This window comes from Electrona antarctica (assembly GCF_951216825.1).
Source record: "Electrona antarctica genome assembly, chromosome: 1".
NCBI classification, from domain to species: domain Eukaryota; kingdom Metazoa; phylum Chordata; class Actinopteri; order Myctophiformes; family Myctophidae; genus Electrona; species Electrona antarctica.
In genome coordinates, this window is record NC_136806.1 from 26,562,681 (window position 1) to 26,634,769 (window position 72,089).

General features: G+C 41.1%; 6 protein-coding genes across 9 annotated transcripts; all 6 read right to left on the reverse strand.

The window, feature by feature from the left end:
* Positions 1-6,616: 6,616 nt before the first annotated feature.
* LOC306929417 (protocadherin alpha-C2-like) lies at positions 6,617-14,674 on the reverse strand. Of its 4 annotated transcripts, none has more exons than XR_013790784.1 (3): positions 14,489-14,674; positions 9,967-10,002; positions 6,617-8,421 (listed from the first exon to the last, which is right to left on the reverse strand). XR_013790784.1 is itself a non-coding variant. In XM_079509952.1 (3 exons), the coding sequence occupies exons 1-2, from the start codon at positions 14,539-14,541 to the stop codon at positions 9,991-9,993; spliced, it is 2,442 nt and encodes an 813-aa protein (XP_079366078.1). In that variant the 5' UTR covers positions 14,542-14,674; the 3' UTR covers positions 6,617-8,421; positions 9,967-9,990. The 4 variants fall into 4 exon arrangements, 2 of the variants coding, with proteins under 2 accessions (XP_079366078.1, XP_079366077.1); XM_079509952.1 differs by having other exon boundaries at positions 12,112-14,674; XR_013790783.1 differs by lacking the exon at positions 9,967-10,002.
* An 803-nt stretch (positions 14,675-15,477) lies between these two features.
* On the reverse strand, positions 15,478-23,888 carry LOC306919846 (protocadherin gamma-A4-like; the record flags this gene model as incomplete). The annotated part of the gene is made up of 3 exons (XM_079496396.1): positions 15,478-15,588; positions 17,538-18,608; positions 21,552-23,888. The coding sequence occupies 3 exons, from the start codon at positions 23,886-23,888 to the stop codon at positions 15,478-15,480; spliced, it is 3,519 nt and encodes a 1,172-aa protein (XP_079352522.1).
* Positions 23,889-25,500: 1,612 nt separating this feature from the next.
* Positions 25,501-31,763, reverse strand: LOC306919857 (protocadherin beta-16-like; the record flags this gene model as incomplete). The annotated part of the gene is made up of 2 exons (XM_079496406.1): positions 25,501-26,607; positions 29,373-31,763. 2 exons carry the CDS (start codon positions 31,761-31,763, stop codon positions 25,501-25,503), a joined length of 3,498 nt encoding a protein of 1,165 aa, XP_079352532.1.
* Positions 31,764-33,656: 1,893 nt separating this feature from the next.
* Positions 33,657-42,148, reverse strand: LOC306919867 (protocadherin beta-16-like; the record flags this gene model as incomplete). The annotated part of the gene is made up of 3 exons (XM_079496416.1): positions 33,657-33,701; positions 34,325-35,398; positions 39,755-42,148. 3 exons carry the CDS (start codon positions 42,146-42,148, stop codon positions 33,657-33,659), a joined length of 3,513 nt encoding a protein of 1,170 aa, XP_079352542.1.
* A 588-nt stretch (positions 42,149-42,736) lies between these two features.
* Positions 42,737-48,688, reverse strand: LOC306919878 (protocadherin gamma-A4-like; the record flags this gene model as incomplete). The annotated part of the gene is made up of 3 exons (XM_079496426.1): positions 42,737-42,817; positions 42,914-43,987; positions 46,295-48,688. 3 exons carry the CDS (start codon positions 48,686-48,688, stop codon positions 42,737-42,739), a joined length of 3,549 nt encoding a protein of 1,182 aa, XP_079352552.1.
* A 9,900-nt stretch (positions 48,689-58,588) lies between these two features.
* On the reverse strand, positions 58,589-65,305 carry LOC306928929 (protocadherin-10-like; the record flags this gene model as incomplete). The annotated part of the gene is made up of 4 exons (XM_079509242.1): positions 58,589-58,902; positions 59,120-59,247; positions 59,832-59,881; positions 62,780-65,305. The coding sequence occupies 4 exons, from the start codon at positions 65,303-65,305 to the stop codon at positions 58,589-58,591; spliced, it is 3,018 nt and encodes a 1,005-aa protein (XP_079365368.1).
* Positions 65,306-72,089: the final 6,784 nt, after the last annotated feature.

Genomic DNA, 72,089 nt, shown 5'->3' on the forward strand with positions numbered 1-72,089 from the left:
CTGGGACCCCCAGTGAGGCAAAATTAGTTAATATACCATACAAAATCAGTTTAACCACTTTAACCCAATTTGAAAATAGCCCCAGCTAGCCCCAGCTCCCAACTTGTCACATCACGAAGGGTTGTGAGCTTGTAGATCTGCTATTTACAAAACATATTTTAACATTTTAAACATTTAATTAACAACACAAATCTTGTATGGGAGCCCATGGCACAAATATTTGCAAATCTTTGACTTTAAAATGTTTGAAAACCACTGCCATATGCACTGGAGCCAGAAGTTCAATGAATGCTCTGAAGTCTGAGAGTGCTGGCGCTGGCTAGTTTAGGAATAAATAAATCTAATGATTGCAACACATTACACATTGTTTTCTGGTCTCCTGTTGTGTGCACTATATTAATAAGGCATATTAATATGGTATTTAAAGAGCACAGTCTGTTTCTGACTGCGCAGGCATTGACAGATTCATTCGTTTTCCAGCTGTGTTAATTCTGTTCTGTTGACTAAAACTATGACTAAAAAGTTCCGTCAACTACCTTTTTTCAACACGTTTGTATTACTTTTACAAGTCTTTTCCATGTTCTCCCATATGATCTTTGGTTAAATTACTTTCTTTTTTTCCCATATGAACTTATAGGTTAAACAGGGCAAGTAATAAATATTTCCAGAAAAGTGCATTACATTTTTACTTGTCCGTTGGACAAGTGACACTTGGTTTCACTTCTTCTGTGACGCTCCTAGAAGCCAACAATATTGTCTGGCCATCCTAATAATCATCATTCCAATATTATTAATAGCCCTAGAATGTCTGTGAGATTTCATGTATTCCAAATAGATCAGACATAGATCAGTCATAGCAGTTAGCAGACTGACCACGTCGGCATGTAAACTTGTAGCACTGTCCTCTAGTTTCATATCCATTTGAAAGTTTGGCAGAAAATGTGTATTAAAAGGGTAAGACCACTTTTCTGGAGGTTTGGGTTGTTTTCTTACCTTGTTATGATCAAACTAGTCCATTCTATGAATTATTTAATTATTTTTCGTGGGGCACTTTAATAGCCAATTTGGAAATAGGGACTCATTGACTTCCATTGTAACGGGGAAACAGCTCTAAAAATCTTTTAGCACATAAACAAAAGCTGATTCCGACATTATATCACATCAGGAAAACTCATGCGCTATTACTTTGTCTTGTTTTGACCATTTTGTGTAGAAAGAAGATATAGGTATGCTTATGCCGACCGAATCACTTCTGTTCGGGTCAAAAAACGATCTGATTGGTCCAAATCTGTACACCCACACACTTCTTCTAAAGTGTCAACCTCAAACATGTCCCCCCCATTCTGTGTTGCCTAGAACTGGAGGTCTGAAATTAATCAGTAACAAGTACATCTCAGTGACATCACAAAGATGTACTTCATAATGTTGTTGTTCATAATGTCAGTCACTGGAGTATAGTGGTATATTGTATGTTGGTGTTTTCACGGTTTGTTTTGGTAGATGGGCAACCAAAACAAACCGTGAAAGACAAAACACAGGGAGGCGTTTCTGTGGGTGATGGTTAGCCTGGAGGAAACCAGACGAATCTGCCAGTCAGAGCTAAAAAAAATAATAATAAGATAAGGTATGGCCATTGCAGGCTAGATGTTGGTTAAAATGTAGTAAGCAGCACAGGGCAAAGTTAGTTACACACTATACACGCTCAAAAGCTACAATGCTTGAACTTCTGCTAACTTGCACAGCTGCCTGTGATGAATGTTTTTGCAATTTGCACTAGCCGTTCACATGAGGCTCGTACTCATGATTAGCCTAGCATGTGTCAGGGCTTCTTATATACTCTATGCTTCTTCTGCACACTCTTTACTTTACTTGTTGATTATGATGAATTTCCCACATAGTCTACTACTCGAGTAAACTCGCTGGCTTGCTCTGCCTTCACTTCAAGTTCTGCATTTCGCGTTCGTCACAGTTTCTTGTATTATTCTACTGAGAAAACATTTTACTTACGCTCTCTGCCGTAGCCTGGCGGCTGGCACTAACTTAGTAACTTGTGAGACGAGGAGACGCTGCGTGGAGTGCATGGTGGAGTGGGAGGAATAACAACAACTTTACTCTCAAACCAGTGCATCATGGGTACTGTAGTCGTGTAGTCTCTATCGCTACCGGGCCGGGTAGCGATGGAGACTACACTCAATGGGCGACCGTGCACGTGGGCGTGCGCGTGGGAGGTTTGTCCTATCCGTGACCTCGCTTCATGGGGGAGGGGGGTTCTAAAGTGTACTCACTTATTTTGGGCTTACTGTGTAATGTTGTTTGTAGAGGACCCACAAATTAGTATGTGTTTGTCCACGGAGTCGGATGCCCACATCTGAAAATATATTGTGCCACAGTGCCAGGGAGGGACCCCCATACCAGATTTTAGATTGAACCAGATTAATCTTTCCAAAATATTCCACATATGTCACTTTTTTATATCTCTTTGTATCTCCCTCCTGATTCAAATGAATAATGGCTCATGCTGCAGAATAAATAGCCTATTGCCCTGTGCATTCTGACTGGCTGCTGTGACACCTGATTCTCATGGAGATTAAATTGTAGAGTGACTTCAACACTTCTAATAAGCATTGATCATTTGAATCAGCTATGTGGATGGAGATCTTAGGGTGAGTGCATGGAAGACTATAATGTGAAGTGATACGCATTAATTGACACACCCAGTACGCTAAGCCCCTTGGGAAACTTTATTTTACTTGTATTCTCAGACTTGGATGGTTGCTTATTTCTCTCGCAACACTATCACTTTGATCACATCACATTCTGAAGCTGACAACAGGTAACAGGTTACACATTTCTTGTGGAAGTTACGTGTGTGTGTCATCCTCTCCTCCCAAGTGTAGTAGACCTATCTATATTCTGTGACAAGTGTAGTAGACCTATCTATATTCTGTGACAAGTGTAGTAGACCTATCTATATTCTGTGACTTTCCTGCCAGTTGACCACTTTTCTCTGCCCTGCTTCTTTGTGTGTGTGTGTGTGTGTGTGTGTGTGTGTGTGTGTGTGTGTGTGCGTGCGTGCGTGCGTGCGTGCGTGCGTGCGTGCGTGCGTGCGTGCGCGCGTGCGTGTACCTGCTGTGACTGTATGGCGTATGCACACCCTCTACTTTGGTCGGTGCAGGATACTTGCCTTCAAGGTGGCCCCCCACATGGTACTGCTGGAGGAGTGTGTGAGCTCCGGGTTGGTCCATTCTGAGCAGTGCAGGAGTCAATTAGAGTTCTACGTCATCACTGGGGTTCCTGTGTCCTTGTCATCGACACACTGGCACTACAGTAGCACCACTCTGCCTCCACACAGCGGCATCAGGACAGGGAGGTTGCATTGGCATAGATCATAGATGGAGTCGACAAACCCAGTGGCTGAGTACAAAGTTGTTAGTGTCTCAGCCACCAAGTGTTCCTCTATCAGATAGAGGAACACTTGGTGGCTGAGACACTAACAACTTTGTAATAATAATAATTATGCATTATTATGAGATAGAGTCTATCTCATAATAATGCATAATTATTGCAAACGAAAGGTATACATCCCCTACCATTTAATCAGAACGTGACTATATCATTCACCAGATGCATCAGTGAAGTCATTGGCATATTTAGGCATGTTGTCAATATTGACAACATGCATCAACAGAGCCAGCAATGAACCAGAGAGATCATTAGATATTGAAAGGAGCTAAAACTCTTAAAGAAAAATGTGTTCAATCATATCTCTGCTATTATAGTATATATAACTGGTGCATTCTATCACTGGAACGCCTGTCTATTTCCCTTTAGTGATGTCCTATTTGTAATGATCATGCCTTTTTGGATGAGCAGCACAGTTTATAATTTAGGGGGTACACACACACACACACACACACACACACACACACACACACACACACACACACACACACACACACACACACACACACACACACACACACACACACACACACACACACACACACACACACACACACACACACACACACACACACAATGGCATTTCTGCTGACAGTAATGGGCAGTGAATAGGGCTCTGCTGTCCTGGACTATGTGCTACTGGCACAAGGAGAGATATGTTGTCACTGAAGCAGAGTGACACACTTTTGTCCTGGGTTACAAAGCCCACTTGCAGGATATTGCCAACCATATTATTGTATTGTGTCTTGTGTGCATTAACTTGAGTGTTGGTTGAAAGCTAAAACTTGGACTTTTATTTCTTGAAATTTAACTTCAATTGTTTGGACAGTGTTCTGTGTATTTTGTAACAGACCAATGCAGGGAGAGGCAGAACTGTTACATTTGATCCGAGTGCATAGAGTGTTGTCATAAAAAGGACAATTACGTTAATAATTATCCATTTACATTATAATTACATAATGTATTTGATATGCATTTCATATGAGCACCACTGCACCAGTGGTGGACAAAGTACTCCGCCCCAGCACTGTATAGTCAAAATATAGATACTCCTGGTCAAATATTACTCAACTACAAGTGAAAATGTTTGTTTTTTTACTTGAGTACTGAAGTACTTGCTTTTTAAAATGAAAGTGTTCAAAAGTAGGCCTACATGCTTTTAATAATACTTCAGTAAGCTATAGAAAAGTACAAACTACAAAGTACATTTTCTTTGTAATATCAATGAATTGAAATTTAGACATTTTCCAAATAAATATTTTCCAGAAGAAGAAAAAACTAAATTATAATAGTGAAAATAACAGATCTACAAGCTCATAACGCGTCACAATGTCACTCACAATGTAGTCTCGCATTACCTAACCTCGTGTCACCAGGCTTTCCACCTCGGAGGAAAGCCCGGTCTGTGTTCCAAAATCGCTGTGTGAACTGGTCTGGAGCTGATGGCAATATACGTCATGTTGTAGTCAGAATTGTAGTCATCAGGCAGGAAACCACAAGGCGGAATAAGAAAGTACCCATTCCTAATACTGATTCCGCCTTGTGGTTTCCTGCCAGGCGACTACAAATCATTGACTACAACATGACGAAAGTTACCATCCGCTCCGGACCGGATCATAAACAAGAAATGGAATGCTGCCCAGGCTACGCGTTACCAGACTTGCAATTTCCAAATGCTTTCAACATACAGTCTGGACTCTGGAGCAACGGAAGAGCTGTCATGAGTAAAATATAAAGCGGAAGTGCAGACTCCTCCCCACTTCTGTTTCGTCTTTACAGTCGCGCAAATTTATCATAATATAAATAGAAATCATCTAAGCATATATAGCTTGTTGCTTAGCAAGAAAGGAAATAAAAAAATAAGCTCTAAAGATATTTTAATTTTTTTAATATATTTTCGTGAACGGAAATGGCAGATTCCTTACTCAGATTTTGGGAGCTGTAGTTCTAGACTATATAGCATTCAGAGATTGGAATAGTTGTCTGGCTACACGAGACTACTCACAATGTGACATTGTAAGCTTGTATTTTCACCACATTTGAAATAGGGCTTGATTCGTTCATAATGTCCTTTTCCCCTTCCTAATAAATGTATAGTGTATTAAAAAATATTCAATAGATACTCGAAAAATGTACTTAAGTACAGTACTCAAGTAAATGTACTTTGTTACTTTCCACAAGTGATGATGAAATAAAAATTCTAATCATTCCAATATGTTTAATACATGTTAAGTTCAGCATATATAACTATTGTTTTGATTTTAGCTTTTAGTATCTCTATTTTCTGGTATCCAAGTGAGCAACAGAACGTATGGTTACGATGTAACCTTTGTTCTCTGAGTGAAGAGACTATCTCGCCACCCAACATATTTCATATGTATGGGGAATGACCCCACCTCACTCGTGAGGTGGGGTCATTCCCCATACATATGAAATATGTTGGGTGGAGAGATAGTCTCGATACGATAGAGAACAGACATCCTGTGTGCCTGCAACTGCCAAGAAAAAGCAAGGCAGCTGCTATGATCCCAAGGGTCATCATTTTGATCAAAACACAATAAATCAGGTCATGAAATCCATTAATAAGCAGATGAGTCAGGAAACCAATACACAGTAAAATAACTTAGTAAAGCCAAAGTAAGCCAGACAGCATTTTGACAATGCAAGAATGGTAATGGATGATTTCATCTCTCTTGATTATGGGCCAAAATAATTGTGTGTCTATTCATACGACATTGTTGCATCGAGTCAGATCTCTGGTTCAACAAGACTAAGGTGATGTGCTTATTTTCCGCATTGTGTTTCTTCCTCCCCCTTTGCATGTGTTGAAATTAAACTATGGACAGTCATATTATGGACCAGAAGTTAATCTCATGCAGACTATTCAACACGTTTAACTGTAATTTGAAGTCCTATTCAAAACAGGCATGGCTCCATAAGCATATATAACAAAATGTGAAATGTAAATCTATATAGTCTTTAGCTAAATAAGGTTTAGGATTAGATTGTAGATGTTATTGATAAATGTAATTATGAAATTACTGAAGCAATAAACTCAATATTGCCCCACTAATGACTTACTTGTTAGACTGAGCAACATGGCCTATACAGCTGTCACAAGATAAGGTGTACAGAAAACTCAGACATCCAGGTGTAATGTTCATCAAGTGTAATATTCTATTATCTTACTTTTAACAGATCACCATACGATAATGCTCACACATAACTTACATACTGTACCATCAATATTTTACTGTACATAACTGTATGCTTGCCTTAAAATACAAAATAACTTTGTACAATGGATGAGTAGGAGTGAGTTCATGAGCAAAATTTTGGTCACATCATTTTGGATTGTTTTGCCATTACACCATAATTATCATTTAAACTTCATCCCTTTTTTTACTTAAAGAATAAAGCATTAAAAACATAGTAATAGTACTAGTAAGTATAAGATAAAATGTTGTATTAAAGTTTAACAGTCATTCACTGATATAGCTCACATTTATACATTTTCAGTAGGCCTTTAAAGAAATATGAGGGGTTGTAATTGCGTGCAGTTCTGTTTTCAAATGTATGACATGTTAACACTTTGATATTCAGGAGCACCAAAAGTTTATCATAAAATCAAAAATACATCATCATATATGGACATAGTTATTATGAGGAATCAATCAGTCCAGACTGAAAGACCCAATGGAATATTCAGAGTTGTGCTCATTTCAAATTGTCATACTCATTACAACACAGCCATTTTGGCAAGTGCATCGATCTCTTAGCAATTTGGCAGTGAATGGGATCTTGTAATTTGTGTTGAATTTCATTTCTTCACACACTGGAATGAAATCATGTCATCAATGTTCATTTACACTTTTGATGTAAAAAGAAAAATGGTAAATGCTAAATTGCACACCTCACTAACCATGAAAATATATTGTATTCTTCCTAGAAGACAAAATGTATTTGCGATGTCCTACTAGTACATTGTTCAGCTTTAGTTCACCACCATTGTCTCGTCACAATGGAATCTTCCTCCAAATCTTGACAATGACACAATTAGGCCAAAGTTGAGACAATTGCTTGTTCAATATCATGTTTACCCTTAAAACTATAAAAGCGTCTTGAATACCGCATGCAGAAACTCAATCTTTGTTGCCTGATAAGCTGATTAATGGAACCTATTCAGTCCGTCACATATTTAGGCATGGCACGCATATAAAGCACAAAGTACACAACATATGCTAAAAGCTACCACATTTACACAACACTGATTCCCTTTATCTTGTACTTTCAAAATCTCCATTGATGCTTTTCTCACATTTTGTAGATTCTTGTGCCGTTTCCCTCCGTTTTTTCTTTACTTTATTATGTAATTCCACAAGGATGCGCCAGTAGAACAAGAAAAATAAAAGTTGAAAAAACATTACGTTTTGCAAGAGGGGATTCAGTCCCTTATGAAGGCAGTTCAACATTTCTGTGTCCGCTCTATTACTCCATTTTGTAGCTTCTTCAAATTTCCATTCCATACGCAATTTATTGTGCAGTCTTTGTCCTTGTGTTTTCTCCACTGAAGTATGATTTATATCAAAGGCCTACAGTAGACTGATGGGTTGCAGCCATGCAGAGTATTGTCATGCATGATGAATGGACAAGAATATTGTGTTGATTGGTTAAACATGTGCTTATAGTAAGATTGGCATGGGCCGGGGGAGGAGGGAGTCAGGGTTTACTTTGGGTAGGGGGAGTCACCATAGTGTCTTGTGGTCCTTGGGCATGACAGTAATACGTGATACATGACAGTAATACGTGACCCTTGACCTGGTTCAAGGGTCAAAAGGTGTTTGGTAAAACGGCATGGGGCTTCTCCTTTCCCCTCTCTGGGGCACCGCGTGGCACCACTCCAATGCTTGGGAAGGGGCCTTATAATGCTGCGGAACTGTTGCTGCTGATGGTAGATGCCTGAAAATGAAAGAAAGAAAATTAGACAAATTTGGGCGGGATCCAGACAGCCTTGAGATTGGCCAGACTCTTGACATGCCTCATGCAGCCGAGATCTGTCGAGTCAGACAGGGGCATCAGGCAGAACAACAGAGTGGGTAGGGTTGGGGCAGGCCCTTGAACATGTAGTGATGCGGTGGTGGGTCTATATCAATGAATACCATGCTCCGATATTATGTGAGGGAGAGTGGTTGCTAGGTAACTGGGTGGGTGATTGGTTTCACTTTGCGTCTCCCCTGCACAAAGAACTGGGTCACAAATCACACTGCAGAAAACAGAAATTCACAAGTGTCATGATCTCAGCATATCAACACAGTCTAGTTCTAATCTAATCACACAAAAAACACAACAATCAATCCCACATTAATTCACAGACAATACATATTCCTAATCTGTATAGTGATGGGAATATAAAGGATGGACATTTGGAAATGGAAATTTCACATGCACAGGGGTGTAAGAAAGCACAAAAAACTGAATTAAAATAGCCTTGATTTATCATAATGTTCACATATAAATTGTTAAAATAACAAAACAAAAGCAAGGCCAGGGAGAAGAAACACGTCACAGGTGCATCAGTGAGGGTTTAAAAATGTTGTGATTACTGAATTTCACATTAGCTTTATTTTTTATTAAATAATGGTCATACTGTGAGCCCAGGGGACAGGTTTGTAGCTCAGAGACTAGCTGCAGTCAACTCAGTGCGAGTCTGTTTGATACAAAAAGGTAATCTCTTGGGAGGACATGTACCTTGAAACCCTGTAACCACTTAAACCCTCTATTAATAGAAAATTAATACTTAATTGACAGGGGTTAGCTTTGTGCTTGGTTAGGGTTAGATTTGCGGTTAGCGATCAGATTTGGTGTAGAGGGTAAAAGAGCAGGCTCTTTTTCCCTCTACACCAAATCTGATCGCTTGCCAGCTATTTTGAATAGATTATTAATGCTAGGGTTCATAGTGTTACACTGTATTGCCACTTTTGCTTGATATATTTAATATTATTGCCTCTGCTCTTTGGCCCCTGGGCTCAATCAATGCTATGAGAATAGTCCAGACTACGTTCTTGTGACGTGCTGTGTGTGTCACATTCTAAGTACAAAGGAAAAAAGAGATGTGCACTGCAGCACCAACTGCATGTATTCTTTCTGACAGCACAGCACCTATAGCAGTAGCGCTCATTGGTTATGCAATTAAATTAGACAGACCAGTTTAGTAGTGGCATTGAGGTCAAGTTAGTCAGTTAGTTAGTATAGTTAGTTAGAGTAACCAGGCTGCTCAACTAGAAAAGTAATACAGCACAGGAGCTCAGGCTAATATTAGATTTGGACTGAATGATCTTTTGCAAATCACAAAAGCCTCCTCCTTTGAGAGGAAAGGAGGGGGGACAAGACAACAGAAAGAGGGGAAAAAGACGAGAGAGAGGAAAGAAAAACACACACTCAATTTTAAAACATCATTCAAAAGGTTATAAATCCAGGATGGGGGAGTGTGAGACTCCTGCATACCTCCAGCTGCAGAGTGGACTTCCCTCATTTAGGGTACTTTGGTGGGGAGAAAAGAAACAAGCAGTCCAATGGTCAGCTCATTGCAATAACAAAAAGATGAAACGCATGTGTGTGTATGTCTATGCAGTAAAATCCTCAGTGTTAATTGATTTAAAGTCTGGAAGTGGAAATGTGAATTATTTAAGTTAAATTAACACTGAGAATTGTATGTGTATGAATTAACACTACTTTGTCTTTTGTATATAGAGTATGTCAAGGCACTATCAACAGAATATAAACCTTCGTCTTGGGGCATATAAAAAACGAAACAAAGAGACAATAGTATTAATAGCAGATATAGGAACATTGAAAACAATCATGTCAGCATGTAATTCTGGAAAGGTAAGAAAGAGTCAAACACACACACAGTATCTGACCGACTCGACACACACACACACACACACACACACACACACACACACACACACACACACACACACACACACACACACACACACACACACACACACACACACACACACACACACACACACACACACACACACACACACACACACACACACACACACACACACACACACACACACACACACACACACACACACACACACACACACACACACACACACACACACACACACACACACACACACACACACACCTCTCTCCAGGCATACTTACCTGTTTTACAGCAGCAGTGAACATGTGCTCACTCAGTTTAGAGGTTAACAAAGGACATTAACATACAAATAGATGATTGTCAAAGTTGCAGGTGCACTGTATAGTGTCCAGTGTTTCAAACAGGGGTACTGGAGTGATGCAATGTAAAAGCAAGCTCTGCACAAATACCCTGACCCTGCAGCAGACTTTCTCCTGTTTTCTCTCCCACAATTGAGTGACGTAATGTATAAGCAGGGGACGTACAGTAGCCCACAGAGTATGCACCACAGAGAAGGGGTGTGGCAGGACTCACACACACACTACTAACTAGACCACATCAATTTGGCTCTTGCTGCTGTAACATAGTGCATATGGCTGCATGTAGCATATAAATACCACATATAGAATGGACATTTCTATTCACAGCAATGCTGTGCTTCCCTGTCAAGCACAGAAGAGGAAGTAATCAATTCATGTCGGCATCTGTGTTGTGCTTGCTTGATATGGTAGGTAGCTCTGAACATGAAATCAGTGCCCTTGTATGACCCTATGTATACATTTACATACAGTATGTCTGGCATACACTGTAGAAAGATTGCAGAAAGAAATGTGCAGTAAAGTGAAGTTCAGCATAAATACTGGGTCATAGAAGGAGAAAAACAGCTAAAAAAAGAGATGCAGACTATCAACCTATATGCCCAGCATCATTTAGCTGTTTGTTATATGTTTGAGCATATACACTGTACAATATTAGCTACTGTATATTCTCATTTCTGTCAGTGACCGTAGCAATGCAGGCATGTTTGCTGCACTGAAATCTAGGCTACAGGCCAAAGTCACACACCACCATGTCACTCAACCAGTCAGAACAAATTAGTGAGGCTTTTAGTAGCAGGTATGGCAGCTGTTTACCCCAAAGAGAAAGGAGAAGGCTTCCCTGCATGCAGGGAAGGCAATTCACTTTCACAACCAGTGAAATAGCTAGTGATTGATCACTGGTCCGCAAGAATAATTTGAAAAATTGAATATGAATACAAAGTCTGATATTAAAAAAACACAATATTGGGTACATTTCTATTGCAGTCCTTTTAAAGAAAAAAACCTGTTTGAACAAGAAATCAAAAAAGTGTGTAAAAATCTAAAGAGTTGCAAAAGCAGCACTAAGCAGCATAGTCTAGCAAATATTTTGGACAGACTACTTTGACTGAATCAGTATATGAAATTAGAAACTCTATAAAAGTAAATAGGCTACTATTCTGATTTGTTAGTCGTTATTTTTTAGGACACAAATCCCATCTTTACTTGGCGCTGTTAGTTATCATTGTGCATATAGTCGCTGACATTAGGATTAATATTTAGGCAGGTCCAGAGCAAAATAATATTTATATTAATGAAATTAGTTTTGTGTGAAACCTTGAATGAATCAGTTTCCGATATTAGATGTTGGATATAGAATGTTGGATTTTTTTATAGAGCAATTCTCACCTGCAAAGTTGAAGGTGCTGAACCACTAGTTTCTGACATTGTACTCCTTGGTAAACTTGACACGAAGTATCTGGAGCCCTTTGGCACAGGCTGTCTAACCACCAACTTTCCTTTCCTGGTCTCTGCTAGAAACATACTGTACCAGTAGGCATCATTAGAGACCAGGGTGGAATCAGCGATGGTTGAGTTCCTCTCACTGCTGATCACACTGTTCCTACAGGGAGGAGCCGTTTTGCTGTAATTCGGTTTCTGACACTTGAGTACGATGGTGACCAATATGGTGATCAATAAGAGAAAGGACACTGAGCCCAGACCGATGAGCAAATACAGGTTTATGTCTGAAAAGATGTCATATTCCAGAGGCACTTCAGTCATGTCAGAGTAGGCCTTGACAGCAGTCTCTATTGTGGATAACTTGATGGTAACTGTAGCAGAGAGAGCAGGCTCTCCGTTGTCCTTGGCAACAACAACCATCTGCTGGTGACGTGAATCTCTGTAACTGAACATTCTCATAGTCCGGATCTCTCCATTGTACTGGTCCAGACTGAACAAGGTGGCATCACTCACTTGTAGAAACTGGTAGCTAATGCGAGAGTTCTGTGGGGAGTCTGTGTCTAAAGCTATCACCTTAGCAATTAGAGATCCTTTGTCAGTTGATCGTGGGATCTTTTCCTCCACAATTGAGCCATGTGGGCGCCATGGAGAGACTATGACAGGCTTATTGTCATTTTGGTCTACAATAATGATGTGAACAGTAACATTACTGCTGAGTGGAGGAACACCAGAGTCCCTGGCCTCAATGTGGAAGAGGAACTCCTTCTCAATCTCGTAGTCAAAGGTTCTTAAAGCATAGAGGTTTCCATTTTCAGGGTTGATGGAGAACAGCATGGACATGGAAGTGTTGACTATTTCTTTTTCTAAAATGAAATAAACCAGATACTGGTTTTCATGGAGGTCAGGGTCAAATGCAGTAAGAGAACTTAACAAGCCCCCAGGAGCATTATTCTCCGGTACACGTATTGTATAAAATGACTGAGGGAACTGTGGAACATTATCATTAACATCTAAAAGTTCTAAAGTCCTTGTTTCATTGTCAGATAATGAAGGAGAACCTCTGTCTGTCACCGTGAATGTGATGTCATATTCTCGAACCTTCTCTCTGTCTAAAGGTTCCGACACTACTAATTCAAAATAGTTATCAGATGATTCTCTCAATTTAAATGGGATATTATTGGGAATTTTAAGATCAACTACCCCATTATCACCAGAATCTTTATCACTCACACTAACTACTGCTATAACTGTGTCTGTTGGTGCATTCTCTTTTATAGGACTTTGAAATGATTTGATGGAGATTTCTGGGTGGTTGTCATTCATATCAGTCACTGCTATTGTTAATTTACACTGTCCAGATAAGGAATTTGGCCCTTTGTCAGTGGCTATAACTTCCATTTCATAAGTCTTAAAATCCTCATAATTAACCAACTCTTTAACTCTGATTTCCCCATTATCTGGATTCAAGCTGAATGTGTTTTGCGTTTTCTCTGATGTATACAAACTATAGGAGTAAACAATAGCTGAGTTAGATCCCTCGTCTAAATCAGAGGCTTTGACTTGAATTACAAGACTGCCTATTGGAGAGTTTTCCATCAAATCCACTCGATACATTTCTTTATCAAATGTAGGGGCGTTGTCATTTATATCTAACACGCGAACAATTATGTTTGCGGTACCAGAGCGTGCTGGTACGCCGCCATCTACAGCAGTGAGTATCAAATTGTGAACAGCTTGCCTCTCTCTATCTAATCCCTTTTTAAGAATAAAGTCAGCAAACTTGGTCCCATCTCTTCCGGTCTGAATTTCAATCGCAAAATGTTCGCTTGTGCTCAGATGGTAGTCATTAACAGAATTAGATCCAACGTCTGGATCTACTGCGTTGTTCAACGAGAAACGTTCTCCAGCGGAGCTTGACTCCGATATATCCAAATGCATCGTGCCTCGTCGAAAATGTGGAGCGTTGTCATTAATATCCATGATTTCCACCTCAATGTTGAACATTCGTATTGGGTTTTCGATGGTAACATCCAATTTAAGAAAGCAATACGTAGTTGTCTTCAGTGGGCACAAAAGTTCTCGATCAATCTTTTCCAATATATACAGCTCTCCTGTGTTTTTGTTTATGTCGAGATATTTTTTATTTGCCACGACAGAATCTATACGCATTTTTCTTTTTTTCAGCGTGCTTACGTCTAATTCCAAATCAGATGCTAGATTTGCAACAACAGACCCTTCCTCCATTTCTTCAGGAATAGAATAGTGAGTAACAGCAGAGGTTGTGTCCATGATGGCAGCAAGAACAAGGAAGCGCAACACATACCATATCCAAGATGATGACTGAAGGAAACGATGCGCCATTATGGTGGAGTGCATTATGTTTAGGTCCCGTTCCAAAATCCACGCCAAAACGTTCTGATTCCGATGTTGGTGTGAGAACAAATCTTGTAAATTGTAGCTCAGCGTCACACCACAATGTGCAGCCTTTCAAATGGATGGATGCTTTCGAGAAGACCAGGAGCCGCCCACAACAATCTTCCTAATTTCTTTAACCAATCACCGTGACCCGTGACGACGATGACCTCATAAAGGCATGAAGGACCGATTTGCAGGTTGCTGTTCCGGTGCTTGTCTCGAGCGGATACGGAAGCGTTGCGTGTGCGTGCGTGCGTGCGTGCGTGCGTGCGCGCGCGCGCGTACACGCGCCCCCCGTATTACAGGATACAGACTACGTTCATTTAATTTGCTAGTTTGGAATAGAAACCAGGCTTTCCACACTCTAGGACATGTGGCCGGTGGCTGTGAAAAGCATTTTACGCGATGTTAGTATGCGTTGATGTTTTTGTGCTGTTGAACTTGAACTTGAGGAACAAATCTAAAAACGGACTGAATTGTGGCATATTTTGTAATACAAGAAAGTAACATATGTAGCCTTAACCGGTTATGAGCCTGTAAGAATAGAAAAAAGTTAATTAAAGATTATACGCCTGCTAAACTATAGATTTGATTTATAATAACGACTTTTACCCATAGATATCTGTGCGTAATCCATGTGTAAATTAACATAGTTATAAATAGCTGTTCATATTTGTCATTTTGGGTGGAAGAAAATGTTTCATGCAATAAAGTATGATCATTTATTTGACACATCTGAGTGTAAATGTAGAACATGGGGACAATAGCCTGATTAAGGGGTGGCTATTGCTTGCTCTATTTAATAAGGTATATTTATATTGAACAACTGCCATGTAGGCCTATTGATGCTGTTACCTGCACGTCATTTTGACATAATTTATCGACTTCATTGAATAATTATTGGTGGCTGCTGCTGTGTTTCACTCTTTTTCTCCTCTCCCTCAACTCAGATCCCCCTTCGCTGTCCATGGTGCTGAAGTTGCAACCATATTCCTGAAGGTCTGGACTCTGGAGGGACCGAAACGTTATGGATTTATTGCAAGCTTTCGGTCTATTGACCGTCGTCAGGCCTCCCTTTATTTTTTCATGAAGTTTGCGCATTGAAATGATACTTCATTGTATTCGTGTTGAGCATTTATAAATGCGGCACTTTGAAGTTAGTAGTTGTTGTTGTTGTTGTTGTTGATATAAATGTAAATTCATTGTGTAGTGGTCTCCCACCTTATTTGTTTACTTCATCTGTGAAAACCAATCATTTAATTTGTGTTGTATAGTCATATCATAAGCCTTCTTTATGTTGTTTTAATTGTGCCGGTTCCCTGTACATGTTTTCCATGTCTCAGCTTAGAAATAATTGCTTAAACAAAATAAAGAGTAATTAATTATATACTCATCTTTTTTAAAACTCTTGTGTTTTTCACTCAGATTAAAAAGGATTCTGACAAAAGTGTATTGCCAATTCAATCAGCAGCCAATCAAATTTCTGAATCTACGTGATTGGTTGGAAGACAAGACATGTGGTCTGGTTTTAGTTAGTAGTTTGTTTGTTTGCTTAACTTTAAAAAGTGAGACATGGGATAACCTGAATATTATTAGGTTTATCTCAGGGCCCTTTGTGTTCTCTGGCCCTGGTTACATTTTATAATTACATTTACACCAGATATCAGGATGTTGACAATGGATGTAATTAATGAAAGCTTTTGATGAGGGCTAACTTTCTTTAAATTAATTATGATAATATTTTGTGGATGGTGCCTCAATATTTCTGTGTGCAATCCATACATTATGGTTGAGAACAAGGTGGATTAGTTTTTACCTGCCATACTGAAGCTGCTCATTGAGTCACTACTTCCTGTCATTCCTGTACACTGAAGGTATACTGAACACAATGCAAGCCCTTTGGAACAGGCTGTCTAACTATACCGACTTCTGCTAGAATTAGACTGTACCAGTAGGCATCTGAGACCAGGGTGGAATCTACAATGGTTGGTAAAACAGTCAACAGAACAGTATACTAGACAATTGCACGGTGGGGGAGTGAATGTGTTTCTTTGCTGATTGGCGTGGACATCGGCTATCCTCGCTATATCCCACCTGGTGGGCTACCTGAGGCCTGACCCCTTCCCGCGGACCAGTAGCCGGCAGTGTAATGACAACAGTGCAGATGGATTCCCTGCAATGACACAGCGTTTCACAGCCGGTATCCAGACGTCAAGAGCCGAGACTGGATAGGGGTCGATGATGTCAATTGACCCCATCTGGGTCTCACTGGAAGAAGGAAAAGGACCCGGGCACCGCCGTCGTGAACTTCAGACTGATGTTTTGTTTTATAATTAACCTTTTTGGGTTTCATTCATGTTGTATTGTGCACCGTATATTATTTTAGGTTAGAGGGTAATTGGCTCAGGTTGGTATATAGGTATAGTTTTGTGTTTATATGTGGGCTTACTGGATATATATTTCAACTGAACTCTTTTACTTTTGTCCTAAATGGCTTGCTTCTTGGCTGTCTCTGGGTCTAGGATCTTAGCATTTAACAGCAGCAGCTAAACGATTATTATGTTTTATTTTATTCCCTTACCTGCAGGGTGGACGCTGCTGAGTCGCTCGTGTGTCACACATGTACTCCTTGGTAAACTGGATACAAAGTATCTGGAGCCCTTTGGCACAGGCTGTCTAACCACCAACTTTCCTATCCTGGTCTCTGCTAGAAACATACTGTACCAGTACGCATCATTAGAGACCAGTGTGGAATCAGCAATGGTTGAGTTTCTCTCACTAACTTAGTTATCATTGTGCATATAGTCACTGACATTAGGATTAATATTTAGGCAGGTCCAGAGCAAAATAATATTTATATTAATGAAATTAGTTTTGTGTGAAACCTTGAATGAATCAGTTTCCGATATTAGATGTTGGATATAGAATGTTGGATTTTTTTATAGAGCAATTCTCACCTGCAAAGTTGAAGGTGCTGAACCACTAGTTTCTGACATTGTACTCCTTGGTAAACTTGACACGAAGTATCTGGAGCCCTTTGGCACAGGCTGTCTAACCACCAACTTTCCTTTCCTGGTCTCTGCTAGAAACATACTGTACCAGTAGGCATCATTAGAGACCAGGGTGGAATCAGCGATGGTTGAGTTCCTCTCACTGCTGATCACACTGTTCCTACAGGGAGGAGCCGTTTTGCTGTAATTGGGTTTCTGACACTTGAGTACGATGGTGACCAATATGGTGATCAGTAAGAGAAAGGACACTGATCCCAAGCCGATGAGCAAATACAGGTTTATGTCTGAAAATATGTCATATTCCAGAGGCACTTCAGTCATGTCAGAGTAGGCCTTGACAGCAGTCTCTATTGTGGATAACTTGATGGTAACTGTAGCAGAGAGAGCAGGCTCCCCGTTGTCCTTGGCAACAACAACCATCTGTTGGTGACGTGAATCTCTGTAACTGAACATTCTCATAGTCCGGATCTCTCCATTGTACTGGTCCAGACTGAACAGGGTGGCATCACTCACTTGTAGAAACTGGTAGCTGATCCGAGAGTTCTGTGGGGAGTCTGTGTCTAATGCAATCACTTTGGCAACCAGTGAACCTTTATCAGTGGATCTGGGAATCTTTTCCTCTACCACTGATCCATGCGCACGCCATGGAGAAACTATGACAGGCTTATTGTCATTCTGGTCCACAATAATGATGTGAATAGTCACGTTACTGCTGAGTGGAGGAACACCAGAGTCCCTGGCCTCAATGTGGAAGAGGAACTCCTTTTCAATCTCGTAGTCAAAGGTTTTTAATGCGTATAGATTACCATTCTCCGGATTAATGGAAAACAACATGGACATGGAGGTGTTTACTATTTCCTTCTCTAAAATGAAATAAACTAGATACTGATTTTCATGGAGGTCCGGGTCAATTGCAGTGAGAGAACTTAACAAGGCCCCAGGAGCATTATTCTCTGGTACACGTATTGTATAAAATGACTGAGGGAACTGTGGAACATTATCATTAACATCTAAAAGTTCTAAAGTCATTGTTTCATTGTCATATAATGGATGAGAACCTCTGTCTGTGACTGTGAAAGTGATGTCATATTCTGGAACTTTCTCACGGTCTAGCGGTTCTGAAACTACCAATTCAAAATAGTTCTCAGATGATTCTCTCAATTTAAATGGCATATTATCAGGAATTTTAAGATCAACTATCCCATTATCACCAGAATCTTTGTCACTCACACTAACTACTGCTATCACTGTGTCTAATGGTACATTCTCTTTTATAGGACTCTGAAATGATTTAATGGAGATTTCTGGGTGGTTGTCATTCATATCTGTCACTAAAATGGTTAATTTACACTGTCCAGATAAGGAATGTTGACCTTTATCTGTTGCTATAACCTCCATATCATACATTTTGAAATCCTCATAATTGATAATTTCTCTCACTCTGATTTCACCATTATCAGGATTCAAGGTGAATGTGTTTTGCGTTTTCTCTGACGTGTATAAACTATAGGTGTAAACAATATTCGAATTTGGGCCTTCATCTAAATCAGTAGCATTTAGTTTAGCTACAAGACTGCCAATAGGAGAATTTTCCATTAGATCTATCTTATAACTATCTTTGTCAAATATAGGAGCATTATCATTGACGTCGAGCACGCTAACAACAATGTTTGCAGTACCAGAGCGTGTTGGAATCCCGCCATCTACAGCTGTGAGTATTAAATTATGTACAGTCTGCTTTTCTCTGTCTAAAGCCTTTTTCAAAATTAAGTCAGCAAATTTGGATCCATCTCTTCCAACCTGAATTTCAATAGCAAAATGGTCGCTTAAGCTTAAATGGTAGTTGGTCACCGAATTCGTTCCAACGTCTGGGTCCACAGCATTATTCAGTGAGAAACGCTCTCCAACGGGTGTAGATTCCGAGATATCCAACTGCATTGTACCGCGTCGAAAATGAGGGGCGTTGTCATTAATATCTGTGATTTCTATCTCAACGTTAAACATTCTTACTGGGTTTTCTATGGTAGCATCCAATTTAAGAAAGCAAGGTGTAGGCGTTGTTGTCTTGGCGGGGCATAAATATTCCCTGTCCACCCTTTCTAGAACGTACAGTTCTCCTGTTTCCTTGTTAACGTCGAGATATTTTTTATTGGCAACCACATCTATCCTCATTCTTCGTTTAATCAGGGTCTTCACGTCCACGCCCAAGTCCGCAGCCAAATTCGCAATGACCGAGCCTTCCTCCATTTCCTCGGGAATAGAATAGTGAATTACTGAAGCTGCCGTGTATGTTGCTGCAGAACTAAGGAAAAATAGAGAAACGTACCAACTCCAAGATGTTTGAAAGATGTGGTAAACCATTGTGTACAATCCGTGCGTGAAGCCAGGGAAAAACTGTTTAGCACGCAGGATCTTTGTGAAATGATACAGCCTTTCACAATTCTGAGTGCAAATGAAATGTGTCGCTTCCAGAGCCATACAATCAACTCGCATGCGCATAGTAACCTCACTTACTGGTGTGTTTTCGCGGTGAGCAGCGACGCCCCAAAACCCTGTTTATTTTGGACTCGGTAACAAAAAACAAAAGAAAAACTTTGGGTAGACTTACGATAAAGACTACACAGTGGATGCGTTATGGAGGTAGAAAATAAGGCCTCGATATTGACATAATGTTGTATAATTATATTATATAAGCCAAAAATACAACCACAGTTCTGTTGAAAATATTAACATCTGCTGCTGTTTTAATATCGGCCGAATTCCTGACAATCATTGTACTTTATTTGAGTTTAAACCAATATGTAATAGTCTGACCATCTCGCTATTACCAACATGTTGCTTGTTTTATATAGCTTGCGTTCTGAATGATCATGCTAATTCATAGAAGGGCATCATCATATCTCTGTCACAGTGGTATGCATAGCTCCCCGTGCGTAAAAGCCCATGCATGAGTAATGGATATTGTTTTTGTTAGATTTGTTTTCCTTCGTTTTTGCTGTATTTTTCTCCCCTTCAATTTCAGTTTTTATTGTTGACTATTATTGATTATTCTAGAACAACCCTCTCTATGCCACAGTCACTCCATTTACGCTATATGTCGAGTTTTACGCATAGCTCCATGTGCGTAAACAATTGCGCATAACGAGATTGACTGGTTCATCATTTTACAATTTAAACGACAAAACAACTGTGAAAATGTTAATATTTAATTCCAGGCCCGCTCATATGGTCTTGTTAAATAGGGCCACGAATGGATTCAGTGGGTCAGCAGTATTCCAAATCACCAAAATGACAACCAATAATATGGAAACTGTACAGTAGTGACTAGATTATATTTGATTAAAGTTTGATGAGCATATGAGTAAAATATATTGAATATTTTGTTTCAACAGGGTTTTCCTTTGCAGAGAAGCTAATCATTCAGAATCATCACATCACAGGTCACAGGTGTAAATAAGTTAATAAGTTATTAAAATGTAATTCATGCAAATGATGATGCTTGTGTATTTTATATAGCATACTTTCTGATCATAAAATTGTATATCTCTGTGTTGGTTATGCACAATATGTATTGCATTGACTTGATGTATTGCAGTTTATGCATGGTTTCCCTTCCGTATAGGGGATATTGTTTTTGTCTGTTTTATTTTGTTCCTGATTGTCGCCTATTTGAATAACTTAAACACTTTAATTTTGTTGGAAATTAGAGGTAATAATTTTACAATTTATCCGAGCAACATCAGTGACTATTAATATTTAAAGTTAAAGCCCTTGATAAAATTGTCAAAATGATGTCCAGAGTGTGTCAACACTCAACAGTAGCAGCAAGTACAATCGAATGTCGCCAAAATGACAAATGGAAAAACGACAATAATAGGAGTGCCATAGTATTTGATTAAAGTTGGCCCAGGATAATGTGTAAAAAAACTATGTTTTGTTTTAACTGGTGTTTTTTCTTACCTGTAAAGTGGAAGCTGCTGAGTCACTGGTGTCTGTCCCACATGTACTCCTTGGTAAACTGGATACAATGTATCTGGAGCCCTTTGGCACAGGCTGTCTAACCACCAACTTGCCTTTCCTGGTCTCTGCTAGAAACATACTGTACCAGTAGGCATCATTAGAGACCAGGGTGGAATCAGCAATGGTTGAGTTCCTCTCACTGCTGATCACACTGTTCCTACAGGGAGGAGCCGTTTTGCTGTAATTGGGTTTCTGACACTTGAGTACGATGGTGACCAATATGGTGATCAGTAAGAGAAAGGACACTGATCCCAAGCCGATGAGCAAATACAGGTTTATGTCTGAAAAGATGTCATATTCCAGAGGCACTTCAGTCATGTCAGAGTAGGCCTTGACAGCAGTCTCTATTGTGGATAATTTGATGGTAACTGTAGCAGAGAGAGCAGGCTCCCCGTTGTCCTTGGCAACAACAACCATCTGTTGGTGACGTGAATCTCTGTAACTGAACATTCTCATAGTCCGGATCTCTCCATTGTATTGGTCCAGACTGAACAAGGTGGCATCACTCACTTGTAGAAACTGGTAGCTAATGCGAGAGTTCTGTGGGGAGTCTGTGTCTAGGGCGATCACCTTGGCAACCAGTGAGCCTTTATCAGTTGATCGTGGGATCTTTTCTTCCACCACTGAACCATGTGCACGCCATGGAGAGACTATGACTGGCTTATTGTCATTCTGGTCCACAATAATGATATGAACGGTTACGTTACTGCTGAGTGGAGGAACACCAGAGTCTCTGGCCTCAATGTGAAAGAGGAACTCCTTCTCAATCTCGTAGTCAAAGGTTTTTAATGCATAAAGATTACCATTCTCTGGATTAATAGAGAACAGCATGGACATGGATGTGTTGGCTATCTCCTTCTCTAAGATGAAATAAACCAGATACTGATTTTCATGCAGGTCTGGATCAAGTGCAGTAAGGGCACTTATCAATGCACCAGGTGAATTATTCTCCATTAAACGTATTGTATAAAATGACTGAGGGAACTGTGGAACATTATCATTAACATCTAAAAGTTCTAAAGTCATTGTTTCATTGTCAGATAATGGAGGAGAACCTCTGTCTGTAACTGTGAATGTGATGTCATATTCTGGAACCTTCTCACGATCTAGAGGTTCTGACACCACTAATTCAAAATAGTTTTCAGAAGATTTTTTCAATTTGAATGGAATATTTTCAGGGATCCGAAGATCAACAACTCCATTATCACCAGAATCATGATCACTAACACTAACTACTGCTATCACTGTTTCTAATTCTATATTTTCCTTGACAGGGCTATGGAACGATTTAATAGATATCTTGGGGTGATTGTCATTCATATCATCGACATGGATTGTTAATTTACACTGTCCTGTTAAGGCATTTGTGCCTCTGTCAGTTGCTATTACTTCCATGTCATACATCTTGTTATCTTCATAGTTTAACGTTCCTTTTACAGTGATTTCCCCGGTGTTGGGGTTCAGATAAAATGCTTCTTGTGTTTTCTCTGAGGTGTACAGACTGTAGGCATACACTATTTCCCCATTAGATCCCTCATCTAAATCCGTAACATTAAGCTGAACTACAAGACTTCCAATTGGAGAATTTTCTATTATATTTAAGTTGTAGTTTTCCTTGTCAAATGTTGGAGCGTTATCATTGGTGTCGAGTACACGAACAATGATGCTGGCTGTGCCCGAGCGGGAGGGGACGCCCCCATCTATAGCAGTAAGAATGAGGTTATGAACCGCCTGGGTTTCACGATCTAAAGCGTTTTTCAATATTATATCGGCAAACTTTGATCCATCTCTTCCTGTTTGAATTTCTATAGTAAAATAATCACTTTCACTTAACATGTATGTTTTGACAGAGTTTGAGCCAACGTCCGGGTCCACTGCATTGTTGACAGAAAAATGTTCGCCAGCCTGGGTTGCTTCTGATATGTCCAAATCGATTGCATCTCTTCTAAAATGAGGCGCATTGTCATTGATGTCCATAATTTCCAATTCGATGTAAAATATCCTTTTGGGGTTTTCAATAATGGCTTCCATTTTCAGATAGCAGGTTGAGGATGTCTTGGCGGGGCAGAGAGTCTCTCTGTCAATTCTCTCTACAATATACAGCTCCCCCGTTTCTTTGTTCACGTCCAGATATTTCTTATTGGCTATTATTTCTAACCGCATTTTCCGTCTAATTAACGTCTTCACATCTACGCCCAAATCCCCAGCTAAATTGGCGACAACAGATCCTTCTTCCATTTCTTCAGGAATAGAATAGTGAGTGACGGAAGATGACATTTTCAGAGAAGCAACAACAATGAAAATGGAGACATACCGCTTCCATGGTTTGGGGAAGATCTCTGCCCCCATTGTTTCCAAGGCTTTGTCGTATCCGTCTTGGTACAACCTATACGTGCGCTTATAATCGTACCTTTCAAGAATGATGGCCAAGTGTTATGGCACAAGTAACCTAATATGGGAGAGATTATTAAGTGAGCGAAAGAAACGTTGGCTTTAGAGAGATATTAAGCACTGCATGCTGCATTTCCGCCGCCCCGCTCGGTGCACTGCCACGGTGAGCTGGATGTAAAAGTGATCAACAGCGACACTTAATTACAAAAATAGAATACTGTACTCTATTTTAATATAGGCTACTTTACCATTAGACGGATTGCTAATCTTTTCATGAGGAAAACTTAAAGCTAACTGTTTTTAAATAAAAATTAAAGGTCAAACAAAACCGCCACAGAGCTATTTGTTTTAAATATAGGCATACGTGTTTGACGACTGAGATATCCTACAATCAATGCACCTCTTTGTTTTAAAATATCTTGAATCAATCTTCTTTATATATATATATATATATATATATTATATATATATATATATATATATATATATATATAGCTACACACAAAAAAGTATGCAACAGCTCAGCTTACAAAATTCCAACTAAGAGAGGAAAATGTGTATACATTTTCTTAAGGAATGTATCCGTCAGAAGGCTGTTTCAGCACCAGGGAGCTGTCCAGTGGTCAATCAGTATTGAACGAAACGTATTTTATATTGACACTCTGTTGGTGTAATTTCAACGCATAAGACACGGACACAACACATACATAAAAATAAAAATCCACTCCACATTTCAACATTTCTCACTTTTGGTAAGGCGACAATGGCCATATAGAGTGTTTTATGTAGTAGAACAGTGCCACCTTTTGTATATCATACACATCTGCATCTAACACAATCAATTAAAATGATATTTATTGTATGTATTAGTTAAAATGTTTATATATTATTATTAGCCTAATATTGACATTATTATTTGCATTATTATCTGTTGTTGAGTTTTTATTTTATTGGTTATTAAAATGGAATACAAACAAATCTGATGTTTTTATGCAAAATTAATTCTGAACATGCTAATACATTTATATTAAAAAGGTTTTATGCACAGCATCTGTGTAAATAACATGCGTAATTAATGCATGCATTAGTTTCCTTTCGTTTTTGCAGGATCGTATGTTCATTGATAATCATTCAACAGTCCCCATCCTCGTCCTATACCACATTAATTGCGCGATTTATGCTTTGGTGAGTTTTATGCACAGCTCCCCGTGCGTAACGACGATTGACACAGCGATTAGTTCATTTAAAAAAAATCAAAAGCAAAATAAGTTAAATTAAATTAATTTCAATTCAGTCCCTCTTGATGAGCTTATACTGCAAGGCCACAAGTATAGGCCTATCAAGCATTTGTATTTTCTCATTCACGTTGGGTCAGCAGATCGACTTATATTGCAAGCAACGCTGTTACCAATGATATGGGAATAATGCAGTCATTGCCTGCAGCCTGCATGGATGATACTAGATTAAAGTGACTCAAGATGCTGGTGGGTAGATATTCCTATATGCTTTCTTTTGACAGGTGTTTCCTTACCTGCAGAGTAGAAGCTGCTGAGTCGCTGGTGTCTGTCACTCCTGTACTCCTTGGTAAACTTGACACGAAGTATCTGGAGCCCTTTGGCACAGGCTGTCTAACCACCAACTTTCCTTTCCTGGTCTCTGCTAGAAACATACTGTACCAGTAGGCATCATTAGAGACCAGGGTGGAATCAGCAATGGTTGAGTTCCTCTCACTGCTGATCACACTGTTCCTACAGGGAGGAGCCGTTTTGCTGTAATTGGGTTTCTGACACTTGAGTACGATGGTGACCAATATGGTGATCAGTAAGAGAAAGGACACTGAGCCCAGACCGATGAGCAAATACAGGTTTATGTCTGAAAAGATGTCATATTCCAGAGGCACTTCAGTCATGTCAGAGTAGGCCTTGACAGCAGTCTCTATTGTGGATAACTTGATGGTAACTGTAGCAGAGAGAGCAGGCTCTCCGTTGTCCTTGGCAACAACAACCATCTGTTGGTGACGTGAATCTCTGTAACTGAACATTCTCATAGTCCGGATCTCTCCGTTGTATTGGTCCAGACTGAACAAGGTAGCATCACTCACTTGTAGAAACTGGTAGCTAATCCGAGAGTTCTGTGGGGAGTCAGTGTCTAAGGCAATCACCTTGGCAACCAGTGAACCTTTATCAGTGGATCGTGGGATCCTTTCCTCCACAACTGATCCATGTGCACGCCATGGAGAGACTATGACAGGTTTATTGTCATTCTGGTCCACAATAACGATGTGAACTGTTACGTTACTGCTGAGTGGAGGAACACCAGAGTCCCTGGCCTCAATGTGGAAAAGGAATTCCTTCTCAATCTCATAGTCAAATGTTTTTAATGCGTAAAGATTTCCATTCTCTGGATTGATAGAGAAGAGCATTGACATTGAGGTATTGGCTACATCCTTCTCTAATATGAAATAAACCAGATATTGGTTTTCATGTAAATCCGGATCAAACGCATTGACAGAACTTAATAAGGCCCCAGGAGCATTATTTTCCTGAACGCGTATAGTATAAAATGACTGAGGGAACTGTGGAACATTATCATTAACATCTAAAAGTTCTAAAGTCATTGTTTCATTGTCATATAATGGAGGAGAGCCTCTGTCTGTGACTGTGAATGTGATGTCATATTCTGGAACCTTCTCTCTGTCTAATGGTTCTGACACTACTAATTCAAAATAGTTATCAGATGATTCTCTGAGTTTGAAAGGCATATTTTTAGGAATATGGAGATCAACTATTCCATTGTTTCCTGAGTCTTTATCACTGACACTAATCACTGCTATCACAGTGTCTAATTCTATACTTTCCTTGACTGGACTATGAAATGATTTGATAGATATTTCTGGGTGATTATCATTCATGTCCTCAACTACAATTGTTATTTTACACTGCCCTGATAATGCATTGGCTCCTTTATCTGTTGCTATAACCTCCATATCATAATTCCGGACGTCCTCATAATTTAACATTCCTTTTATATTGATCTCACCAGTGGATGGATTCAGGTTAAATGTTTCCTGTGCTTTCTCTGAGGTGTACAAGCTATAAGTGTATATTATATCAGAATGTGATCCTTCGTCTAAATCTGTTGCTTTTAGGTGGATGACAAGGCTTCCAATTGGCGAATTTTCCATTATACTGATTTCGTAACTGTCTTTGTCAAACGTAGGAGAGTTGTCATTTGTGTCTAGAACGCGGACAATAATGCTGGCAGTGCCAGAACGTGTTGGTGTGCCGCCATCTACAGCAGTGAGTATTAGATGATGAACAGCCTGCTGCTCTCTGTCTAAAGCCTTTTTAAGAATCAAATCAGCAAACTTCGATCCATCTCTCCCTGTCTGAACTTCAATGTTAAAATGTTCACTTTCACTCAAATTATATGTTTTTACGGAATTAACGCCAACGTCTGGGTCAACTGCATTGCTCAGGGAGAATCGCTCTCCAATGGACGTAGACTCAGATATGTCTAAATGTATCGCGTCTCTTCTAAATTGAGGGGCGTTGTCGTTCATATCTAATATTTCTAGTTCCATATTGAATATACGTAGAGGATTTTCCAGTGTTACCTCCAATTTTAGATAACATGATGATTTGGAATTGCAAATATATTCTCTGTCAATCTTCTCCACGATATACAGCTCTCCAGTCTCTTTGTTCACATCCAGATATTTTTTATTGGCGATTATGTCGAGGCGCATCTTTCTTTTACTCAACGTTTTAACATCCAAGCTTAAATCCGAGGCTAGATTGGCAACAACTGATCCTTCTTTCATTTCTTCAGGTATGGAATAATGAGTGACTGAAGACGTTATGAACCGAACAGCGGAAAAGAGAAGGATAAGCGAGACATACCTTTTCCATGACGGCATTGTTAAAAACGAGACCATTGTTGTGGTATAGCCTAAATGTGCAGCAGCTCAGCCAGTATAATACATGTTTCCACAAAGAGCAAATGGTTTAGTTTTCTGTTCTCAGTTGAAAAGTATATAAGTCCCAATCTGACCCGTTTATCTCAGAAAGAGTTTCCAGGGAGCTGTCCAGTGGCTACTCGCTCTACACAGTTTCACATTTCTCACTAAGATTACTATGTCATGGCGACAACGACCGAGTGTTTTATGTAGAAAATAGCGCCACTTGTCGTAAATAATAGGCTACACCTCTGCACCTAACGCGATACAGTTACTGTAGAAAAAATGAAGTATTAAAACATTGAAATTGAATTGAAATGCCAGCTGAAGTTTATGTTGTTGTTATAAAAAGTAGTCGAATTGACCATTATGAATTACAGCTATTATGAGTTGGTCATTGTTGTTGTTGTTGTTGTTATTTGTTAATGTATGTATTTATTAGAAATTATATAACAATAATACTGGAGTTCATAAGAAAGAATAAAATACATAAAACTGATAAAGAGGGAAAGAGAGAGAGAGAAATACAATTACCGTGTGTGTGTGTGTGCACACATCACACACGCGCAAGCACACACACACACACACACACACACACACACACACACACACACACACACACACACACACACACACACACACACACACACACACATTTTTGCAAAACCATTATACAAAGATAAAGACTTAAATTACAGTTAATCTCATATGAAGTCAATATGTCTTAGTATTTTGTTTCAGTAATGAACTTGATTTCTACTTTTCCTGTCCATATGGTAGACTACTTTTAAACAGGTTTGGGGATCATTTTTGTATTTTGTTGAGCAAAATGATGGGGGTGAAATACTTGCTAATGACATAAGTTCTGGTTCAATTGATATTTTGTTTATGACTGTGGGGAAGGGATGAGAGATATCTGTATTCGCATGTTTCATTTGATTGATATCAAATGTGTCCTATCTTCTGGGATCAGACTTCTCTAATATACGTTCCATTGAGTTGAGTTGAGTTGATAGTTTAGTTTAGTTTAGTTTAGTTTAGTTTAGTTTAGTTTAGTTTAGTTTATAGTTGTGTTGGTGCGGTTGAATGTATATATTTAATATTTATGTTATTGCATTTTATTTTCTGAAAGCAGGATGAGTATGGGGTTGTTGATATTGCCTTTGTGGGAACGTGTTGCTATCAGAGCACCATATAAAATGGACCAATGGTCTGTACTCCTTGTTATGGATACAATGTGGTGGATACAAGGCAACAGTAGAAGTAGTAATGTGTTGATATTATTATGGTGATGGTTGATTTAGCTTCTGTGGACATTATTCTTCTATCAACGCACCATAATCTTTTCACAACATTAACACGGAATGTGTAAACATCTGAAAGCCTTGAGAAAACAGGAGGTGAGTTCTCACCTGCAGAGTTGAAGCTGCTGAGTCGCTCGTGTCTGTCACTCCTGTACTCCTTGGTAAACTTGACACAAAGTATCTGGAGCCCTTTGGCACAGGCTGTCTAACCACCAACTTTCCTTTCCTGGTCTCCGCTAGAAACATACTGTACCAGTAGGCATCATTAGAGACCAGGGTGGAATCAGCAATGCTTGAGTTCCTCTCACTGCTGATCACACTGTTCCTACAGGGAGGAGCTGTTTTGCTGTAACTGGATTTCTGACACTTGAGTACGATGGTGACCAATATGGTGATCAGTAAGAGAAAGGACACTGAGCCCAGACCGATGAGCAAATACAGGTTTAAATCTGAAAAGATGTCATATTCCAGAGGCACTTCAGTCATGTCAGAGTAGGCCTTGACAGCAGTCTCTATTGTGGATAACTTGATGGTAACTGTAGCAGAGAGAACAGGCTCCCCGTTGTCCTTGGCAACAACAACCATCTGTTGGTGACGTGAATCTCTGTAACTGAACATTCTCATAGTCCGGATCTCTCCATTGTATTGGTCCAGACTGAACAAGGTGGCATCACTCACTTGTAGAAACTGGTAGCTAATCCGAGAGTTCTGTGGGGAGTCTGTGTCTAAAGCTATCACCTTAGCAATTAGAGATCCTTTGTCAGTTGATCGTGGGATCTTTTCCTCCACGACTGATCCATGTGCACGCCATGGAGAGACTATGACTGGCTTATTGTCATTCTGGTCCACAATAATGATGTGAATAGTCACGTTACTGCTGAGTGGAGGAACACCAGAGTCCCTGGCCTCAATGTGGAAAAGGAATTCCTTCTCAATCTCATAGTCAAATGTTTTTAATGCATAAAGATTTCCATTCTCTGGATTTATAGAAAAGAGCATTGACATTGAGGTATTGGCTATCTCTCTCTCTAAAATGAAATAAACAAGATACTGGTTCTCATGTAGATCTGGATCAAATGCAGTCACAGAACTTAACAAGGCCCCAGGAGCATTATTCTCCTGTACACGTATAGTATAAAATGACCGGGGGAACTGTGGAACATTATCATTAACATCTAAAAGTTCTAAAGTCATTGTTTCATTGTCAGATAATGAAGGAGAACCTCTGTCTGTGACTGTGAAAGTGATTTCATATTCTGGAACCTTCTCTCTGTCTAATGGTTCTGACACTACTAATTCAAAATAGTTATCGGATGATTCTCTCAGTTTGAATGGCATATTTTTAGGAATATGGAGATCAACTATTCCATTGTTTCCTGAGTCTTTATCACTGACACTAATCACTGCTATCACAGTGTCTAATTCTATACTTTCCTTGACTGGACTATGAAATGATTTAATAGATATTTCTGGGTGATTATCATTCATGTCTTCTACTTCAATTGTTATTTTACACTGCCCTGATAATGCAGTGGCTCCTTTATCTGTTGCTATTACTTCCATATCATAAATTCTAACATCCTCGTAATTTAACATTCCCTTTACAGATAGCTCGCCAGTAGATGGATTCAAGTTAAATATATCTTGTGCTTTCTCTGAGGTGTACAAACTATATGAATAGATTATATCAGCATTTGATCCCTCGTCTAAGTCTGTAGCATTAAGATGGACTACAAGGCTTCCAATAGGAGAGTTCTCCATTATACTGATTTGATAACTCTCTTTAGCAAATGTTGGGGCGTTGTCATTTGTGTCTAGAACATGAACAATAATGCTGGCAGTACCAGAACGGGTCGGTGTGCCGCCATCTACAGCAGTAAGTATTAGATGATGAACAGCCTGCTGCTCTCTGTCTAAAGCCTTTTTCAGAATCAAATCAGCAGACTTTGTTCCATCTCTCAAAGTCTGAACTTCAATATTGAAATGTTCACTTTCACTCAAATGATAGGTCTTTACTGAATTACTTCCAACGTCTGGATCAACAGCATTGCTCAGGGAGAATCGCTCTCCAACGGGTGTTGACTCTGATAAGTCCAAATGTATTGCGTCTCTTCGAAATTGAGGGGCGTTGTCGTTCATATCTAAAATTTCGAGTTCTATATTAAACATACGGAGAGGATTTTCCAGGGTTACCTCCAATCTTAGATAACATGCTGATAATTTGGAAGGACAAATATATTCTCTGTCAATCTTCTCCACAATGTAAAGCTCGCCAGTCTCTTTGTTCACGTCCAGATATTTTTTGTTGGCGATTATATCAAGACGCATCTTCCTTTTATTCAACGTTTTCACATCCAGTCCTAAATCTGAAGCTAGATTGGCGACAATGGATCCTTCCTTCATTTCTTCAGGTATAGAATAATGAGTGACTGAAGACGATATGTACTGAACAGCCGAGAGGAGAATAATGAGCGAGACGTACCTTTTCCATGACGGCATTGTTAAAAATAACCCCATTGTGGTGTGACTGCAAGTGCGCAGAAGCTCAGCCAATACAATGCATGTTTCTAGCTGGAAGCTGCTAGTTGTGATCTCGATTTAAAAAAAAATGTTTTAAATCAGCCGAAAGAAGCGAAATCCATTCGGGGAGTGTTTCTCAAACGGCTGTTTCAGCACCAGGAGCTGTCTGGGGCTCTAGTAGGATATACTCAACAATTGAAATGTACTGTCATGGCGACTACAAGCACAGTATTTTACGTTGTAAACAGCGACACTTTTCGCATATCATAAGCCTCTGCACATAATGCAATTAATATTGAACCTTAAATAATTTAAAATTAACATAGTTTCAACATTAAATCCATAAGACCAGCTTGACTTTATGAATACATTTAATTATGGCTGAAACAAAGAATGTATATTCAACCATTATGATGATGATGATGATGATGATGATTATCATTATTATATAATGTGTTATTATTATTATTGTGATTATTGTTGTTATTATCACCATCATAATCTTTTCGCGACCATAGGTCCCAGATTACTATATATGAAAACGTGCAAAACCCTTCAGTTCGTCGGTTACACCTCCAAATATGGTCACGCCTCGTGACATCACGCCTCTATATATGGTCACGCCTCGTGACATCACACCTCGTGACACGTCACTTCACCATATATGGCCGTCTCCATATATGAAGATCACGACACTGACCTCATCAAACCCTGGATAGCCATATGAAGATGACTGAATCATCACCTAGATCTGCATATATGGAGCCGGCCAGCAACTCGACATCTGACCTCAAACCATAAACCCTTAGATCTCCATATATGGAGCTGACCTGTTCTGACATTCCATATGTTGATCCTAACCCACCTGTCCTTCCTCTTCGATGTCTCCCTTTTGACTGATACCTGTCCATTTAAACTTTAGATGTGCGCGCCCCAAAGTTATTAGCGCAGCCGCGCCCGGCAGCCGCCAGAAACTAGAGTTCTCAACAGGCCCGAAAATTAAGGCCCGGCCCTACCTGGGCCCTCATCAAACCCTGTACACTCAAGACACACTCCATATATGGCAAGACCTCATCAAACCCGGTACACTCAAGACACTGCCCCCGCTGCCACCCTTAGATCCCCATATATGGAGCTGACCTGTCCTGACATTCCATATGTTGATCTGACCTCATCAAACCCTGTGCCAAACACCTGCACTCACTCGCCCAGCAGTCTGCTCTCACCCAGGCGAATGCATGCACGCGACCTTGGTCACTTCTCGCCCTCAGGGCATCTTACTGGTATTAATGTTGTTGTTGTTATAAATGTATTATTTTTTGCGAACGAAGGTTGCAGATAACTATACAGTATGAAATCTTGCATTTTTGTCACATAACCCACAATTCCCCTCACTCTGTCGTGAAGTCGCAATTCCCGTCACACCCCAGGCAAGCCCCCAGGTCATCGTGACATCACGTGACATCAGCCCCCTGGTCACCCCAGGCAAGTTAGAGCCTGTTGCATTGGTGTCCGATCCGAACTCAACCGGGATGCAGAAATTTCTAACCCAACGATATCCGGTTTGTAAAGCCAGATATCACTGAGGACATTTGGGTTGTAAGGCCAAATATCCAATGGAGTCTCTCGTGAGGAGCATAGCAAATTCTGCTAGCTCCCTAAACCTCTTCGGATTCTTATATGGTTCACTAGATGCGTGTCATGATGACGCTGCCAGCCAACTGAGTACGTATGACGATGCCAGGGGTGTATATCCATATATGAGGTTTCTACACTAGTCTTGATGTCAGCGCTGGATATCACTGTTGTCTCCATATATGGAGCTATAGGTTGTTTCCATATATGGAGCTCTATGTGAAATAACGAAGGCTATCAAAAACGAATCTCTACCAGGCATGTCTTCATAAAAAAGTCAAGCTGGAGACATACAACAATAACAATCAACTGGAGACCATATAGTAATAGAAATCCAACCAGAGGATAGAGATGTCAACAGGGCCGGAAATTAAGGTTTGGCTCTACCTGGACCCCATTTTTGTGGCCCGAAGCCCCGCTTGGCACACATTAAAACTTGCCCGAAAACTTGAACAAACAAACATAAAAATATGTATATATGTGAAAACGTGAATTCAAAAAAAGAAAAAAGGGGAAAAAGTTCCATACATGTGGGCATTCCCAGCTGATACTCTAATACAATCCCTGTTATGCCCATATATGGAGATCCTTGACTGTGATCAATATTAAGCCCATATATGGGAATGCCAATATATGATCATATTCTGGCAGTCTCATGATAACCACTGTGATTGCCGCAAAGGTCATAGTTAACTATGGAATCATTAGTAGTTGTTGTTATCATTATTGTTAATCTATTATTATTTTGTAGTTGTAGTGGTTGTTGTTGTCATAGTTGGTGGATTTCAATACACAATCAGAGCACCATAACATTCACGACATTAAAACAGAATGCAAGCAAAACTGATCGACAGGCCTGTCCTACAGAATACAGTATAGCTATAGGTGAACTGTATATGTCTCACCTGCAGAGTGGAAGCTGCTGAGTCACTGGTGTCTGTCACTCCTGTACTCCTTGGTAAACTTGACACGAAGTATCTGGAGCCCTTTGGCACAGGCTGTCTAACCACCAGCTTTCCTTTCCTGGTCTCTGCTAGAAACATACTGTACCAGTAGGCATCATTAGAGACCAGGGTGGAATCAGCGATGGTTGAGTTTCTCTCACTGCTGATCACACTGTTCCTACAGGGAGGAGCCGTTTTGCTGTAACTGGATTTCTGACACTTGAGTACGATGGTGACCAATATGGTGATCAGTAAGAGAAAGGATACTGAGCCCAGACCAATGAGCAAATACAGGTTTAAATCTGAAAATATGTCATATTCCAGAGGCACTTCAGTCATGTCAGAGTAGGCCTTGACAGCAGTCTCTATTGTGGATAACTTGATGGTAACTGTAGCAGAGAGAGCAGGCTCTCCGTTGTCCTTGGCAACAACAACCATCTGTTGGTGACGTGAATCTCTGTAACTGAACATTCTCATAGTCCGGATCTCTCCATTGTATTGGTCCAGACTGAACAAGGTGGCATCACTCACTTGTAGAAACTGGTAGCTAATCCGAGAGTTCTGTGGGGAGTCGGTGTCTAAAGCTATCACCTTAGCGATTAGAGAACCTTTGTCAGTTGATCGTGGGATCTTTTCCTCCACCACTGACCCATGTGCACGCCATGGAGCGACTATGACAGGCTTATTGTCATTCTGGTCCACAATAATGATGTGAATAGTCACATTACTGCTGAGTGGAGGAACACCAGAGTCTCTGGCCTCAATGTGGAAAAGGAATTCATTCTCGATCTCATAGTCAAATGTTTTTAATGCATAAAGATTGCCATTCTCTGGATTGATAGAAAAAAGCATTGACATGGAAGTGTTGGCTATCTCTCTCTCTAAAATGAAATAAACTAGATACTGGTTCTCATGTAGGTCTGGATCAAACGCAGTGACAGAACTTAACAAGGCCCCAGGAGCATTATTTTCCTGAACGCGTATAGTATAAAATGACCGAGGGAACTGTGGAACATTATCATTAACATCTAAAAGTTCTAAAGTCATTGTTTCATTGTCATATAATGGAGGAGAGCCTCTGTCTGTGACTGTGAAAGTGATTTCATATTCTGGAACCTTCTCTCTGTCTAATGGTTCTGACACTACTAATTCAAAATAGTTATCAGATGATTCTCTCAGTTTGAAAGGCATATTTTTAGGAATATGGAGATCAACTATTCCATTGTTTCCTGAGTCTTTATCACTGACACTAATCACTGCTATCACAGTGTCTAATTGTATACTTTCCTTGACTGGACTATGAAATGATTTGATAGATATTTCTGGGTGATTATCATTCATGTCCTCAACTACAATTGTTATTTTACACTGCCCTGATAATGCATTGGCTCCTTTATCCATTGCTATAACTTCCATATCATAATTCCATACGTCCTCATAATTTAACATTCCTTTTACATTAATCTCACCAGTGGATGGATTCAGGTTAAATGTTTCCTGTGCTTTCTCTGAGGTGTACAAGCTATAAGAGTATATTATATCAGAATTTGATCCTTCGTCTAAATCTGTTGCTTTAAGGTGGATGACAAGGCTTCCAATTGGCGAATTTTCCATTATACTGATTTCATAACTCTCTTTATCAAACGTAGGAGAGTTGTCATTGGTGTCCATAACACGAACAATAATGCTGGCAGTGCCAGAACGTGTCGGTGTGCCGCCATCTACAGCAGTTAGTATTAGATGATGAAGAGCCTGCTGCTCTCTGTCTAAAGCCTTTTTCAGAATAAAATCAGCCAACTTAGATCCATCTCTCCCTGTCTGAACTTCAATATTAAAATGTTCACTTTCACTCAAATGATATGTTTTAACAGAATTAACGCCAACGTCTGGGTCAACTGCATTGCTCAGTGAGAATCGCTCTCCAACGGGTGTTGACTCCGATATGTCTAAATGTATCGCGTCTCTTCTAAACTGAGGGGCGTTGTCGTTCATATCTAATATTTCTAATTCCATATTGAATATACGTAGAGGATTTTCAAGCGTTAACTCAAATTTTAAATAACATGCTGACGACCCTGTTGCACAAATATATTCTCTGTCAATCTTCTCCACGATATATAGCTCTCCAGTCTCTTTGTTCACATCCAAATATTTTTTATTAGCGATTATGTCGAGGCGCATCTTTCTTTTACTCAACGTTTTAACGTCCAAGCTTAAATCCGAGGCTAGATTGGCAACAACGGATCCTTCTTTCATTTCTTCGGGTATGGAATAATGAGTGACTGAAGACGTTATGTACCCAACAGTGGAAAAAATAATGATAAGCGAGACGTACCTTTTCCATGACGGCATTGTTAAAAACGAGACCATTGTTGTGGTAGCCTATATTCAAAATGTGCAGCAAGCAGCTCAGCCAATATAATACATGTTTTCACTAAGAGAAAAATGATTTCGTGTTCTGTTCTCGGTTGAAAAGTCTATGAGTCCCAGCGAGTTAAAAATCAATCTCGTTTATCTCAGAAACACTGTTTCAGCACCAGGGAGCTGTCCAGTGGCTACTCCCTACAGTTTCACATTTCTCACTAAGATTAGATTACTATGTCACGGCGACGACCATATAGAGTGTTTTATGTAGAGAATAGCGCCACTTGTCGTATAGAATACACCTCTGCACCTAACGCGAGAGCGCTCAAATTAAAGTGTTAAAACATTAGAATACCAGCTCATGTATGTATTTATTGGAAATTGTATAAAAACAATACTGTAGTTCATAAGAAGAATAATAATAAAACTGATGAAGAGGGAAAGAGGGAGATAAAAAAGTAAATAAAAAGAATGAACACATAAAATAACTATTTAAACTAGAAAGGTCGCAATTTTAAAAAATTGCAAAGCGTGGTTGCCGCAGTGGCTTACATATGCCCCTCCCACTGATATTGCCAGCCAATTACAATGTTGCGTCACCCCTGCGATCATGCGTAAGTAATTCGGAGGGGATTTAGCCCCCCAAAAATCATTTTTCTGCAAGAAACGGTTACATTTTTCGCATTTGCGGCGCCCCCTATGGATGAAAATAGAATCGCTTTTGGATTTTGGTTGATTAAACCACCCGCGACATCTGATTCAAATTTGGGATGGATTGGACATTCCGTTTGTGATTTTAGGCATTTTTGGTAAAATAGGCCCCTCCCACTATCCTGACGCAAATGGGCGTGGCCTATATGAAGATGCGTCATGGCCCAAGGAATACAGGGAGAAAGTAATTTTGATTTTACGACATACGGTTCAAGAGTTATAAGCCAAAACGTAAAATGGGCTGTTATAGCGCCACCATGAGGCCGACCGATAACATTATAAGTTCATTAATTGTAGTAATTATTATGAACCTACCCTCCAATTTTTGTAACTATAGCCCTTACGGTCTCCGAGGAAAAAATACTTGAACGTGATTTTTCGCATTTTCCCATTCATGTCAATGGGGAAATTTAATTCACGAATAAATTAATATCACTTAAACTATACAACATTTCTCTTAGAAATGAGCAAGCACACCATTCCTGATGAAGCCGGTCAATTTGAGATATGGCTCAAGTGCGTACCGTCAAAACTGTGGGAGTAGTAGTACTGCAAAGTTTAGGGTTACTCCAGTAAAATAATAAGAATAAATATAGCTGCAAGCAGCGATAAGGCGGGACCAAGAAAGAAGACAATATGCAATAAGAACAATATGCACAAATAAGAATCCCAGGCTGAGTTGTCGTTACCCGGATTTGAACACACAACCTTGTGGTCTGAAGGCTGAAATCAGTGACTAATCTGAGGGCGGAGCTTACTTGTCAAAGTGACAGATGTGTTCCCCATGAGTCAAGGAACATGTGGAAACAAGTGCCATGAATGTTGGCCAAACGAGGCATGAGTTATGACTGTTCAAAGGTTTCATTTTCAAAAACTTGCTATAGCGCCCCCCTTTGGCCAATTGGAGTAAGACTGCTTCCAGTGCTATTTGGCATGACCCTCTACTATACTGTAAAGTGACATAAGCATATGGCGCTGCATGTATGTATTAGAGGCAGAAGAAGAATTTTCACAAACCAGCAATTTTCTTTGGCTCATAAAAACTTCATTTTTTTCACTTAAACAAAATGTACTACGATTTGTTGTCCGTATAGGTCCAAAGTTCACGTGTAGACGTTTTTGTGCATTTTGATCAAAGATCCTGGGAGGAGATACATTTTAACTGTATTTCAAATAATTCAAAATGGCGGGTGATCTAAAGGTCAGAGGTAAAAGTCAGAACACAAAGGTTGTTCGGCATGAGGAGACACATATGTGAATCAAAGTGTCATTGCCAACGGTCAAACGGTTCATGAGCTATGCATGTTCAAAGTTAGCATTTTCAATTGAGCGCTATAGCGTCGTCATCGTCACCGTTTGGCATGGCCCTCTACCAGATTACCGTGTTTCGCGAAAACCGACTGCACGGTTCAGCCAGAACAGCTATTTTTGGCGGAAGGAGAAGAAGGAGAAGGAGAAGAAGAAAAAAAAACACAAAAACAATAAGTGACCAAAGTCACTTTGTGACTTCTTGGTCCCTTAATAAATAAAGTGTTACAATTACAATAGTCTGGTACCACACTAATGAGTGCTCGTGTGAGCATATGTATACCTTTAAATCGGTGGATACATTATACTAGTATAGGGACAATGTATCATGGATACACAAATCTAGAACACATACATGTAACCTTATAGTGTGCTTAGATCACACACGCACGCACGCACTCACGCACGCACGCACGCACGCACGCACGCACGCACGCACGCACGCACGCACGCACGCACGTTCGCCACCTTATATCTCCTTCCACAGTGACATTGACTCAAGGTATAGAACTTTGTAAGAACTCTTGTGCTTTGCTAGTTGAAACCTTCTCCAAAGAGCACCTGTCTACAGTTCTCTCTACATATAAAGGACCCACGTAGCGCTTCGCGCTACTTCGCTAGAGTATGGTGGTTGTTGATTTAGCTTGTGTAGGATTGTGTTGCTATCAGAGCACTATGAGTTTTAACAGTAATAAAATGGGCATTAACAAACCTGATATAGGCCTTTATATGGGAGGTTACTTCTAACCTGTAGAGTTTAAGATATATTATGTTTAGTGACTGCATGGTGTACTCCTTGGTAAGAAATTGAATGTATCTGGAGCACTTTCCCACCGAGAGTCTGGGGTGGTGGCATCAGCAGTATAGTAATAATATGTTGCCATTATAATGGTTGATTTTTCTTTTGTCGATGTTGTCCTTCTATCAAAGGACCATAAACTTTCCAGCATTATCACAGAATGTATAAACATCTGATAGGCCTATAGAAAACAGGAGGTGACTTCTCACCTGCAGAGTGGAAGCTGCTGAGTCGCTGGTGTCTGTCACTCCTGTACTCCTTGGTAAACTTGACACGAAGTATCTGGAGCCCTTTGGCACAGGCTGTCTAACCACCAACTTTCCTTTCCTGGTCTCTGCTAGAAACATACTGTACCAGTAGGCATCATTAGAGACCAGGGTGGAATCAGCTATGGTTGAGTTCCTCTCACTGCTGATCACACTGTTCCTACAGGGAGGAGCTGTTTTGCTGTAACTGGATTTCTGACACTTGAGTACAATGGTGACCAATATAGTGATCAGTAAGAGAAAGGACACTGAGCCCAGACCGATGAGCAAATACAGGTTTAAATCTGAAAAAATGTCATATTCCAGAGGCACTTCAGTCATGTCAGAGTAGGCCTTGACAGCAGTCTCTATTGTGGATAACTTGATGGTAACTGTAGCAGAGAGAGCAGGCTCCCCGTTGTCCTTGGCAACAACAACCATCTGTTGGTGACGTGAATCTCTGTAGCTGAACATTCTCATAGTCCGGATCTCTCCATTGTATTGGTCCAGACTGAACAAGGTGGCATCACTCACTTGTAGAAACTGGTAGCTTATCCGAGAGTTCTGTGGGGAGTCTGTGTCTAAAGCTATCACCTTAGCAATTAGAGATCCTTTGTCAGTTGATCGTGGGATCTTTTCCTCCACGACTGATCCATGTGCACGCCATGGAGAGACTATCACAGGCTTATTGTCATTCTGGTCCACAATAATGATGTGAATAGTCACGTTACTGCTGAGTGGAGGAACACCAGAGTCCCTGGCCTCAATGTGGAAAAGGAATTCCTTCTCGATCTCATAGTCAAATGTTTTTAATGCATAAAGATTGCCATTTTCTGGATTTATAGAAAAGAGCATTGACATGGAGGTATTGGCTATCTCTCTCTCTAAAATGAAATAAACAAGATACTGATTCTCATGTAGATCTGGATCAAACGCAGTCACAGAACTTAGCAAGGCCCCAGGAGCATTATTCTCCTGTACACGTATAGTATAAAATGACCGGGGGAACTGTGGAACATTATCATTAACATCTAAAAGTTCTAAAGTCATAGTTTCATTGTCAGATAATGAAGGAGAACCTCTGTCCGTGACTGTGAAAGTGATTTCATATTCTAGAACCTTCTCTCTGTCTAATGGTTCTGACACTACTAATTCAAAATAGTTATCAGATGATTCTCTCAGTTTGAAAGGCATATTTTTAGGAATATGGAGATCAACTATTCCATTGTTTCCTGAGTCTTTATCACTGACACTAATCACTGCTATCACAGTGTCTAATTCTATACTTTCCTTGACAGGACTATGAAATGATTTAATAGATATTTCTGGGTGATTATCATTCATGTCTTCTACTGCAATTGTTATTTTGCACTGCCCTGATAATGCAGTGGCTCCTTTATCTGTTGCTATAACTTCCATACCATACATTTTCATATCCTCGTAATTTAACATTCCCTTTACAGATAGCTCACCAGTAGATGGATTCAAGTTAAATGTTTCTTGTGCTTTCTCTGACGTGTACAGACTATATGAATAGATTATATTAGCATTCGACCCCTCGTCTAAGTCTGTGGCATTAAGATGGACGACAAGGCTTCCAATAGGCGAATTCTCCATTATACTGATTTGATAACTCTCTTTATCAAAATTTGGGGCGTTGTCATTCGTGTCTAAAACGCGGACAATAATGCTGGCAGTGCCAGAACGTGTCGGTGTGCCACCATCTACAGCAGTGAGTATTAGATGATGAAGAGCCTGCTGCTCTCTGTCTAAAGCCTTTTTTAGAATCAAATCAGCAGACTTCGTTCCATCTCTCAAAGTCTGAACTTCAATGTTAAAATGTTCACTTTCACTCAAATGATATGTTTTTACTGAATTACTTCCAACGTCTGGGTCAACAGCATTACTCAGGGAGAATCGCTCTCCAACGGGTGTTGCCTCTGATAAGTCTAAATGTATAGTCTCTCTTCGAAATTGAGGGGCGTTGTCGTTCATATCTAAAATTTCGAGTTCTATATTGAACATACGGACAGGATTTTCCAGGCTTACCTCCAATCTTAGATAACATGATGCTGATGATTTCGTAGGGCAAATATATTCTCTGTCAATCTTCTCCACAATGTAAAGCTCGCCAGTCTCTTTGTTCACGTCCAGATATTTTTTGTTGGCGATTATATCAAGACGCATCTTCCTCTTACTTAGCGTTTTAACATCCAGTCCTAAATCTGAAGCTAGATTGGCGACAACGGATCCCTCCTTCATTTCTTCAGGTATAGAATAATGAGTGACTGAAGACGATATGTACTGAACAGCGGAGAGGAGAATAATGAGTGAGACGTAACTTTTCCATGACGGCATTGTTAAAAATAACGCCATCGTTAACTGTAAGTGTGCAGCTGCTCAGCCAATGTAATGCATGTTTCTTGCTGGAAACTGATAGTTGTGATCTCGATTTAAAAGAGGTTTTATATAATCCGAAAAAAGCGAAAATCCATTCCGTGTTTCTCAAACGGGTGTTTCAGCACCAGGAGCTGTCCGGTGACTCTATTGAAATGTACTGTCATGGCTACTACAAGCACAGTATTTTATGTAGTAAACAGCGACACTTCGCATATCATAAGCCTCTGCACATAATGCAATTCATATTGAACCTTTAGTTTAATATTTAAAAAAATATATAATAATGAATAAACGTTAAATACATAAGACCAGCTTGACTTTTTTCATACATTTTATTATGGTTGAATAATTCAACCATTATGATGATGATGATGATGATGATGATGATGATGATGATGATGATGATGATGATTAATATGTATTATTATTATTATTATTATTATTATTATTATTATTGTGATTATAGTTGTTATTATCATCCTCATAATTGTTATAATAATGTTGTTGTTATAAATGTATTATTATTTTAGTAGTTGTTATCATTAATTAATCTATTATTATGTTGTAGTAGTTGTTCTTGTTGTTGTTGTTATTATGGTTGTTGGATTTCAATACACAATCAGAGCACTATAACATTCACGACATTAAAACGGAATGCAAACGAAACTGATCTAGGCCTGCCCTACAGAATACAGTAGCTATAGGTGTAAAATTACTTCTCACCTGCAGAGTTGACGCTGCTGAGTCGCTGGTGTCTGTCACTCCTGTACTCCTTGGTAAACTTGACACAAAGTATCTGGAGCCCTTTGGCACAGGCTGTCTAACCACCAACTTTCCTTTCCTGGTCTCTGCTAGAAACATACTGTACCAGTAGGCATCATTAGAGACCAGGGTGGAATCAGCAATGGTTGAGTTCCTCTCACTGCTGATCACACTGTTCCTACAGGGAGGAGCTGTTTTGCTGTAACTGGACTTCTGACACTTGAGTACGATGGTGACCAATATGGTGATCAGTAAGAGAAAGGATACTGAGCCCAGACCGATGAGCAAATACAGGTTTAAATCTGAAAATATGTCATATTCCAGAGGCACTTCAGTCATGTCAGAATAGGCCTTGACAGCAGTCTCTATTGTGGATAACTTGATGGTAACTGTAGCAGAGAGAGCAGGCTCTCCGTTGTCCTTGGCAACAACAACCATCTGTTGGTGACGTGAATCTCTGTAACTGAACATTCTCATAGTCCGGATCTCTCCATTGTATTGGTCCAGACTGAACAAGGTGGCATCACTCACTTGTAGAAACTGGTAGCTAATCCGAGAGTTCTGTGGGGAGTCGGTGTCTAAAGCTATCACCTTAGCAATTAGAGAACCTTTGTCAGTTGATCGTGGGATCTTTTCCTCCACCACTGACCCATGTGCACGCCATGGAGCGACTATGACAGGCTTATTGTCATTCTGGTCCACAATAATGATGTGAATAGTCACATTACTGCTGAGTGGAGGAACACCAGAGTCTCTGGCCTCAATGTGGAAAAGGAATTCATTCTCAATCTCATAGTCAAATGTTTTTAATGCATAAAGATTGCCATTCTCTGGATTGATAGAGAAGAGCATTGACATGGAGGTGTTGGCTATCTCTCTCTCTAAAATGAAATAAACAAGATACTGGTTCTCATGTAGATCTGGATCAAACGCAGTGACAGAACTTAACAAGGCCCCAGGAGCATTATTTTCCTGAACGCGTATAGTATAAAATGACCGAGGGAACTGTGGAACATTATCATTAACATCTAAAAGTTCTAAAGTCATTGTTTCATTGTCATATAATGGAGGAGAGCCTCTGTCTGTGACTGTGAATGTGATGTCATATTCTGGAACCTTCTCTCTGTCTAATGGTTCTGACACTACTAATTCAAAATAGTTATCAGATGATTCTCTCAGTTTGAAAGGCATATTTTTAGGAATATGGAGATCAACTATTCCATTGTTTCCTGAGTCTTTATCACTGACACTAATCACTGCTATCACAGTGTCTAATTCTATACTTTCCTTGACTGGACTATGAAATGATTTTATAGATATTTCTGGATGGTTATCATTCATGTCCTCAACTACAATTGTTATTTTACACTGCCCTGATAATGCATTGGCTCCTTTATCTGTTGCTATAACTTCCATATCATACATTTTAACGTCCTCGTAATTTAACATTCCCTTTACAGATAGCTCACCAGTAGATGGATTCACGGTAAATGTATCTTGTGCTTTCTCTGAGGTGTACAAACTATATGAATAGATTATATTAGCATTTGACCCCTCGTCTAAGTCTGTAGCATTAAGATGGACTACAAGGCTTCCAATAGGAGAGTTCTCCATTATACTGATTTGGTAACTCTCTTTATCAAATGTTGGTGCGTTGTCATTCGTGTCTAGAACGCGGACAATAATGCTGGCAGTACCAGAACGTGTCGGTGTGCCACCATCTACAGCAGTAAGTATTAGATGATGAACAGCCTGCTGTTCTCTGTCTAAAGCCTTTTTAAGAATAAAATCAGCAGACTTCGTTCCATCTCGCAAAGTCTGAACTTCAATATTAAAATGTTCACTTTCACTCAAATGATAGGTCTTTACTGAATTAATTCCAACGTCTGGATCAACAGCATTGCTCAGGGAGAATCGCTCTCCAACGGGTGTTGACTCTGATATGTCTAAATATATCACGTCTCTTCGAAATTGAGGGGCGTTGTCGTTCATATCTAAAATTTCGAGTTCTATATTAAACATACGGACAGGATTTTCCAGCGATACCTCCAATCTTAAATAACATGAAGCTGAAGACTTGCTATTGCAAATAAATTCTCTGTCAATCTTCTCCACAATGTAAAGCTCGCCAGTCTCTTTGTTCACATCCAGATATTTTTTGTTAGCTATTATATCAAGTCGCATCTTCCTTTTATTTAACGTTTTAACGTCGAAGCCCAAATCTGAGGCAAGATTGGTGACAACAGATCCTTCCTTCATTTCTTCAGGTATAGAATAATGAGTGACTGAAGACGATATGTACTGAACAGCGGAGAGGAGAACAATGAGCGACACGTACCTTTTCCATGACGGCATTGTTAGAAATAACCCCATTGTTGTATAACTGTCTATAGTGCATCAATTCAGTCAATATAATGCATGCTTCTAGCTGGAAACTGCAAGTTGTGATCTTCAGAAAAAAATACACTAGCTGAAATAAGTGAAATTGTATTCCGTGTTTCCCAACCCGTTATTTCAGCACCAAGAGCTGTCCGCTGACTCCACTCAGCTAGTTACTGTCATGGTGAGTGGTGACTATACAGGGCGGAATTTTATGTAGTAAACAGCGCCACTTTTCGCATATCATAAACCTCTGCACATAATTTAATTCATAACCTTCAAAAAAAATATCAAACGTCTACACCAGCAAGAACAGCTTGACTTATTATAATAATATATTATATATTAATATATTCGACCATTATTATTAGTAGTAGTATTATTATTATTAGTAGTATTATTAGTATTAGTATTAGTATTAGTATTAGTATTAGTAGTAGTAGTAGTAGTAGTAGTAGCAGTAGTAGTAGTATATATTATCATATAGTGTTTTATAGTTCATCTTCATTATCGTATATATTATTATTATTATTATTATTATTATTATTATTATTATTACTATTATTACCCTTATTAATATCAATATCAATGTCAATGTCAATGTCAATGTCAATGTCAATGTCAATATTAATATTAATATTAATATTAATATTAATATTAATATTAATATTATTATTATTATTATTATTAATATTAATATTAATAGTAATAGTAATAGTAATAGTAATATTAATATTAATATTAATGATTATTATTAGTGGTATTGTTATTGTTATTGTTATTGTTATTGTTATTGTTATTGTTATTGTTATTAATATTAATATTATTAGTATGTTGATGTCCTCATATAATTATGGTTGTTGGTTTTCATTATACATCAGTTCCATAACATGCACGGCATTAAAACCAAACAGGCCAACAGAATACAGTAGCTACAGTAGGTGTAAAATGACTTCTTCTCACCTGCAGAGTAGAAGCTGCTGAGTCGCTGGTGTCTGTCACTCCTGTACTCCTTGGTAAACTTGACACGAAGTATCTGGAGCCCTTTGGCACAGGCTGTCTAACCACCAGCTTTCCTTTCCTGGTCTCTGCTAGAAACATACTGTACCAGTAGGCATCATTAGAGACCAGGGTGGAATCAGCGATGGTTGAGTTCCTCTCACTGCTGATCACACTGTTCCTGCAGGGAGGAGCTGTTTTGCTGTAACTGGATTTCTGACACTTGAGTACGATGGTGACCAATATGGTGATCAGTAAGAGAAAGGACACTGTGCCCAGACCGATGAGCAAATACAGGTTTAAATCTGAAAAGATGTCATATTCCAGAGGCACTTCAGTCATGTCAGAGTAGGCCTTGACAGCAGTCTCTATTGTGGATAACTTGATGGTAACTGTAGCAGAGAGAGCAGGCTCCCCGTTGTCCTTGGCAACGACAACCATCTGTTGGTGACGTGAATCTCTGTAGCTGAACATTCTCATAGTCCGGATCTCTCCATTGTATTGGTCCAGACTGAACAAGGTGGCATCACTCACTTGTAGAAACTGGTAGCTAATTCGAGAGTTCTGTGGGGAGTCAGTGTCCAGGGCTATTACTTTGGACACCAAAGAACCTTTATCTGTTGATCTTGGGATCTTTTCCTCCACAACAGTGCCGTGCGGGCGCCACGGAGAGACAATGACCGGTTTATTGTCGTTTTGGTCCACAATAATAATGTGAACACTGACGTTACTGCTGAGAGGCGGAACACCAGAATCTCTGGCTTCAATGTGGAAAAGAAACTCCTTCTCAAACTCATAGTCAAACGTCTTTAGTGCGTAAAGATTTCCGTTCTCCGGATTTATGGAAAACAACATAGACATGGAGGTGTTGGCTATCTCCTTCTCTACGATGAAATAAACTAAATATTGGTTTTCATGGAGGTCTGGGTCAAACGCGGTGAGGCAACTCACTAGAGCCCCGGGTGCATTATTTTCCATTACACGTATAGTGTAAAAGGGCTGGGGAAACTGCGGTGCATTGTCGTTTACGTCCAGTAGATGGACAGTTATTGTTTCATTATCAGATAGAGGGGGCGTGCCTCCATCTGTCACAATAAACATGACGCTATATTCAGGCACCTTTTCTCGATCTAAAGGTTCTGAAACTATGAGTTTGTAATGGATTGGCCTATCAGAGGACTGGTTCAGAATAAAGGGCAATGGTTTATTAATGGATAGACTTACTTTTCCATTATCGCCTGTATCCCTGTCGCTTATGCCCACCAGCGCTATGACTGTTCCTACAGGAATGTCTTCATTAACAGTGCCCTTAATAGACTGTATGGTAATCTCTGGATAATTGTCATTCATATCCATTACATGGACCACTACTTTACACTGCCCCAATAAGGGAAGGGTACCCTTGTCTTTAGCTTCAATATGCATCTCATAGAATGTCATATCTTCATAGTCAATTGTTCCCTTCACTGTTATCTCCCCTGTATTGGCATTTAATGCAAATACATCTTGGGTTTTCTCTGATGTGTAAAGGGTAAAATAGTAGACTATCTCCGCATTGGGACCCTCGTCTAGATCTGTAGCGTTCAGTTTCATCACCAGAGTACCTATCGGGCTATTCTCCGTCATGTTCACCGTGTAAACCTGCTTGTCGAACTGAGGGGCATTGTCGTTTGTATCCTGTACCCGAACAAGAATGTTAGCTGTTCCCGACCGTACGGGGACCCCGCCGTCCTCTGCGATCAGTATTAGATTATGAACAGCATGCTCCTCTCTATCTAAAGATTTGGTCAGGACCAGGTCGACGTATTTAGTGCCATCACTGCCGGTTTGGATCTCTATTGTAAAATGTTCACTGACACTGAGTTTATACGTTTTAATTGTATTTATTCCGACATCTGGGTCCACAGCATTGGCCAGAGTGAATCTCTCTCCTGGTGTGGCCGCTTCTGAAACGTCGAGTTCTATCCGATCTCTTCTAAAATGGGGTGCATTGTCATTAATGTCTGTTATACCTAGTTCTATGTTGAATATTCGCAAGGGACTTTCTATAATAACGTCTAGCTTTAGAAAACATGTTATCGTCGTTTTAGTTGGACAAAGATATTCTCTGTCCATTTTTTCTATGATGTAAAGCTCTCCTGTCTTTTTGTTAACATCTAAATATTTTTTGTTATGGAAAATATCAAGTTTTACCTCGCGTTGAGCCAGGCCTCCGAGCTCAAGTCCCAAATCAGCCGCCAAATTAGCCACAACAGAACCCCTCTCCATCTCCTCGGGTACGGAGTACCGTGTCACGGACAAAGCCCTGGGCCATACTGCACACAGGACAAAGACAGTGGAGACACCCCGAAAATACATTGTTTTGCCTTTAAGAAAAAAAGAATAATCCCGTATCTGAAGGACTGGTCTTCTTAAGTGGATATGTAGAAGAAATATACCCCAAAACTCGTACAGTATACTATTACTGGCCACATTAATGCTAGTTAAAATAAAATAAAAAATAATACAGAGCAGAGGGCTTAGCCTACAGGTCTGTTCCTCTGCATTAATGAATGGGCGTGTGACTGTGTCATGATGGGAGTTCTTGCTTGGAATCACATAGACTTGTATAGTAGGCGAACAGTGACACCCTGTGACAAAATCATATGAGCATGCATGCATGACTGGCACAGTGTGAGATTTTACCCTGCATCTATACACCTGTCATGAAAGATTATATGTATTTGTCAATATATCAGTATCAGGTGTAGCCTATATGTAAATATCGTTTATTAGGACGATGGTTTCTTGGTCAACAACATGTCACATAGTGACTTTGGGGTGTTCTTACAAATAACATAATTAGAGGAATAATAAATAACGTACTTTTTGGGGTTACTCTATAAATAACGTAGGGCAATTACTATTGTCTGGTCGCCCTGTTAGGGCACACTAATTAAACATATTACTTAATCACTTCATTGGGTTTATAAACTCACCCACCAGAGGGAGCTGAGGTCTCAGGAGAGACTTCAGCACCATGGAAAGCGCACAGCCCCTGGCCTGCAGTGCTGATTGAAGGAAGGTATAGCCTGTCAAATCATGTTCTGCTTAGTCAAATTGAACTGAGTTACACCTGCGAGGTTTTATTAGACACAGACAGGTGACCTTTTCCTCAGATTGGGGCGCTATTGTACTGGTGGGCGACGCTGGGTGCTAAACTGCACAATCCAACTATTTGTTATCCTATAAAGAAACAAGGTGGCTTCAGCTATAGTGTAGATTCTTCATTAAAGGGCAGCATTGACAATGAATGGAGAATTTACGTCATACCGGTATGTGTCTGAGCAAATCTGAGCAATTTTTGTGTTAACAAACATTATAACACTAGATTTTTGAGTGGTGTAAACCACTCCTACAACTGGCTTTTGTGTGCAGAAAAAAATGACCATGGTTGCTATGTTCAAAATAATTTCTGACGTAATTAAATCACACCCGGGTGAACTGGATGACCGTAGCAACCGTGGTCATTTTCTCTGCACAAAAAAAGCCAGTTGTGAAATCACATCCGGGTGTGATTTCATTACGTCATATTACGTCAGACCACAGCTGATCATGCTATATAAAACCTTACACCACTCAGTTCACACGGGTGTGATTTTTTTTATAATGGGTTGATTCTAGAGTTGCAACACCATCAATTGACAGCCCATTCATCCAAATAGAAAAGTCCGATCTGTTTGTATTAAACAACGTTAAACTCACCAACATTGCAGCTATAAGGCAAGCTTGAATTATCCTCCTTTAAATCTGCAAAGCGTTTTTCATAAATATCACACTTATGTGAAGTGGGCCCTCTTGTATTTAATATTTGTATTACGTTTTTGCATAAAAGGACAGACAATGGAAAAACAAAGAAAAAGCATAAACAACAACAAAAGAAAGAGGAAAATAAGAAGAACAGGGTGTAGTGGCTCTGTCAGCTTTCAAACAAACAGACAAAACTCACGGATGCACTCAGACTTGGGCTGTACGCAGGCAAGAAGAAACCATTGTCCACAAGTTTAATTATTTTTTGTTTGCATATTTACTTCGCCATTAATGTGCATTACAGAACAAACAGCTTGTCTCTGTGGTATTCTCCTGTCTGGCCTGGTAAAAGCCGTATTTTCACCCAGGTGCATAACCATTCCCAATTACCCCAGCCTTGATATGCTCTCTCTGCTCTGTCAATTAGGCCTGGGGAGGCGTGCCCTTGGTGTCAATCAGCCAATAATTCAGTGAACGTATCAATTAAATTCAATTATCTAAATAATTCTCTCAAAACTGAATAGATTAAATAATAAACAGAAATCATAATAATTACATACAAAAAACAGTTAAATGGCTTCTACACAGGGCATGATTTAAAAATGTGAATGAGTCATTGCAGTAAGTTACACTGCTAGAAAGTATGTATATCATATGGAAAGTGGAGATAGATACAGATGACTAAATGCTAAGTGGGTTCAGTGTGAGATTTGAGCAAGGTCGAATGGCTGCCAAATAGCATGAAACTTGCTTGAATTATCCATCATAACATAAGGAATTTTCTCCATGTGTATAGGCCTAATATACAAGTCAGTTCAGATAACCAGGCCTTGAAGTGAGGTAGAACATCTGATTTCCTTAAAGGACCACTTCACCACTTTTCAACCTATCTTCATATAATAGGTCCTCACTAATAATTATGATAAAATGGCACAATTGTTTTCTACTCAGTCTGTGTCTCATAGGAGGGCTGTGGGCAGTTTAGAAACCGTCCTCCAGTGACATCATCATTAGGCAGATTTTCTTTAAATAGATTTTTTTTACAAAAATGTTTAGATTTTCTATCGTGAGAATGATGGCTTCCATTTTCGCTTTGCAACTTTTCAGGACTAGAAAGCCTGCATTTTCTATTAGCTTGTATTCCCCACCAATGATGTCACTGGACGGTTTCTGAACTGCCCACAGCCCTCCTATGAGACACAGACCGAGTAGAAACATTGCGCTTTTTTCATGATTAGTGAGGACCCATTATATGAAGATAGGTTGAAAAGTGGTGAAGTGGTCCTTTAAGATTTATTTATTTATTTTGCCTTTCTGCCTTTTTTGATAGATACAAAGTGAAGATTGACAGGAAAGAGGGAGACAGGGGGAGACATGCAGCAAAGCACGTCATGAACGGGACTTGAACAGAACACACACACATGCTTTCAGGCCAGAGCCTATATATATATATATATATGTGGCATGCGCCTGGACCACCTGGCCAGCAGGCGATCATTTGAATATATCACACCAAAATGTATACAATTTTGGGCAAGTCCAAAAGAGGTGGGCCAGGGTGCCTTCTGCCATTCTACATCGATCACATAGGGGGAGGTAGTTGGAAATATTCTATGTAATTTTGTTTTTGAGTAACTGTCACGGTGTGTGTCAGGTTGGGGACCCAGATGCAGAACAAGCAGGCAGGCAGGTAAAGTCCAGTATTTATTAGACAAAGAACACTTAACAGCTTACATGGCGACGAGGCAACAGTAGGACAAAACAGGCAGGAACACACAGTAACATCAAACTTGGATCTGGCAGTGAGAGAGCAGAATTAGTCCAGTATTTATAGACTACAGGCTGATAGTGAAGCAAACACAGGTGAGTGTCATCAGGCAACTGCAGGCTAATGACAGAATGGAGACAGGTGTGTAACAGGGGATGAGGTGAGACAAGACAGGCAACAACTAGGCAAAACAGGAAACACTAAGACAACACTACAAAATAAGGGTATACAGTAAACAATTCACAGTAAGATCATGACAGTACCTCCCCCCAAGGGATGGGTACCAAACATCCCCCCCAAAAAAATCAAAATACCAAGCAGGGTGGGTGGAGGGGGGTTGGAAAGGAGGGAAACAGGCACAAAACAAGCATAGGACAGGCAGGACAAAAACAGCTAAATAACAGATCTACAAGCTCAAACAAGTTTAGGAAAAAAAACCCACTGGACTGGCCTTAGGCATGGTAGGACAAAAAATCCGCATGGGCAGGACAACACATGCTGATAAACACAAAGGTACACTAACAGTGTTAAAGGAACTGGACTGTCTGGAGAACAAAATACTAACCGATAGGGAGACACACAGACAAACATGCAGGCAGACACGCAGTCAGACAGACAGACAGACAGACAGACACGCAGTCAGACAGACAGACAGACAGACAGACAAAAAGGAAGACAAACCAAGGAACTGACAAGTGATCTGACAGATAGGTAGACAGGCAGACAAACAAGTAATTTGACATAAAGTCAAATAGGTAGAAAAGTCAGACATAACTTGGCTAGAGGACCGGGGGGTAGTCTGACAAACGAAAAGACTAGCAGACAGACTAGCAGACACACAGACAGGCAGACATAAAGACAAGCAACTAGTAGGCAGGGCAGGGTAACTAGGAGGGCTAGCAGACTGGGCAAAGTGAGAGCTAGCAACCCTAGTAACAGGGGGACTGACAAATGGAGGAACACCAAAGACAGGGCTAGGCACTGGGTTAACATGAGGGCTAGGAACAGATTGTGGGTCAGGGAAACGAACAGACCTCTGTGGTGCGACCTGTGGCAGTTCAGAATGTTCCAGAAGGGTGCCAGCAAATAAAGCTGACCGGGCTTCAGACAGGTCGTCGGCTGAGGAGGGCATAGGCAGGCCGTCCACAAAGACAGGAGACAAGGGCTCAGGCAGGATATTAGCAGCTGAGGGCGCAGGTAGCAACATAGGAGCCTCTGTAGTGGTGTGCTGCGCCGGCAGCGCCCTGGCGTCGCTCTGTGGCAGTGGCAACGTGTCGCTGTGTGGCGGCGGATGCATCTGGGCGTCGCTGTGCGGCAGCATCTCAGCGTCACAATACTGAGGCGGCAGTGCGGAGGCGTCGCTGGGCGGCAGTGGCCGCATCTCGGCGTCGCTGGGCGGCGGTGGCCGCATCTCGGCGTCGCTGGGTGGTGGTGGCCGCATCTCGGCGTCGCTGGGCACCTGGACACTGGGCAGCCAGTTGCACTGTCGGAAGCGACGGCGACCACGCCTCCTCCTTGCAGACCCAAGACAGGCAGGTTCAGGAAGCACAGCATCAAGACAGGCAGGTTCCATACTAATGAACCCAAGCCGTACCGCTGGAGCAGGCTGGTCACAAGCCAACTGAAGGCTAGAAGGCTGGGAATCAGTGGAAACAGGAGTGGCCAGCTCGGGGCCAACAGGCCGAAGATGGTTGCTGGATAGCAAGGATGCTAATATGGAAGTTAATTGTCTGGCCGTTCCATCCACTAATCTTGCGAGGTCTGGTCTCTTCTTCATGAAACAATAAACCTCCTTAAGAGCCATCCTGAGAGCGGTCTCCAACACAGGAGGTGTTCTTAACAGAGTCCACATAGCTATTGATAGCTAGTAGGTCATCATCAATGTCCTGGAGTTCTGTTGGGTCCATGTTGGCCAGATCCAACTGTCACGGTGTGTGTCAGGTTGGGGACCCAGATGCAGAACAAGCAGGCAGGCAGGTAAAGTCCAGTATTTATTAGACAAAGAACACTTAACAGCTTACATGGCGACGAGGCAACAGTAGGACAAAACAGGCAGGAACACACAGTAACATCAAACTTGGATCTGGCAGTGAGAGAGCAGAATGAGTCCAGTATTTATAGACTACAGACAAGACAGGCAACAACTAGGCAAAACAGGAAACACTAAGACAACACTACAAAATAAGGGTATACAGTAAACAGTTCACAGTAATATCATTACAGTAACTAGACCTGCACGTGCCCGTCGCAGTCGGCCACCGGCCTACTTGGGAACGATGCAACTTGCAGGGAACCTAATGATATACATTGCCATAGCACCCGTTTTAAGCCGGTGTCCCACATGGAGATCTCTGTGTGTGTGTGTGTGTGTGTGTGTGTGTGTGTGTGTGTGTGTGTGTGTGTGTGTGTGTGTGTGTGTGTGTGTGTGTGTGTGTGTGTGTGTTGGGCCCACTGGCAGAGTCTGATTGGTTGAGCCTGAGGCAGAGGCTGGAAATTGCCCAGGTGAAAGGAGTTGGCCTCATTAGGCCCTGCACTGGCAGAGCCTGACCAGAGCCTTTTGTGGTGGTTCTGGAGAACCGTGGGTCCGATGGACTCGATACCTGGCACTGCACTCCCTGTGGGGGTGTGGAACGCGTGTGTCGAATGTGAAGTCGGTGGGTCAAACGGTTATTGAGTTATGTGCATTACAACCGTACACGCACACACGCACACACACAGAGACGTGGTGCATTTATAGTAGGATGGAGTCTATGTATAACTTTAAATTGTATTAATTGATGTCGAGTGTTACAGAACAAGACCGAATTCTGCGAAAACGCTCCTCCCAGACACCATCCCCAATCTGCATACCTATAGTCCTTCCTCCCAAACATTTTTCAAAGAGTGTGTCTCAAAGTTGATTTGTTCAGAGAGTGTATTTATCACTTTATAGAGATTCACTTTTTTGACTCAGGTGGACACAATAAATGTTTATACAATAACTTATCTTCAGGGAGAAACTCAAAATTGGGGATAGATTGGCGAGCATAAATATCTAAAAATTCACACAGAACTATACATTTATTGTAGTTACTGTACTCTACTGTGCTCTGTCCTGTATTGTAGTGTTTGGTGCAGGGGTCCCCGGAACATCCAGATGTTATTATTAACCAACTCTAACTGTGTTACTTAGGGATAACAAGAGAACATATACTATGTGTTTTGAGTGACACTATTCTGTTTTCCTAGTAGTGAGCGACAATGATATGGTGATATAAACCAAGACTACTACTCCTGTGGTCATGGATAACCCCAACATTTCTCCTGTTTCCACACACACACACACACACACACACACACACACACACACACACACACACACACACACACGCACACCCACGCACGCGCGCGCGCGCACACGTTGTTTTTGGTGTCTAGTTTATTGCAGCAGATGACTTCTAGTGATAAGTCACATCTGTGTTAAGACAAGTCTTACTCAATGACACCCTCTGCTGGAAATACTTAATCTGATGTCAATGTTATGGTGCTGTAAAGGTCTATTCAACATTTATTTTATTGTGATATTTAAAAGCTGTCAACCTAGCGTCCCTATTTTTTTCCCGTCATTAGATTTAAATCTTTAAAAAAATATTTTTTATTTATTTTTCTTCCAGAATTGTCATAAATGGCAAAAGAAAATAGCAGATCAGCTAATTATTTGTACAACAAAGTATAGGGCTTAAATATTAAATCATAAAAATCTTGAATTAAATTAATATGGATTTATTTAATTTTCGTCTATGAACTTGAAAGCTTTTTTTTTTTTTTTTGATTAACGTGGTTGAGCTATCATTATATTATACACATTATATGAGAAGTTAAAGGATGTTAATTATGTTATTCAAAAACAGAATCCTTTACTGCAGGCCAGAACTTTTCAAAACATTGACCCAAAACCCAAATTTGTCACAGGTCTTCTTAAAGGAACCCACATGACAAGATTATGATTATAGTATAGTATACTTCAATCAGCCATCTATTTTTATCATGAATCTCTGGTCTAAAATGTCTCTCCAATTATGCATGTCTAAATCCTAAAATAGCAAACTGTGCTTCAAGGAAATGTGGGTTGCAAAGATGTTAGTGTGGCATTAGCCAGCAAATCCTTCAGCAACAATAACAATGGAATGTGTGTGTGTGTTCACCATGAAGCAGTAAAAAAAGAAATGTCACAGCTGCCCTCTGGTGGGTATGCGAAGAATTACTTTTTGTCAGAAATGAGGAACTGGTCTGGTTCAGCACCACGGACAGCTCCCAGTGTGACTGGAAGAAAACAAGTTAAAGGTTACAAACAATTTACAATTTAGGCATTTAGCAGACGCTCTTAATCCAGAGCGATTTACAAAAAAAGCAAGAACAATAAAAGCATGGGAATACATCACATATATAAAAAGTATTTATCATGAAACGTGAACGTAACAGTGGAATAATAATGAAACTATACATATAAACTATACATATAAACTATACATATATATACTATACTATGCTATACATATACTATGACGTGCTATGACTACATACAATGCAATTATAGTGCTGTCTACATAACATGCTATAAGTCTACAAAGATGCTATCTAAGGGGTAGCAAACAAAAAGTAATCTACAAAATGGGTGCTTTTCTTCCACTGTTCAAATAATGAATGCCTTTTGCTGCCTGTATTGTATGCATTGTAGCCTATGATGTATACTGTGCATTATATACTTGTATTGTATAGTAATTATGAATCTGTGCTCCATACCATGTGAACATGGTTGTGAGTTAAATAAAATGAAGAATGACAGCAGACAGCAGACAGTTCTGGTTCTCACAGGTTACTTCAGGTCCCTGGTGAAAACATACACAGCAAAATCTGTGTTGATTTAAAATCACTGTTGGGTCCAATTCAATGAATACTAGGCTACGCAAGACACATTCACATATGGATGAAATCTGTCTCTCTCTTATTAATGTATGTAATTGAACTCCATGGCCACAGTTCCACTTCATAGATAAGCTTATTCCCAGTCTTGATACTTGTTCCTGGAGGAGATTCTTTTTTCTTTTTTTTGGTAAATTGAATAGGCCTACTCTATTTTAAGCGACAGCTCCATTTTTCCACTCATCTGAAAAGTCAACCTGACCTAAATACCACGGCACCTTCCTCCACCACAAGTCCCCACGGACCACCTCAGCACGGAGAAGGTTAACCGACTCACGGGAAGTGGTTTCATTCCCTACTGTTAGCATCCGCTTCCTTATTAATTGAATTATTTTAAATCTGAGCCATGTGGCAACCCAATTACCTCACTCAATTCTGGCCAACTCTCATCTGTTGATGCACATAGTCATAACTTAGACGTAAAAGGGCAAAGGGCGAGGGGCCACAGGGCCTTGTAAATCGCATCCAGGTGTGGCATTTAGAGCAGAGCCCATCACCTTCCCCTGACACTTGTATTGGTGTCGTGGTCTTAATTAAAGTGATATTTCGAGAGAGGAGGTTCTGTTTGTTCAGTTAATGAACCGCCACTATTCTCTGCGGGCGAATGGAAATGCAAGTACTCCAATTAGCATATGTTTAGCATTTTCCTTTTTTCTCTCTCTCGCTTTCTTTTTTTTAATAATATTTTGTTTATTCCTCGCCGTGGAAAACAGCTTATGAAAGCAAAAGGCTCGCCGCCGCTGTAAAAGAAGCAGTACAACTTTTTCACCCCAAAATAATTAACTCAAGCTGATTAAACATGGACAGAGTAAAGATATACTATAAATATTTGATGCACCGGCTGTTCTCATGCCATCTAAACAATTTGGGCGTGCAGTTTGTTTGTACTCATAGATGGGGTCAAAAACCTTGTGAATTAGCCTAGCAGTCCAGACATCATGGGCATTAAGTGAGGAATATGAGAAAAAATACTTTATTTTCAGAAATGTATACAGTACGAGTATTGGGAAGATCTCCCTCTGTTCTTTACTCTTACCTGCACCAGTTTGCAGCTTGCATATTATACACCACACTATACTTTGTTAATATTAACAAGTTCTGCTATAGTGAACAAACCGAAAAAAGAAGGGGAAAAATAACTAATTTAAAACATTACAAAATATAATTTCATATGGATGTGCAAAATGTGTTGTCCACCATTTAATACCTTTTGAATGTATCAACAACGGATCCAGCATGATTGTCTAAATAATAATAACAATAATAATAATAATAATAATAATACCAACAACAATTAATAATCAGCAAATATGCATATGCTGAACATTGCAGACAGTGACATGTCAACTCAATGGCTGTCCGAGCATCTCCATCGGAGATGGACGGCAGAGGTCACAGAGGTCAATTGTTAACCATAAGCCCTGTTTTACACTTCGTTGTACAGCGGTGTCGCACAACAAAATGGCCAATCTACAAAATCACAGAGCTTCGCCATGCGACATCATGTGAGCTTGTAGATCTGCTGTTTGCTATTTTCAACGGCAGGTTGAAAGTGGTTCATTCATTCCTGGACTTTTGATACATCATTTTTTTTAGCTTGCTCACCAAAGTTATACAGTGTTTGTCTTTTTGATTTGTTTTTAGACCATATAGATTGGTCATTTCTTTATCACTCTCACTGTTTCTCATGTCTTCATCAGGAGTCAGTGATTCGTTCACTCGTTCAGGCGGTCTGTCTGTTAATCATTGTACAGGTCATTGTTGATGATGGCAGCCTCTCCCTGGGGGGACATCTGAAGACGTCTCTTCTTGCCAAACGTGGAGAAGGCATTATGGACGTCCAGTTCACTGCGCTGCACAGCAGTGGGCCTCAAGGTGCAAAAGCCCGAAGGTGTCCCGGGGATGTACACGTTGTGCTGATAGTCAGGCGGGGGGTGCGGGTGGGGTGGGAGCGATGGCTGCTGCTGCTGGGGCGGAGGAGGTGTGCAGCGAGGTGTCCAGGAGCGAGGAGGAACCCCCGGGGCTGGAGAAGACATTTTGTATTCTGCAGGAGCTGGGTGTCAATAAAGGGGAAAGAGAAACACATCGTCCCCTGTGAGCTTATTGCAACTGTCACATTTCACACAACATTTCATCTGTTCCAGTTGTGTTATATTGTGTGTGCGCGCTGTGAGTGTGTGCGTGTGCATCGTGTGCGTCGTGTGCGTGTGCGCGCGTGTGTGCGTGCGTGCGTGCGTGCGTGTGTGTGCATGCAGGTCTCCCTTCCTTACCTTTCCCACCTCTCATTTGAGTGCCCCAGGTCCAGTACTGCCCGGGGGCCATGGAGGTGACGTAGTTGTCGGGGTCTGCGTGCATGGCCTTGCGCATCAGGGTGCCATCCATGTTGATAGAGTTATAGCTGCAGAGGAGAGGACATTGACATTGACCCATATCAATTGAAGCAACCCAATCCTGAGTTTTAATCTTTAAAGTCTGAGAGTGCATAGTACTACAGATGAAACCAAATGGACCATTTGGCTGCATGTTTTACACTCTCTGAGGTTATGAATGGATGAATTAACAGTGACGATTATAACACAAGTGTGTATAATTATGCATAACAACTTATAACAAGGTTTATCGTAACATAATAATAGGCTATAATGTATACATTATAAACTCAGTGCATAACTATAAGACTTTACTTAAAGGTTGATACATATAATGCACTTATAATGCTTCATAGCACTCATTTTAAATATGTATATAAAATAAATGCATAACAACTTATAACAAATACACTTTAACTAACTAAGTTAAAATGTGCCGTTTTAATAATGCATTATGACTAGAACTTATAATACATTATAAACGTTGTTATAAGTTGTCGTTGTTCATAATTATAAACACATTATAATGCATTATAGACACGACCTTTAAGTAAAGTGTTAATGAACTTTGCTATGGTAACATGAGAACTGATGAAAGGTCAGCATGTTTTACCTCTTGATGGATGAGTTCTGATTTTTCCAGTCAGTGTTTGGCTGTTTGAGCTGGAAGAGAAGATTAGTTTCAAAGCTTAGTTTCAACATAATTTAAATGATGTATACATGTAGGTCTACAGTATATAACAGCTGTATTGCTATAACTAGCAGTAAAGCAGATGCACTAATTGCACAATAGACTATTCTCCCCAACGGGATCTTGTCAAAAAGGTTACCTTTTTCTATATAGAGCATCACCATTGGCTAATTATCATTTAATAAATGTCATAAAGGGCTATAGATACTCGGGTTTTCCTGGAAGTATGCATGGGGCTTTTTAGATGGAACGTGGCTGCCATCCTGTGGATCTATAGCAGAATGCATATTAAGGACCGTGATCAGTGCGCCATGCCTTGAGCAATGACTCGCCTTGTCACTTAATTTTGCTTTCATCCGCTGTGGCGTTGCGGGAGGGGGGAAGGAGTGCTCCCGAGTGATATTTATTCCGGGTATGAGCCTCGTACTGCCTCGTAGTATGGATTGCACGCTCTATTAATTCACTTAGACTTGTTAACAAGGAGAATGCGACGTAAGCGTATTATTAGAATCGGTATTCAAACTACATTCCTATCCAGCTAGTGCTACACACAAAAACCAATTAGAACCCCACCGGGATGAAACGAAACACGATTTTAATCTTCAAAGAAAAGCGTGCCACGGAGGAAATTAAGAAAATTATACACGTAATTGTTTTGTGGGTTTTATGCAACATTTTTACATTAATATTGGCCTGATGCTCCTCGAGCAAGCTTTTTAATTAAAAGTCTCTTCGAGGGCCATGGAAAAGTTTGCGGTCGTTGCAGCTTTTCACATAATCTAGGACAACTTGTTTACACCTTTCTATAAACCATCTCTCTCTCGCTCACTACACTCGCACAAGCGTGCGCACACGCACACGCACGCATGTGTGCGCGTATGTGCTTCTCTACGCTGCGCTCGTGAACTGACTGTCTGAATCTGTCCTTTTCACCTTCAGTTTATTATTAGCCTTTTATGGGGTCTACGAACTTGTTTTGTTTAATGGCCAGGCAGTTTTTCCTCTCCGGTTTGTCTTTGAGACTAATGTGTCATTGACGACCTGATGTGCACGCATAATGTGACTCATGAGAGGACACTGGGGGGTGGAAAAAACACTGGGTGATTTAAGGGAGCCAATTAACGTCTGGAAGGACACCATCCTGCTGGGGGGACATCATGGCCGCAGGGGGAAACAATCACCATGACCTCGAAATCTCGCTTTATATGTCGATGTCCAGAGGTGGATTAGCTATATGCCATGCAGTGACCGAACTGACATTTCTATAGTCTGCCTGCATGGTGGACTGGAATCTCAGTTAGCCTGGCCTACTGTCTGCCTGTACTATGGAGTAAACATTGTTGTGATTACAATGAGGACTATCGGCTATGCGTATATTCACGGTCTGCCGGTCATATTATATTCGTTATTAAAGGCCTAGGGGTGTCAATATTATGCCACCCAGGCCGGCCTCCTCCTCTCCATGTCTGTCTGTCTGTCTGTCTGTCTGTCTGTCTGTCTGTCTGTCTGTCTGTCTGTCTGTCTGTCTGTCTCTTCCTCCCTCCCTCCCTCCCTCCCTCCCTCCCTCCCTCCCTCCCTCCCTTCCTTCCTTCCTTCCTTCCTTCCTTCCTTCCTTCCTTCCTTCCTTCCTTCCTTCCTTCCTTCCTTCCTTCCTTCCTAATATATATGAGCCCAAGTCTCCCTCTCCTCGCGCTCTCTCACTGGGGACAAGGTTGGAGTCGATCTACAGGCTCGCCACGTTCCAGCCGGGTCCTTATACCCCCCCCCCCCCACACACACACACACACACACACACACACACACACACACACACACACACACACACACACACACACACACACACACACACACACACACACACCTGTCTCCCTAAAACAGGCCTTTAGTCATTTTTCATCCATAATGGACACGACCCCCCTTACGCGCCACATTGTGCACAGTTATAATGGCTCTGCCTCGTCTGTGCCCTTGAGGCATGGTCAGTGAGGGTATCTGTCCTATATCGTTAGTTTGAAAACAAGACGGAGGTATAGTGCTCTGTTGTCTGCATGGAGCCCGACTGGTCGCCGTGGCATAGAGGTGGAAATCAAAGGACTGCCATGCATCACCTTGTCTAGATTTAGCTTAACCTTGACTTTCTGATCTATATAGTCAGGTTGAATGAGCTCACGTCGGTTTATACAAACTCAGACAGCTACCCCTGCCTGCCCTCTGCTTGCATTTGGCGATATGAACACAAAGCAATGTCACTGAATGACACGGAGACGCGCGTCTCCGCCTCTCACAAAGTAACAGCGTTGATGGACTTAGAATTGATCTCAAAATCTTTGCGAATGAATGACATGTTTGTCAGAGTTGAGAATACTAAAGGACGAGAACCATTAACTTTGATATCGATATTTGAATATTTAATCGCATCTGGCTTTATACTGAAAATGATCTTGGACTTATACTGAAAATTATCTTAGACTGCATGTTCAGATACGATATGTACTATAATGTCGCACGGACTGACTTGATTAACGTGACAGCTCTCTTGTAAATGTATGCCACCTCAACCAATTTAAACCCAAAATAACAATTATTACAAGTGGGATAAATAATTGTCATATATGAATCAGACAAAACGCGCACTTCTTATGAAGAGAAATGGAGACTTGTATAATTGCAGCTTTCTTCATTATTTCAGTTTTAATATATCAGCGTATAGTGTATGATTTGACCTTCGAGAGGAGACGTGCGCTAAATGCTTATCAGAGCTCAAATCAACATAAATATGCTTCACTGTGGTGTGAATTCTAAACATTAAAATAAATGATACATGCTCACTTGATACAAGCTCAGAGAGAGACAGAGGGCTGAATTCATACCTCACTCGGAGTCGTGGCTCCGTTGTTCACAGACGCGCTTCGGCTTTGCGAGTTCCACGAGTTGTCTGCGCCCTTTGCCTCGTTGTTCCTCGGAGTGCTGCTTGGGCTGCAAGGCTTCAAGAACATGAAGTCACTTTTGGCTGATTCGGGGGTCAGGCATACTTTATAGCAGTACGACTGGGAGAGGCTGCTGTTGGTGTTCACTTCCATGCAGTTCGTGGGCACTTTGGCCCCAGTTGAGATCTGCAGGTTGAGGTTGGATTTTTTGAACACCTCCGGCGGCGGCTCGGGCTGGAAGCCCCCGCAACAGCAGCACGCGAACGGGGGGAGGTTGTACCCGCTCATGGTCTCCCTGTCCTTGTAGCACTTGACAGCGGCCAACACGATGATCGCCACCAGGAATATTAGTGATATGGTGCTGAGTGAAACAATCAAGTACAGAGCGAGGTTTGATGGCTGCTGGGGGCTGAGCGTGAGATCTCCGAAATCTGAGAGCAACTCAGGCACGCTGTCTACCACGGAGAGGAGGATGGAGACGGTAGCGGAGAGTGGAGGCTGTCCGTTGTCCTTCACTAATATGACCAGTCTCTGCCGTGTTGCGTCTTTTTCCACTAAACGGCGGATAGTTCTAATTTCCCCCGTGTACAGAGCCACGCTGAACAGGCCGGGATCTGTTGCTTGTATCACCTGGTACGACAGCCGGGAGTTCTGACCCGCGTCTGCGTCTAACGCCGTGATTTTGGCGACCAGATAGCCGGCGTCAACTGACCGCGGAACCACTTCTGTGGCCACGGTCCCGTTCTTGGGGAGAGGCGACACGATCATTGGAGCGTTGTCGTTCTGGTCCAAGACAAAAACGTTCACAGTCACGTTATTGCTAAGCGGGGGGAAACCGGCGTCCTGCGCCTGCACCAGGATCTGAAAGTTTCTGAGCTGCTCATAGTCAAAGGAGCGAAGGGCATAGATGTTGCCGTTGTCCGAGTTGATGGAGACGTATGTAGACACGGGCATGCCTTGGATCTGGCCGTCCAGGATAGAATAGGACAGATAGGCGTTCTGATTAGAATCGGGGTCGAACGCAGTTACTGAGCAAATTGAAGCGCCTGGGGCGTTATTCTCGGTCACGTAGACAGTGTATGAAGGCTGGGTGAACCGCGGGGGGTTGTCGTTGATGTCGGACACTTGAACCAGGATAGTTTTCCTTGTGGAGAGCGACGAGGAGCCCAAATCGCGCGCCGTGAGGGTGATGTTATAATCGGCCACTGCTTCTCTGTCCAAAAAGTCGCTGGTCACCAGGGTGTAATAGTTCTTAAATGAGGAGTGGAGCTGAAAGGGCACATTATTGGGTATTTGGCAGTCCACGTTGCCGTTCTCTCCAGAGTCTCGGTCCATGACGCTGATAACGGCTATCACAGTGCCAGGCGGCGCGTCTTCCTGAACGGGAGTGGACACTGACGTGAGGATAACTTCGGGCGCGTTGTCATTTATGTCCAGAATGTCCACCAGCACTTTACTGTGCACCGCCACAGCCGAGGGACCCCTGTCCTTAGCCTGCACATAGAGCTCATACACACTGGCCTTCTCATAGTCCACGATCCCCTTCACCCGGATCTCACCCGTGTACGGGTCCACGCTGAACAGCTCGCGCACCTTGAGCGGGGCGTGCCCGCTGAAGGCGTACGTCACCTCCCCGTTGGAGCCCTCGTCCATGTCGGTGGCGTTCAGCTTCAGCACCAGCGTCCCCCTCGGCGCGTTCTCCACCAGACTCGCGCGGTAAACGGACCGATCGAACACGGGCACGTTGTCGTTCGCGTCCAGCACCGTGATGGTTATCAGCGCCGTGCCCGAGCGCTCCGACGGAGAGCCGCCGTCCACGGCCGTCAGGAACATCTCGTGCGCCTTCTGCTGCTCGCGGTCCAGCGGCGTGTCCAGCACGAGCTCGGCGAACTTGCTCCCGTCGTTGCGCGTCTGAATGTTCAGCACAAAGTGCTCGTTGGCGCTCAGCTGGTAGGTGCGCAGAGAGTTGGTGCCCACGTCTTGGTCCTGCGCGCTCTCCAGCGGGAAGCGGGAGCCGGGAGCGGCAGACTCGGTGATGTCCAGATTGAACTCGCTCCACGGGAAGATGGGCGAGTTGTCGTTCACGTCTAAAATCTCCACCTCCACTCTGTACAGTTCTAGTGGGTTTTCAATAACCACTTGTAAATGTAAAAAGCAGCCCGGGCTCCGTTCGCACAGGTCCTCTCGGTCTATCTTTTCATTGACGAATAAAATGCCATTCTCCAAGTTCACTTCCAAGTACTGCTTCTTGGCACCGGAGACTATACGGAAGCGCCGCGCCGACAGCTTGGCCACATCCAAACCCAAATCTTCGGCTATGTTGCCCACGAACGCTCCGTGCTCCAGCTCCTCTGGAATAGAATACCGAATTTGCGCGAGAACTAGATCCACCACACACGCGCACAACAGTAGACATACTACCAGCCCAGTTACCGGTGTCCAGCTGCCTCTCGACAGCCTGTGGTCCATGTCAGCGACGCGCGTAAAAACCCATCACCAGTGAAAGTAGCGCGGGACACATATCTGTGACATTGGCTTGTTTTGGAAAATAATAAAATTAGATTTTCATCCAAAAGCAGATATTGCCCAGATAAAGGCGTTTAGGTGTACTTTTGTAACAGCTATGTATATTAAAATCAAGCAGGAGTAACTTTACTGGACATCAATATAGGCAAAGAAGACAGTTGTGCTCCCCGCGCGCAGCGCCAGTGCCGTGTGAGCAGGGGAGGCTCGCGCTTTGATTTTTCACTGTATATGTGGACACTCTGAGGAGATGGTGCGGCGGTGTGTGTGTGTGTGTGTGTGTGTGTGTGTGTGTGTGTGTGTGTGTGTGTGTGTGTGTGTGTGTGTGTGTGTGTGTGTGTGTGTGTGTGTGTGTGTGTGTGTGTGTGTGTGTGTGTGTGTGTGTGTGTGTGTGCGTGCGTGCGTGTGCGTGCGAGACAGAGAGAGAGAGGGGGGAGGAGAGAGAGAGAGAGAGAGAGAGAGAGAGAGAGGTGGGGGTGGACGCCGCTCGGTATGGAGGGCGCCGCCGCGAGAGAAGCGACTCTAATTACTGTAGCAGTTTTGGTTTAACCCCTTCATATCATGTCTATATATCTTCTCCTTAATAGGGCCTAGAAAGCGTAATTTCCACTCCAGACATGACATGTGGACAGATTTGGATTAGGGGATAAATTACTTTTCATCAAGGGTGTCGTTTTCCAGATAACGCCGGATAAGGCCCTTGTGGTGCGCACAGTTCTTAAGGCAGTTGAATCATAACAGTATAGAAACACGTTTAGGGGATAGGCACTGCATGCCTCAAACTGGCCAGTGTCCAGTAGCTCTGGGATCTAAAAGCCTTGTATGCCTTTTAATGAGGATCTTTGAAGAAGGATGCCCACGGCGCACAAACAGTCCCATTCATTAATCATCACACACAGATTTGGGCTTTGCAAAAAAAAAAGAGGGGAAAAAAGAAAGAATCCATGATGGGGTCAGGTGGATATTCAATTTCAATCGATATTTAAAAGAGTCAGTGCTGTGTTTCTGAGCTTAGAATGATTAAAGTGCATGACAACCATAAGAGGGATGATTTTCATACAAATAGGATATATATATATATACGCATTACATGAGTTTTAATTCGCATAGACCTGAACGCATATCAACATAATCAACATAAAAGCTATATGCCACCATGAAACCACGATAATACTTGATATTAATCCATTATCAAGCATTAGGCCTATTGGGATTAAATCAAACATTTGGCGCTGTATTATTTTACAGATGATTAATAGTGATACTAGTAAAAATGCACGGGGCCATTCGGGGTTCAAAGAGTATATGGCACATGTTTAATCAGATGTAATGTTTTCCTTGTAATCCTGGTCGGTCCGATAGACGACCACTGAGCAAAGGGCCCGCGTTAGTGAATTCCACTTTGTCTCTGGATAAGACATGAGTCGCATTCTAATTAAAAAAGCCGTCTGTTGAGGTCGTAAAGTCTAATTTATACTCCGTATAGTAGGCCTATAATACGATGTTTCTTTCTTGCCATTGAAACACGAGGCAGAATTGTTAGATCTGTTCTTCGGGGACTCGCGCGACGGAGTAGTCAAGTCCACTCCTGCAGGGTCAGTCTTGGGCTGTCACATTGTAACCAAAGAAAGTTGTCCTCTTGCTCCGACCTTGCTCCCCTGACGTTTCAGCACCCCACCCCCAGAAAGCAACACCCCCGCGGCCCCGCCCCTTTTGAGGAAAAAGTAAGCAAAATCCCCAGGTTTAAGTAAGCAGAAAACACAATCTGCTTGCAGACTTAACCTCCAGCAGATGGTTAAGCTCCTCCAGAAATGATTACATTTCTGGGAGGCGGAAAAAACACACCAGTTCCATTGCTTCTCCATCTTTTTAATTAACGGAGTGTAGGATTAGTGTGCAGCTATCCGGGATCAACCGTCCTCCGACAGGAGAATACAAATGTTTTGCGATAAATAATCCCAAAGCTCTGTTGAATGTAGCGTCCGAAGGTCTAGACCCCCCCCCCCACCACCACCACCACCAGCAGCAGCAGCAGCAGCCCCCCACCATCTCCTTCACCCCAATTGTCCAACAACAACACCAAAACACAAACATTGGCGCGCACTCAGCACCTGTGAGTGACCTGACCGTGACACGATATTCACAGTGGTTGCAGGTTGGTTGGTTGGTTGCGCGCGCGTGCGTGCGTGTGTGAGATACATTGAGGATAGAACAAGGGTCAGAGTTCACGAGGAGCCATAGGCCTACTCCACCAACAAGATCTCCAACAGGCTATAAAAGGCATCAGTGTCCACAGGCACACAGTCCAATCACTATATGTCCACACACAGTGCAGTCCATCACCTTCCAACACTACAATATATAGAACTATCCATGTCCACGATGAAGGGAAAAATGAGTGACCCAACGCTTGCAAGAAAACGGTATATATATCTGAAAATTATGCTGCATAATTTAATTTTATAACTCATCATGCAATAGGATTAAATTATCGTATTGTTAACATTCACTTGTAAAATATATAACATTTTTAATTGAAGCTGTAGCCTATATGAACTATTGAAGAAATAATGTTCACTTAGTAATTATTTTTAATTTGATTATGTTAAATAAGAACCAGCAAATAGCTATAGAAGCCATGTGTTATGAATAACATGTTGCACAGAGGCAAAATCCAGGCAGATTTAAATTTCTGTTTTCATTCTAAATCTAATGCCTCCATCTACTGGTTATTGGTAGTTACTACAAAAGAAAATGGGAAAATGGAAAAGGATGGTCAAACATTTGAATCAATATGGGACATTTCAGTTGTATTGAGTTGTTACAAAGCTTTGAATAGTTGTAATATAGCCTGTAACATTAATCAATATCTTTATCATTACTTTATATCAAACAGTAGAGGCAATTATATTATATGATCAAAGTTAAACGACGGAGGAAGCTTGGTATGGTTCCCTCATAATTTGGCTTTGACTTTATAGCAATCTTGTGCACAATTATGATAAAAGATCAATTTGTCATCGTGAATCAGGTATGTGCATATAGGCGGCCTATAATAATCTCATTAATCTAATTTAACTCACACAGTGGACTCGTGCAGGTTAGAGGAATTCTTCGCCCCCAAAATGAACATTGTTATATCAATTAACCTACTCACCCCGTGCTGATTTCGAGACTTTGCTTTTTGCGGTCTGGCATGCGTCCACGGTCAACAGAGAATCCAAAAAAACTGCTTGATGAATTGCATTGACGTTAACGGAGGCCAAGTATAACCCTATGTTTGGTTGACCAGAGTCCACATCAGGGCTCTATTCTATTGTCTTTTCTGTTTTTGCTGTACATTAAACATCTTCTCTGAAAATAGCAGATCCACAAGCTCACAACAAACACCCGTTGTGAGTTTTTGTCTCCACCAGGCCGAAGGCATGGGGAGAGAGTATGTTTTGCACTCCGTCCGTGTGTGTGTGTGTGTGTGTGTGTCCGTCCGTGTGTGTGTGTCCGTCCGTCCTTCCGTCTGTTACCAGCTAATCTCCGGCACCGTTAACCCGGTCGATGCCAAACTTTGCACACACACTCCCTGGATGCCAACGATGAACCTCTGCCCCACATTTTCCAGAACGGCCTGTTATAGCGCCACCATGAGGCAGCTTTTCACATGTTTTACCTAAAACTGCACCGATCTGCGTCAAACGTTGCATGCACACTCCCTAGAGGCCAAGGACAAACCTTTGACCTGCATTTTCCGCATCTGCCTTTTATAGCGCCACCAGGAGGCCGACTTTTGTAAAACACATTTTTTGATATTACTCCTCCAGATTCTGTCCAAAAATCTCACAAATCGTTACACAGTATCTCTATGGTCATGTGCTCAGGTCGGATCTGTCCGATATTTCATATTCCATCCTAATTGGCTATAATTGGCTTTCACAGTTTGCAAGATTGCCCCGTTTTGAACAAAAGCCTCAAATCATGAACGCAGCATGCAATTTACGTGAGATCTTTCACACATTTTCTTACTAGGCTGAGGAACCCTTTTCACATTGGCCTGTTATAGCGTCACCAACAGGTTGATTTTTGCAAAACACATTTTTGGAACAAAATGCCTCAAATCATCCAATTGCCTTAAAGGCGTATGAAGAAATGGCACCCTTTTCACATTGGCCTATTATAGTGCCACCAGGCACTCTGCATTTCCTCAACAAAATGAAGAAAATTGTTGCAAAAAACTAACAAACAAAAAAACATGTTTATATTACTTTATATTACCAAACATCTCACACAGTCATATCCTCCTGGTGGAGACCTGTGCCCAGAAGGGCACTTTTTCTAGTTCGATCTGCTATGTTCTGCGAAAGTTTTCCCCAGAATGGATGCTGGGGTTTAAGTGGTTAACAACAGCTAACTGTACTGGTTCATTCATTCAGGCTGTGTCTTGGCTGGGTTGCTCCTCTCCCGGAGTAGAGTGGTGATTGCAGAGGAACAGACTGTCCAGCGATTTCAGGGATGCGATGGAACAGTCTGTCCAACTGTGTGAGAAACTAATAGTCTAGACACCCTGCGCAAGGCCCAGTGCCAAAAAGCCAAAGTTTCCCTCGAGTCTGAGTAAGCTGAATGAAGATGAAAATGAGGACACAAGGGTTGGCTCCAAGGCTACCAATCTCAACTGCATCAATTGCAGTTTATAAAAGGCAAAAGTGCACAACAATGTATTTCTATGGTGATGAATATATGAACTAATCGCATGCTAATAGCTGTGCATGGATGCTGTAAAATCTCTGACTGACCGTTAATTTGAAGCTCTGTCTGTCTTTCTTTCTTTCTGTCTTTCTTTCTTTCTTTCTTTCTTTCTTTTCTTTCTTTTCTTTCTCTTTCTTTCTTTCTTTCTTACACTTTCTTATTATTAGTTGTTATGAGTTGTTATGTGGAAATAACTTTTAAAAAAAAGTCCCCCCATTCTGTGTTGCCCAGAACTGGAGGTCTGAAAAAAATCAGTAACACTATGAAGTACATCTTTGTGATGTTCATAATGTTAATGATGTTACTGATTTTTTCAGACCTCCAGTTCTAGGCAACACGGAATGGGGGGACTTTTTATTTGATTTCCACACAACAAATCTAAGGTAGCCTATATTAATGACATATAGTAAAATGAGTGGTATTCCCCTTTAAGAACCTGCCGTTCTATTTTCTCCCATGGTCTGGCATATTTGTTTGTTATATTGTTGCATAGCATATGGATTGAAGCAGTGAAATGTATTATGTTGCTTGTCAAGCTTAACATGTAATTTGTTTAAACGGAAATATGTAGAAACTTAGAACAGGCCTTGCCTCAATGATAAATTGACAAAAGTTAAATAATTCATTCCCACTGTGAATAGCCGTATTTCGCTCTTCTCTGACCCTGACGCTGTCCATGGTGCTGAATGGCATGAGAGAAGGTCAATTATATTGATTTACACAACGTGTATAGCCTCTTGTCTATACCTACAGTAATCATTGGTGAGAATTAAATTGAAATCTTTTCTCAAGCCATCTATGCACTATATAGTTCAAGCCAAGGTTGTTGCGCTAATAGCCACCGAGTGGCGCGCTACGAGCTTGTAGGTCTGCTATTTTTTACAATTTAGGCATAGGAATAGTATGCCTATAACGCAATAGTGCAGTAATTATTGTTACACCGTTTGTCGTGTTATTTATTAAAGATGGTTTGGCCACCACTGAACGTTTTGTAGTTGAAGATGTTTAAATCTGTATTTGGCAACGGAGTCGGACCACAATGTGAAAATATGTAATTTGGGTGGGAACCTCCTGGAACTCAACCAAGGACACCTGGCCCTGGGGGTCCACGGACCCCACTTTAAGAAGAAGCACTTGTTTAAATAATATAGCTTGTGAGTGACGTTGAGTCCATGATGTCAGCAAAGTCATGAGTCCTTTATGCACATCAGCTTGGCGAGAAAGTTTGAGAAAGTTTTGAAGATGGCACCTATGAAAACTAGCCTATCAAAACAGTGCTCGGCCAGGCGTTCGTTCGTACGTGTGACGTGTCCGTTTTCAATAGGTCTGCTTTGAGCAGGAATTATACTCAGCATGCGGCTACACCGTACACGAGTTTAAAAACCGATGATTATTGCTGTTGTTAAACTTGGCCCCTTTGGCCCTTATAACGTCATTCACCAAGCAAGTCTTTGGATCAGCATGGACTTCCAGGAATTCAAAGCAAGACAAGGTGAGTAGTTGTAACATTACAAATAGTAATACACACGCAGAGGCTCTGCGTGTGTATTATTATCCATTCAATCGTGTACGTTTTTACCTCTGCACGCGGCAGAGGTAAAAACGTACATGATTTGATGGAGCTTGGAAAGACGTCACGTTACCAAAGAAGCACTTTGTTGTATTAAGACCTTATATCCACTAGGGGGGGATGAATACAAAGAAAAGAATGCCTCTCGGTCTCCTCTGGTGATCAAGGTAATGGATCTGGAGAGAGGCTGATATCGTAAGATCAGAATACGTACACGGACCTGTGTGAGGACATGGAACGCGTGTGATTTCTTTCTACATGGCAGTGATGAGATGGCCTTGTGTGTGTGTGTGTGTGTGTGTGTGTGTGTGTGTGTGTGTGTGTGTGTGTGTGTGTGTGTGTGTGTGTGTGTGTGTGTGTGTGTGTGTGTGTGTGTGTGTGTGTGTGTGTGTGTGTGTGTGTGTGTGTGTGTGTGTGCTTCCC

Bases quoted from the DNA above. Each gene is read 5' to 3' on its own strand.
- LOC306929417 (XM_079509951.1), bottom strand. From the start codon at position 14,541: ATGCACTCCACCATAATGGCGCATCGTTTCCTTCAGTCATCATCTTGG. The intron at 8,422-12,111 runs GTGAGAATTGCT...TTTCATTTTCAG, and splicing joins CAGCACCTTCAACTTTGCAG to GCATCTACCATCAGCAGCAA.